Source organism: Dendronephthya gigantea, unplaced genomic scaffold (genome assembly GCF_004324835.1).
Source record: "Dendronephthya gigantea isolate DGI-Jeju-01 unplaced genomic scaffold, DenGig_1.0 000068F, whole genome shotgun sequence".
Taxonomy (NCBI): domain Eukaryota; kingdom Metazoa; phylum Cnidaria; class Anthozoa; order Malacalcyonacea; family Nephtheidae; genus Dendronephthya; species Dendronephthya gigantea.
Genome location: NW_021163078.1, coordinates 1 through 57,500, shown reverse-complemented (window position 1 = coordinate 57,500; position 57,500 = coordinate 1). Strand labels below are relative to the sequence as shown.

The following is a 57,500-nucleotide window of genomic DNA, read 5'->3' as shown; positions in this document are numbered from 1 at the left end:
TATTATTATTATTATTATTATTATTATTATTATTATATTATTATTATTATTATTATTATTATATTATTATTATTATTATTATTATTATTATATATTATTATTATTATTATTATTATTATATTATTATTATTATTATTATATTATTATTATTATATTTTATTATTATTATTATTATTATTATTACGTACCTCTTTCTCATTTTAGAAGGTTGAGCCAAGAGACTTTGGTCAAAATCACGCGCGCCAATGTTGTGTTCAAGCAGGTTAAAGCCATCGGGTCTTCTTCCCAAGACTTGAATGCACTTATCACTCCCCCATATTCAGTCCCAGCCAGTTGAAAATTCGTCTTGTATTACAACACGAATCCAATTTACATAATATGTAAATTTAGACCGCTAAAGCAAGAGAGTTTCCATGCCATTCACAAATAAATACAGCAGTTGAAAAAAAACAACCGCTCGTGGGAGCCATGGAATCTTTCGCGGCACCATTTTAACAAAATCCACTGTTAAAAAGTCCATTTTTAACAGCAGAAGTAATGTTCGTGAGCTAATAAGGAGCTTTCCATACTTTAAACTTTTCGATCACTGCCGAAAGAAATTCAGATCTCAATAAAACTTTCGCTTTGTGAATTTCGTTCAAAATTCGAATTCGAACAAACATGCTGCTATGTGCCATCGATTTTTTGCACAGCGACAACAAATTTCCCAGCTGTAGACGCCACATGGATCCTTTTGCTCATGGTAGTTACTACTGACATACCGCGATACAAGGTGAAAAACTGTGTCCATCTCCCTCCTGGTTTTTATGAAAATATTTTCGGCTTTCGGTATATATTTTTTGTATTTCATATAAATCTTCTTTTTTCCTGTTCAACAAATGGAAAGGAGACATAGCTTTGTGCCCTATATGTCTGACGTTTTGAATGGCTTAATTCACTTATCGGGGGAATGATTTTTGTCATTCGGCTGTTATTTTATAGCATCCAGGTAAGCCGGTTTTTATAACAATTTCAGTTTTTTGCCTTTGGACTCGAATATAAACTGATTACCAAAGGTTCTGAGCCATATAATTCCATCAAAACTTATGGTACAAACAGCAAATTTACTATTTTAGACCTTTGGTACATGTGCAATGTTATATACTCAAACTTTATCATTTTCTTGACTTGTGTGCATGGGGAAGGAATTAAATTCCTGGCAATGTCAATCTTTGAGTTTGGTCTATTTTGTTTTCATGATAGCGAACAATAATGTAAATAGGTAAACCTTCCCCCCAGTGAGTCTATTAGATTTAAGCAATAATTAACATGATCTGACTGACAAAAGTGTGGAGTGGGTGCTGACACAAAGTAATAAGATTTTTGCTGCAAACAGTGTAAATTTTAACCTCTGATGATGGTGACTGTTAAAACCTAGTTAATATATTATCTTGTTTGCCTTGTCAAATTTAAATCAATTATCATGGCTTATAATTAATTGATTTTTTAACTTAGAACTTGCACCTTGTGAATAAATCTTGATCAGATCTCCATTTATATTTTTCAGGATGAAGATGCTATGAAATAAAGCAAGCTAGAGATGGCTTATTAATTGTCATGCAATTTGTTGGAACATTGAACTGAGATGTATTAAGCACATTATACACATTGTTATGAATCTGCATTGTTATCCTTAATTACCATGTTATCTGATTTTGTTGTTGGCTGGTATTTTTATAACCATTGTTATATTTATAAAAGAAATAAATATAAACATGCATTGTGTGAGCAGTGTATCTTCAATCTGCAGCCACTTTTATAAATTTCTGTTTATGGTATCAAACTCAAGAGGGCTAAATTCAATGGGCTAATCAGGAGTAATTGAGTCTATAGAGGGATGAATATTATTCATTAATAAGACCAGGGGTCCAGGGGTGCAATTAGATAATATTGAAAACTTTTATAGCCCATTGAGGTACAATTAAGCTGATGACCTTACTGAAAAGTGTATTATGCAAATATGACTCATGGTTGAAACTATATTCTTGCACTTAGTCAGCTGCCAAGCATCTTGCCCCTGAGTTTGGCCTCTGTTTCTTTGGATTATACCTAGATTTATTGTTCTGAAGACATTCAAGACCATTCAAGAAAACATTATTAATTGCATACTTTCAGTAATTCTGCTGTTCATGCAGTTCAAAAAAGTCTAATTGATGTCCATAAATATCCAATTGTCCCCAAAGCATTTGTTATAGGAATGTAGAAATAATGAAAATATAAAAAAAAAACACCTGTCAGTTCGTGTCAGAATTAAAATCTTCAATTTTGTCCACAATTTTTTGACGTTTTAATATATATTTGTTCTTGCGTTGGCAATAACAGCGTCTACGACTTGTTTTCATCTTAAAAAACGCTTTATATTTAAAAAAAATGCAATTAATGATGTTTTCATGACTTTATATTTCAAAAAAACAAAACAAGTTTTCACGGGAAATTTTTTTTATAAAGGCCAGGGGGGAGAACCTGTTGCTTACTAAATCCAGGGGGGAGAACACCCTTGTAGCGGGCTCAGAATTGAGCCCGGTCAGTGGTAACTACCATGGCCAAAAGGAACCATGTGGCGTCAGCAGAGCTTCTGCGGTTGCGGAGAAGGGCGAAGTCCGCCATGTTTTTGCGGACAAAAAGATGGCGGCGAAGTTACCGAAAAATGACGAGCCGGTCCTCCAGGAATTATTATATAGCTCAGTGATTCCGCTATGTTCTCCCGGGTCCCGGGTGTAATTCCTAATCTCCGGGCGGAATTAGTACCCTCGCACGGTGCTCCGCACCGGCTCGGAGATTAAAACGTCAGGTTCAATCAGTGTTTAAAACGATTTAAAACGAAGAAGTAAAACGAAAATTCTGCCGATAAAGTTTGACCTTGCCGGAAACACGAAGTTTAAACTCCGTAATATCGCGCGTCGCACAGGCATCTTATATTTAAAAATGTAAAATGATATATATGAATGCGAATTACGCGTCTCTTCCGCTAACCCCAGATTAAAGTAAATATGTATCCTTGAAATATTAAAAAAACCATTGGAGAATATTTTAATAGCGATAAAGAACTTGGAGGTTATAACTAAATAGGAGGGGGTTGTAAATTCATATATATTCCGCCAGGCTGGCTACGCCACTGTATATTCGCTTTATGCCCAACTGATATCTTTTAAATGCGATTGTTCGAACGGAATGTAAACATATATGAATAAACACCTTTCCCATGCAATTAAGTGGTCCAACTAGCTACCTGCGGCCCTGAAGCCGTTTGCTTACGAAATCTGACGAAACTCGTAGTCGCGTCGAGCCTTTGACAGCGTGATTCTACAACAAACTGGTACTTTAAAGAAGTGACGACTACGAGTTTCGCGCGATGGCGTAAGCAAACAACCGGCGGGGAAGACGAATTCCATATAGTCGTAACGTAGATACAAGAATTTATTGCGAATAACTTAGTTATTGATGCACATATAAAAGCCTATTTACACGATGTTATTAGTCGTATACGATTCGTATACTGGCGTATGGATTCGAATAAATGCGTGTAAAGATGTCACATTTTAAATTTCGTTATGAATGGATAAACAGAAAGAGTGGCGTCAGCAGTCGTTTTCATAAGTCAGGATATAACAATCCTATACGACTAATTGCATCGTGTAAATCGGCTTTAACGCAACAAATATCAAATATAATCTCAACAGAAAACGAGTGCTTTTGTAACAGTGACACAATGTGTCTTGCCCGCATGGTAGCAGGATATAACGTTATATATGACCAAACCGACGTAGCGTTATGGGTTTGGCTTAGATTAGAATACTAACATAGGAGACACATAGCTATAATTGTAAAATTAAGCAGGTATATACATACATACATACACATACATACACTTTATTTAAACACGGAAGGAAAACCATCAGTACATTTGATATTTAAATATTTACAGTCTAATTTATATATAAATAAAGAGAGTATCGTGGGAGTACTGTTCTACCTGGTTGCCGTGTGGGAGTCGGTTGAACTAGAATATAGAGATTCCAGTCTACTTTTAAAAGAGGTTAGAGATGGCGATAATCTAGAGGATTCAGGCAAGCTGTTCCAAAGAAATGCTCCGCTATAAGAGAAGGAGCGCTTTAAGTAATCAGTGTTAGGTTTAGGAATAAACAACTTGCCATAGGAATTCCTAAGAGCAAACTGCCCCCTTCTAGAGACGAACATCTCTTGTAGGTATTGAGGTGTTTGACCATTAAGAATTTTGTACATGAGTATGGCCTTCTGTTTTTGACGGTTGAGTGATAAATTATTCCACTTTAGCTTATGAAGAAGGACATTGGATGATACATCATATGAAGAACATGTTATGACGCGTGCTGCTCTATTTTGTAGTCTCTGAACTCGATCACTTAAAGTAACTCCGAGTCCGTCCCATACTGGGGCGCAATAGGAAAAATAAGGTTCAATAAAACCTTGGTAGATCTTTATTGCGGTTTCCTGATTCATTAGCCCTCTAGTACGTTTGAGTGCACTAATTGCAGACGAAACTTTTTTAGTAATCACGTCAACATGGTTAGTCCATGTAAGATGTTCATCTACTGTCAAACCTAAAGTTTTGGCGGACTCAACTTTTTCGATTGGTTCATTATCCACAGTTACACAAAAGTCATGATCATCAAAGGTTGCTAACCGTTGTCGAGAACCGATGACCATGAATTCTGTTTTAGCAATATTTAAACTTAACTTATTTGCTATTAACCACCGTTTTAGGTTTAAGAGATCAAAATTCATGAGGTTTTCGAGCTCAAAAAGATTATTACTCTTGAAACTTATATTGGTGTCATCAGCGAACATTCTAGGAAAACCCTCGTTCAAGCAATTCGGTAGGTCATTGATATACACCAAGAACAAGAGAGGCCCTATGATAGAGCCTTGGGGAACCCCCTTAGATATGGAAGAGCTAGACGAGTATTTGCCGTTGACGAAGCACTTTTGCTTTCGATCAGTTAAATAAGATCGAAACCACGCTAGCGCGAGATCGTCAACACCATTGACTCTATAGTTTTTCCATAGAATTGCATGATCAATAGTATCGAAGGCTTTCTTTAGATCGATAAAAACTACGCCATTAAGAAGACCCTGTCTATATTGACACACCACTCATTCGTTGTTTCTAGCAAGGAGGTTAGAGTGCTATGTGATGGTCTAAAACCAGATTGATAAGTATTAATTAAATTATTAGCTGAAATATACTATAGAATTGATCATGTACGAGTCTACCAAAGACCTTAGCAATTATAGAGATAATTGAAATCGGTCGATAATTGTTAAGATTATCTTTCTCGCCACTTTTAAAAATAGGCAGCACTCTAGCCATCTTCCAATCGTCTGGGTAGATTCCCATATTAAGTGAGCGGTTGAAGATGGCAGTTAGAGAAGGAGACAAAATATCAGAAGCAATCTTCAAAACCCTACCAGGAATATTATCCGGGCCGGTTGCTTTGTTAGAATTAATAGATTTAAGAGTTTCAGTTACAGTCTCCACGTTTAAAACGGTAAAGGAGAATGAACTGTTGGTAGAATTGATATAAGAAATAGGATCTATATCAGAGGAAGGTATTTCGTTTGCAAGACTTACTCCTATCGTGGTAAAGTACGAATTAAATGCATTAGCTATATCGTGAGAGTTTGTTATCTCTACATCTTTTTGCCTAATACATTTTACACTTGTGGAGTCGTGAACTTTGCGCGAAGACAGCTCATTAATGAGTTTCCAAGTTTTTTTAGGATCACTTTTAGCCGAGTTAATACGATCCATGAAATATTGGCGCTTAGTGTTCTTGATGAGCTTAGTAACTTCATTTCGAGATTTTTTATATTTAGTCCAAATTACGTCATTGGGATTTTTATCAAATCGTTTTTTTAAGGAATCCCTTTCACGTATTTTGCTAATTACTGTGGAGTTAATCCACTGCGATTTATTGCATCTAAGCCTTTTTGTCTTAATTGGTGCATGAATATCTAATACAACCGAGAATCTAGAAAGCCAAGCTATCCACATATTATTAGGGTTATCAAATGAGCGAATATCAGACCAGTTAATTTCGCGTAAGTCATTCAGAAATTCATCATCGTTGAAATTTTTAAATTGCCTCTTAGTTACCGAATGATTTACACCAACTGCTTGCCAATTAGATTTTCGTATTAGATAGATGAGAGAATGATCACTTATACCCAGGGAATGAGTCCCCGAGTCTTTGACCTTATCAGGATAGTTAGTAAGACATAAATCGATAAGTGATTCCGTTGTATTAGTAACTCTAGTAGGCTTCGATATAATCTGGGATAGATTGTAGATATTACATATATTAAGAAGATTTTTGGTATTGCAATCGGGGTTCGCAGACATGACATCACAGTTGAAGTCCCCTAATAAATAGAATTCACTTCCATCAGCATCAATTTTATCCATTATATCTTGAAAAGCAGTAAAAGCTGTCGTTGGGGAATTTGGAGGTCTATACCAAGTTACTACCAAGAATGGCTTTGAACGAGGTTTACGAATCTCAATCGCAAGTAGTTCTAGGTTCTCACTATGTAAATCGTCTCGTAATCGGAAGTTTAAATTACTTTTGATGTAAATACAAACTCCACCACCATGACGGCCGTTAATAGAACGATCTCGTCTGGCGATATCATAACCTGGGACATGAATCTGATTTGAAGTTATTGTGTAATCCAATTTAGATTCATTGATTGCTAGTATATCAATTTTATAAGTGTCGAGGAAGATCCTAAGTTGATCAATATGCGCAACTAAGCTATTAATATTTAGACATGCTATCACAAGACCTCGCTTACTTAAAGTTTGTTGAAGAGAATAATTATTAGATTGATTTGTAGGACTGGAATTCACCGACTCCCGTGTGGCAAATTCCTAATTAGTAACAATGAATTGGCTAATGTTTTTGGCAATAAGAGAGGTTCCTTTACGATTCAGGTGCAAGCCTCTAGTGTTTAAACAGGTAGAATTGATCGCCGAGTGGTTTATGAATTTCCACTTATTCCTAGTGCATAATGAGTTTATCAATTTGTTAGCATCGTTTGCTTTAGCAGTTAGATACGGGTTATCTGTTCGTAGTGTAATGCTGGAAAGCACAATATTAGTATTTGGTGATTCTTCTTTAATCTGAACACCCAAATTTGAAATGCCCTCGGCTACTTGTTTAGATGATAGTTTTTTTAAGTCATTAGTACCAACATGCAGTATTATTGTCTCAGGTTCTTTGCGAATAACTGGTTTCAAGTAGTCCTCCATATCCTCAATTGTGGCACCTGCAAAGCTCTTAACAACAACATGGTTGTTCACGTCTGATAGGCGCCATCCCTGCAAGTTTTTTATGATTGAGTCACCTGCAACTACTGTAACTTTCTTATCAGAACTGGGCATGTTCATATCTCGACCTTGTTTACCATGACGGGTCTCACTTTGAATACTGCTGTTATGATAATTATCATCATGATCGGGTTGATTGGTATTAAGTGTATTGTTAGGAGGATTAACTAATGATTCATCGCGTTGTTGGTTTACATTAGACTCTTGTTAAACTAATTAAACTAATGCATGCATGCAGCATGTTAATGATATAATATCATCCGACAGCCGCATAGTTTCTGTGATACCACGCTACACCACGCTCCACAGTGATGTCAATGTTATTTTAAACGAAACTGGCCTGCTGATAAATTTACAACAATGCAGTCTTTAGTTATCAACTTACGTAGCTATAATTGGTTTGCTGTTCTAAACTTGTACTTAGGTCGCTGAATTTTCTTGAAAATGTTTTCTTAGAACGTCTTTGCTGCATGGAGACAGTAAAATTCTTGTGTGTGACCTTTACAAAGGTCAACCGACAATTTTAAACTGATCTGGACTGAAAATCTGTAAAACACAGAGTTCGTGTTTTAGACTGGTCAGGGTGCGTAGCCAGGGGAAAGTCTTGTGAGCTGCGGCTCCCCAATGCCACCAACTCTGCATATAGCTCTTTTCCGAGAAAATATGTATATAACCACTATATTAATCTGGTATAATATTTAAGGATTAAAGCACTTTGTGAGTGCATTATCGGGTTTTACATGCACGAGTTCACAAACAAGGAACGAGAAGTTCAATACTGCACGAGGCGAAGCCGAGTGCAGTATTGAACTTCGAGTTCCTTGTTTGTGAACGAGTGCATGTAAAACCCGATAATACACAAACAAAGAGTGCTTTAATGCTTTTAATATTCATTTTGAGTAAACTCGTAAAGACTTTATAACATTTTAAAACTTAAATAAACAACACATGCATACCTTTAAATACTAAAACACCCTGACCGGTTGCCCGTTTAGTATTTTTCGGTGTGGATTTATCTATAATTACATTAATTTCTTCTTAACTAAGTTCGGCAAATTTTTTGTTTATTGCCGCCATTTTGATCGTGCAATAAATCCTATAACGCACTGCCGTGGCGTTGTTGCTATATAAAATTCACTCACGTGGTACAAATCGACCAATCAGAACGTAAGTTTACAAAAAATGAATATTAAATACCTTTAACCTGGGCTCACGAGCCCCCCTTTTTTAAGGTCTGGTCCCCGGTTGGTTTTCATAATAAAATAATTAGTCATAATCTGTCGTAATTTGCATGTCGTAATTTGTTGTAGCTTGTTTTTCATATGTCTGATTTCGCATAACAACGAATTATGCCAAGTGAAATACAAAGAATTATTAATAATTCCAATTCCAATTCGTGATTCCAGTCCAGTCCAGTCCAGTCCAGTCCGTGTTTTTAACACCCGTTGTCTTGCGCAATCTTTCAGTATAAAGTATATCGTCCGAAGTTGTTTGTTGTATATGCTTATATCTTATAGTATACGGGAAAGCAAACAATTGTGAATGTGAAATATATTCCGGCTGTAGATGTATATACCGTAGAATACATAACGGTTTAGACTCCCCGCGAGTATGCGCTCCGGCCCCCGGATTTGAATACCCTGCATCCATGCAGTTCAATTGAAGGAATATCGAATGTAACGGTAGTATGTAATAATTGGATAATGCATGCATGTTTATTATATATGTTTGCTCACACAAGCAAAATATTCGCCGCAATTACTTCGCAATGTCAATTATGCGGCTGCAACTGAAGTTGATTCAGACATTCAGTTGATATTAAGGGAATGTATTTTGATATTTTAATAGTGCAACTGACTGACCTGTCGAGGAGTACTCAGTATTGCGAGTGCCACTTTCGGTTTGAAACCAAACTTTGTTCCATTTTGAACTCCAGTCTCCGAGAAAGGACAGTAAAGTTACAGTCGAGTCATTGAAGGTATTGTTGTATCATGAAGTACTTGCCATAGCTCACCGCTGACCAAGTAGTTCGGTCAGCGATATTTGTGCTTGTTGTGTTGAACCACTGTGTGTTGAACTCTTTCGGACATGTAAATATCGTTAGTACGATATTACTAGACACATAAAACTATCAGCTTATGTATAGTAAGTATCTATCTTTTATTTACATTGTATGTCATGCTTAGCTGCTCTTATAGTTGTTACTATTATTCCATGTAGTATGGTTTCTACATCGTTGTTATTAAATCGGAATATAAAGCAATCGAGGAGAGTTTCTTCAGGTATTGACTAGCGAGTTGACTAGATCGGGTAATCCTATGGCGCGCCCATTGCAGCAATATTCAACACACAGATATTTTGTTTAATTCAACAAAAATTCAATATTTAAAGACTGAAATTCGATAATTAAATTCAATATTCAACTTAGCATTTCAACTTTCAACAAACCCATTCAACATTCAACCAAAAGCATTCAACTTTCAACAAACCCATTCAACATTCAACTAAAAACATTCAACGTTCAACAAACCCATTCAACATTCAACTAAAAACATTCAACGTTCAACTAAAAACATTCAACATTCAACTAAAAACATTCAACATTCAACTAAAAACATTCAACGTTCAACAAAGCCATTCAACATTCAACAAGCCAATTCTATACATACTATTATTCATTACACTAATCAATGCCACTAATAACTTTTAACTATCAACTTTATCCGAAATCTACACGAACTCGACAATCGACATCGGGTCATAGAGTAGATATGATAGGGTTGTGTCAGTGGTTGTGTCACAGCACATGGCTGGCTTTACAGGGTAAGTTCGGTGTGAAATCGAGGCTAAATGCAATTTCCCGCGAAGGCGCGAATATCGCAATAAAAATGTGAAAACATGGACGACAAGTCGAATCTTCGACAGCTTTCAAAATGCCTAAACGATGCTAGTAATTTAATCAACACCATATTGGAAAATGACGCCCCATTACAACAACCTGGGAGAACAACAACACAACCAGTTTCTCGAGAAGGAAGACAACGAGAAGCGGCGAGTCAGCCATCAGCGCGGGCAACTATGATAAGCTCTGCTGTAGAACGTGCCCGTTCGATGATCGGAGAGTCATCCTCAAGGGGTTTATGTTCACGATTAAATAGCAGAGAACGGCTTAGAGCGACGAGTTCTAAACCCCGTGAAACAGCAGCAAAAAGGCCTCGATTGGAAAAGAAAGCTTTTGAGTTTGTTTTGCTTCAAACTGAAAACTCGGACGAAAAAGATGACAACATCCCAGAGCAAGACACAATAATATTTTCGGAAAGTATGGTCGCTACACGTGGTTTTGTCGAAATACCAACGACAGCGCGCGAGGTGGATATACGAAAGGAACTAGCTAAAGCTATTCAACTTAAATTTCCATTGGTATCGGAGAATGACTTCGTGTTCGTGAGGGCTAATCGGCGCAGAATTACAAAACCTGTCAGCTGCAATGAATACAATTTTAACCAGGTCAAACTACTTGCTGGCCAAGGATGTATATATCTAAAAATGAAAGATGGTTTTGAGTGTTTATTTGTTGAAGAAACACCTGAAGATAGTTTATTTGATTTTGAAAAAGAAGGTACGCTAATTAAGCCGGCCAGACATGTATTAACTAAATATTTTTTTTTATTTTGAAAAAATGTACCCAACACTAAAGGCCCTGTTACACGGTGCAATTTTTCTTGCAACTTGCAATGCAATTCTACTTTTGAGATATGTATATTTGGAGACAACGAAACTTTTATGTTTATTACACTTTGTGCACTTTTCTTCTGCAAGACTCTTCACTAATTTACATCTCTTAGAGGTAGAATAGCATTGCAAGTTGCAAGAAAAATTTCATGGTGTAACATGGCCTTTGTATTTGCTCAGTATGTATGGGCACCAAATAGAGTTTGAAATTGTTGTTTTGCAATGACCATAATACTCACTCATATTCATCACTTTTGGAAGGTTTTCATATTGTGGTATGCCGCTTGATAGTGGATTCATACAGCATAATATCTAAGTCTGCCTGGTAATTATGTTAATTACTATTTTTTTTAAAGAATCTCAGCCAAAAAAAGAGTTGGTTGAATCTGTGAGCACTGCAGTCACACTCTCGGCAGCTACCACAACAAGTAACAGTCATCCTGTGTTGCAGCAACAATCATCAAATTTACAAAACAGCACAGCATCAGGTTCCAATAAATCTTCACAAGACCATGTCATGGAACTGCCACAAGTTATAAATCCATTCCCACAAGTTGATAACAGAAAAAGGGAAATTTCTGATGTTGCCACCAAGTGTTATACCTATTGCAAGGAACATAATATCTGTGACCCTGTTGAGATTCTTCGCTATTGTTCAATGCATATTGTTACAGGAAGACCACTTAATGGATTTTCTGACGAAACTCTGGACGGTGAGACAAACTTTATCTTAATCAACCGTCATGATGTCCTTGCTACTGCCTTTGAAGAGATAAGAAGCATTGATAATCCTCGGTTGACACTCGAGGTCTCCTTTTATCGAGAAAATGCCCAGGATGCGGGAGGTCCAAGACGAGAATTCTTTAGACTGTCCCTTCGGGAAATAATGGATAAATACTTTGATAAAGGTCTTAAGGAACACCTATTTCAAGATTACAAAATTGTAGGTCTTATAATGGCACTCAGCATCTTGCAAAATGGTAATATACCTAGGTTTCCTGAAGAATTACTACAAGAGTTATTCATTTGTGATCATCCAAAATCCAAATGTGTTACCATGCTCCGAGAAGGATTTGATCAGCTGGGCTTAGCAGAAATCATAAAGAATTTGCCAGTACTTCTATACCTATTTCGATCTTCAAATGCTGTTACCTTGACCAGGAGAAAGTTAATGCACATTCTCACACCAGTATTTTCAGAGGAGGGAAGTAATGCAAGATACTTTGAAAACCAAACCTACACAGTATTTTCAACCTATACACGGAAAGCAGCTGGTGGGAAGAGGGGTAATGTCTCACTTGAACACATTCTACAGTTTGTTTCAGGAACTGATGAAGAGCCACCTCTTGGCTTCTTCACAAAACCAAGTATTGTATTTACAGCTGCCACAGCATCATCTGCCACAGAATCATCTGCATGGTCATTTCTTCCAACATCCAATACATGTGCTAATGTCCTACATTTACCATGCCCAACAAATGATGTACCTCTTCGAGGAAGAAAAACTCTTCGAGGTGTACGACATGGCATTTTCTAATGCCTACTTTGGCAGACAGTAAACATAAAGACAAATGATTAACACACATCTGGTATTTTGAAATATGGAACAAAACTTTAGTTCTTATATATGTACTGCATTAGAAACCAAAGATCTATTGCATTTGCTAGTTTTTAATTATTGTTTTTTAAAAGACACCAAGTTGTTATTGACTGGTGATATTGATAAAGTTGACACTTGACACAGTTGTTGCAATTATCTTAATAGTTCTTCGCTAGCCTTTATCTTCCTAGCAAAATTCTAATTTTGTTCTGTGTTGCTTGTAAGTTAGAGATTTCAGTGCAACTACACATTAGCCAAGTAGGGGAAATAGATAATGCACATTGGAATACAATGCATGAAGTTTAATAATGGTTTACGTTTGGCAACAAACACTAAAAACTATTCTGATTCCAATCAGCATGTTAAATCTGCATATTACTTATTAGACAATTTCAGCTTGCATGCAAATTAACCCATTTCAGATGTTGTGTCTATGGAATAGCTAATAAAACTTAACCATTTCAGACCATGTGATTTCAAATGGGTTAATTTGTATACAAGCTGAAAAGGTCTTTTGATGTCCAGAGTGATGGGCAACCTTATATTTCTTAGTTTTACAGTTGGTTCAGAAAAAAAATATTAACAATAAATACACTTTTTTAGCTTTACTGATGTATGTGTGCATAATTATATAAGAGACCTAAAGCCTCCTCATATATATCAATACCCATTTGTTCTGAAGATGCCAATGGATCTATCACTTGTAGAATATCTCTTTGAATCTCATCCGCATTTGGGACACTTACTGGTTCCACAACAACATTATTGTTGCTATCTTCAAATGGGGATGGTCCATTGGGATCATACCCATAAAACTGCATATTATCTGGTATGTTGTCTGGTTGCCCATTTGATAAAGGGTTGTCTGGGTCCATCATGTTGTTTACCCACATTTGATATGGTGACCAGTTCTGTGCTGTTCTTATCTTGTGGTCATTAAATGCTTCAAGGTATTCATCAAGAGCTTGGTTAATTCTGGGGATGAATACTGTATGCAATGCAAACATGTGAATAGAATTGCTTGTGTCAAGAATTCCTGAATCTTCCATACCATAAAATATGTAGTAGTAATAGTGGCACACACAGCGAAACACATCTCGCCAAAGACGCTCGATTCTTTGATTATGCGTCGATGGCCCTGCTATGAAACTCCCTCTGCCTTCACCCCACTTTTCCACCATGGTTTCGCAAACCAGAACATTCTCCACACCATAGTCTACTCGGATGCGCGAAGGCCAAGCTCCTCTGATCCTTTCAATAGCATCAAGAAACAAATGGAGGACAGTACTCGCTAAATTGTTTCCACTGCAGTGAAGAAAGATTATTCTTCTTGAAAAGCCATCAATACAACCATGTACGACAAGGCCCCACCTTATTAGTGAGTGATGTCCATCTAAATGCCACAGTGAGTTAGCCCATGGCACGTGGTAGCGTCTGCGGTAAACAGCAGCACCCCATCTTAATGCAACATTGCGAGGATCAACTCTTGCTATACTGGCACGGACTCGTCTCCTCTGCACATGTATTCCAAGGGAATGATGATAACCCATTAGTAAAACCTGTCCGGTCGTCCTTCCATGACGGTTGATATAATCTAGAATTTTCTCATCTATTTCAGCATCAGATAAGTCACTAAATGATGTCAGGTTATGTAGTCCATACTCTTGAATCCTTCTCTGAATAGTCCATCTAGAGACGCCTAATAGTTTGGCAATTCTTTGCTTCGAGAAGCCAAGCTCTAAGAGATCTTCTAACATTTCTTGCTGGATTAGGAATGAGGGCCTACCGGGTCCTCCTGATCGGCTAACGTTGCATTGCAGTGAGGTTAAGTTTGTTGGTCTCAAAGAGAGTTCGAGAGTATGTTGCTGAAAATTTTGCGCAATAGTTTCAAAACAACCAGCGATTAACCTCCACTGTTGTTGATCAGCAGCATCAGCGTCTTCGACGATTAATCTTAGCAAACTAATAGTTTGATCAAGAAGAACAAGAAGGGTTTGAATCCCATTCACATTTCGGCTGTCGCTACTATTAAAACACTCGGCTCTATCGAGAACTGACAGCAAAAATGAGGGCAGTTCTTCCTCGACAATAAACTCGTTCAATTCTACAAAATTCTCATCAAGATCGAAATGTTCTTCAGGTAATGTAGTGTTCGAAGCAGCCATGAATATTTATGAATCGTACAAGTGAAGTGCCTTGCCGCGCTTTTGGGATTTGGGGATGAAATACTCCAGCTGAACCATTATTCTCAGTTGTGCCATTAATCTAGCCGGCAAAAGTCAGTTTGACACTTTAAAGGTTGAATGTTTTTAGTTGAACGTTGAATGTTTTTAGTTGAACGTTGAATGTTTTTAGTTGAACGTTGAATGTTTTTAGTTGAACGTTGAATGTTTTTAGTTGAACGTTGAATGGCTTTGTTGAACGTTGAATGTTTTTAGTTGAATGTTGAATGTTTTTAGTTGAATGTTGAATGTTTTTAGTTGAATGTTGAATGTTTTTAGTTGAATGTTGAATGGGTTTGTTGAACGTTGAACGTTGAATGTTTTTAGTTGAATGTTGAATGGGTTTGTTGAATGTTGAATGTTTTTGGTTGAATGTTGAATGGGTTTGTTGAAAGTTGAAATGCTAAGTTGAATATTGAATTTAATTATCGAATTTCAGTCTTTAAATATTGAATTTTTGTTGAATTAAACAAAATATCTGTGTGTTGAATATTGCTACAATGGGCGCGCCATATAATCCCTGGCATAAATCCTGTATAAGTGTGACATTCTTTGCAACAACTCGTTATATGTTTAATTCCAAGTTTGATGACACTCGTTCCATTTGTTTATCGTCTGGCAGCAAACCAGTGTATACCTCTTGATTAGTCACTATATAGCATATCATGTAATTGAGCATATAGTACTATGTACTGAAATAAAATCGTACTTTAGTACATTGACGTTGTTGTTTGAGATTACGTTCTTTGCATGTTGCCTGTTCCAGACAAAATTGCATAGCTTCGTTTCTACGATGTCTTTCAAACTCAAATAGAGGCGTACTTCGTTTACGTTGTTCGAATAAGGTTTTGATGCGACGTGTGGATTTCTCAACGTTCGAGACTTGGTCAGGTGGAACTTGTTCACGGCCTATTCCAGAGTATGCTGCTAAAATGTTCTTTCTCAAACACCACACCTGTCATACAGAGAAAATTCGCTTAAAATTCGCTTCTATAATTGCAATCATTCATCAAGCGATTTTACACGAAGAAGGTGTTGTCTCAATTACCCAGTAATCCCAAACTGATTCTTCAATATTGTATCAACTCGGTATTTCCCAACTATAGTTGATCATAATCAATTTTAAATAGCTTCCAATTGTATTTATAAAGAGCATGCTACACTGTCCGCCTACACAGTGGAGTGAATAATACTGTACAGACTAATTATATAGTTGATAAGAATAAGCATTATTTGACATGAATACATAATCTCCTGTGGCTGGTTGTACAGGGTGTCTCAAAAAACCGAAAACTATTGAAATCACCCATAACAATGTAATTGTTAGAGTTTGAATGCCTGAGCACTCTGTTGGGATAATATCACAATAAACACTCGTTGTTCCGCGGTCAGCTGTACCATCTTCTTTCGAAGCAATAACAAGGCTAATTTAAATTCAATCATATTCACAATTTCAAATTTTTTGTATTTAGCATTTTATAAGTTGCATTAAATCCCACGGGCTAAAACTCGTGAACACGGCATTCAAATTTTAACAATGAATGATTTCAAAAGTTTTTTTTGAGACACCCACAAAGAGTAGTTAAATTATACCTATTAATTAGAGGCTAATAAGAATCGACATGCATTTTGAGAGTTCACTGCCATTAAATTTTAACTAGTAAAAATTAAAACGGAGTTAGAAGCTAGTTCTATACGACCAGGTTTCTAGAATAGAATTATAACAAGCTATTATTAGAGCCACATATGACATCTCACAGTAAAAGTTGTCCCAAAAAGAGATGACTCTTTAGAAATTTCCTTTCGTTATAACTCAATTCCGGTAGTTTTCCTGGATGAAAGCAATAAAATAAACATTTGTCCAGGCTGGATATCTCAATCATTCTGTGCATGTAACAGACGCGCCCATACATAACCAGTTCTTGATGTTGGTGAGTAAACTACACATGTGTCATTAATTTGGGTTGTTTGAAACTTTTACTAGCTGGTTTTAGAAAATCATCGCATTCCATACACGCTCTGTAACCTTCTCTGTGATAAACAGTGAACAAACGAGGTGTAAAAAACTGATTCACAGTAGTATGACGAGGAAAGGCCAAGAAACTATCACAGCAGGAACAACGACTCTTGCAATCACAACAGCCTAATCCAGCAGGGAAACCAGAAATACCGTTGATTGTTTCCTCTTTGAGAATGGGTCCCGAACCCCATTTTCTTTCGTCAAGATTCTCACCTACGGTTTCCCATGTCACCGGAGCATTACCCCTGGAGCTTTGGCCACCTATTTCTGTCATCTCCATAGATTTACTGGCTGTACTCCATAAGCAATCTTCTGCTGGTTGAGAACGCGGAGAAATTAAGACAATGTGGCCTTCACGAACCTCATGGAAACCTATATAAAAGAATGTACAAATTTCAACGTGTGCGCATGTAAAACTACAAATAATTTTAATTGTTTTCTTCATTTCATTTCATTTCATTTTCATTTTCATTTAAACCGCATCTCAGTTTAAACTCGATGAACGGTGTCGCCACCATGAAAGTTGCTGGAAAGAATTATATTAACTATTAGCAACAATCATTAAAATATGAATAAGAATTATAGAAAACATAAATTATAATAAGCTAGTAAGCTTTAATTTGAAAGATTTTAGATTTAATTTCTATCATATGTTTTCATGTCAATACCCCTTGGAAAAATGAAAAAAATTCTTCAGCTAATTATATATTCAATTTCTCCTGTTCAACACCCTACCCTTATCAGAGCAACGAACTCCGCCCCCGGTGTACTTGGATACTTATATATTAAATATTGCCTGAAAATAATAAAGCGCCAGGTTATAAAACACTCTAAATACTTATACCTTTATCGGAGTAACGAACTTTGAATTCATACATTCTTGGATACATTCCATCCTTGGGGTGGACATATTTATTCCTTATATCAGCCAACACATCTCCTCCATCCATTGCAGTGAAAGAACAGCCTAATATCTCACGTGCGCGATTCATTATCTCTATGATTTCCTCGGCGTAATCATCGTCTGACTTGATATAGGAACCATCCGCGACCAGAATTCTCGGCAGTCGCAATTTTAACAGGGGTAAGAGACCATAGTTTTCAAAATGGCCGCCATCGCTGAGATGCAACATCGCTGGTGGCTGGGGTGAAATGTACAAGGGAGAGAAGAAAACGATAAATGGGCAGGTGTACAGTGAGCCATCTGGCTGGGCTGAAATATCATATAAATCGTGTTTGACACATTTGTGTTGAGAGGACACCAGTAAAATACAGTAAATGGAAGAAAGGCATACAAAGCAAGAATATAGAAAGCATATCAGGAAAACATAATGAAAGATTTTATAATCAAGCTAGGTTGGTTTTGTAAGAGCTTCTATAGATTTATCCTTCGGAGGACCGATAGTTGACTAATTTTTCCATCAACTGTTCCTGACTTGAATTTGAAGTATGTATAATTCCAAAATGTACAAAATTAAGACGCTTTCAACCTCTATATTTTTATATTTAAGTGTACGTATTTTGAAGACGTTTCCGGTTAAAAAGACGAACGAACGACGGACAAATTAAGAAAAAAATGATAAATTCGTGCATTAAAAGGAGGTATACTCGTGTTATATAGACGGTTGCATTATAAAGAAGTCATGTAGTACGTAATGTAAACAGGTAACCATAAGATAGAGATGTAAGCGTTTCAGAAATGGTCTTATGGAATTTGAGTTGTGTTCTAGACGGTTTGAGGGGTTGCAATTTTACTTACGTCAATTTCTTTACATTCTCGTCACATCTACACGAATTAGGACAATCACAGAGATCGCAACCATCATAGCCATTCACGCGATTAAAGCAACAAATATAGATGATCAACATCACTAGTAGTAGCCCGAACACTCCTGATATAATACCAATTGTAGTTAACACAGGAAAGCCGTGGATGTAGGGTTTCAGCAATTTCCATATTCCAAATCCTCCACCACCGATTAACAGAGACACGGTTAGGTTTGCAAAATATAGCAGAAACTAAAAGTAAACTATGTACTGATTAGTAATTAGCAGAGACATTTATTATGATAATCGCTTGATCTTGGGGCATATCACCGCTTGTAATTTGGAAAAACTTGTTTACAACTCTTATTTTGGTGTCTAGTCTATAATTTTACGAAGACTGGAATTTAAAGGTAAAATAATATTAAATGCAGTAGTGTAGCCAGCCTGCCGATTTGTCCCACTATGCTAATATTTTGGTGTTCACTGACTGTGAAAACAATAAATTTCAAAAGAAAAGAATAATTATAATAACTCGTAATTTACATAGCGGGACAGAATCGTCAGGCTGGCTACGCCACTGATTATAAGCAAATGCTTGTTAATAGTAATATGTAATATCGAGTACTAACTATTGCTTTGTGAAAAATGGTATACGAAATATGGCCATGTATATTTTCAGGCTGGGTGATATACTTTATGTAGCTATATTTGTAACAATTAAATCGTTAGACCCAATGTTTCATAATGAGTTGTTTCATAATGAGTTGTTTCATCATGTCAAATTTTGTTTATATGAATGATCTAAAGGTCTGTTCAAACAATCAAATTTTGTCAGTGGATCCAATTCACTTCTGAATCACTGTTATTGATAAAGCAGTACTGCATTGGCTTCAGCGCATTTGCCGCCAATAAACATCAAAAGACAATTACAGACTATAAAACATCCATCAGAAGTGAATTGGATCGAAGAAAGTTGGATCGTATAACAGACCTTAAGGGCAGAAAACGCGTAAATCATGTAAATTTTGTTTGGATGAAAATTGTATTTTTGCACTGATTATTGGCAACATCTTACCTGGTGGCACACGCCGCTTTCTCTCTCGCCCGTCATATTATAAACAAGGTGTGCAGCCATCTCCATGTTGAGCAAGGCTAAAATATGCGTAAATCTGTGCTCTTCTGCCTGATGCTTTCCAAGGTTGGGTGAAACAGCCGCAGCAGACATTGCCATGGCTGAGGATAATTTCACATCGCTGGGTTTCATCTTCCCTTTGAAATATTCGCCATCTAAACAACTTTCTCTGAATTCTTCGAGATTCTGGTGACGTTGTGGTGGATGAATGGTAACCGCAGAATACAACGAAGGACAAGATCGACGAACCTGACCAGTCCGCGGTTGTTGGTCTATCACAGAAATACCTAAAAGAATGGGAACCGTCAGCTTTAAATCTAACTTTAGGAAGTAGGAACGATATTGCTGTACGCTGGTAGCAGTGACATGTCTATATACCTACTTCCACAAAACATCAATTTTCAACACTCAAGTGAAAATCCCACTAACCTTTAGAGCTCATGGTGAGAAGACAATATTTTTGATCGTATTTTCGGCGCCAACTATTCACCACCATATTGCTCAAATACTCTGGTTTTATTCCTTTTAAGTCTCCCAATGTCACTGCTCGCTGGTCGTTTATAACCCCTTGTTTGTCTTTTGGTGGACACATGCAAGATGCACAACAACACGATGAACAATGGCCTCCAGCAAAAAGATCAAAACAATAGCAACATTGTTCTTCACATGTACAGAATTTGTCATTGTCCTCGTGGTAATAAAACGCTTTCTGCAATCTCCACCTGAAATGAAGAAATGGAAGGAAAATAACTTAGGGCTATAGTCTTAATGCATAATTCTATGCTGTATCACGGTTACAAATTGAGGTAAAAATTGTGGCCTGCTTTTAACTTGTGCGGTTTTTCAAATGGGGAAATGAAATTGTTCTACAGACAGTTAACTGCCCTTGAGCATAATGCGATGATCACAATTAGTTCGGGGTGTTTCAATATATTGTGAAAAATCGTTTTATTAAAATTAGATAATAAACCAAAAACAAAAGAGTTTTCGATCAGAAGAGAATAATAAAGCAGTGGTTCGCCACCTTAAACTTGGTGAACATCCGTTCGGCAAATCACCACCAATATTCGCCTCTGCTTCAGTGCATCATTGTTAACTAAAGACGATTCCTCACCTGTTATAGACGTAAACCAGGCGAAGTGGAATATCTCCCAAAATTGAGAATACTGCTATTATGCACAAAGATGCATACAGGCATAATTCAAATCTCTCTTTCGTATACTTGAATTGGAATAACTTCCCCATGAACAGATGCCAGTAAACGACGTACGAGTAATGATAAATCAAAAGTACCAGAGAAGAGTATTTTAGCAAAAGTGGAACAAAAAACCAGAAGAGTACAGTCATAAAAACTATCCCAACCTGAATGACAGAATGCAAATGTCGTAGGAAATCGTGAAAAAACCATGGCAGAAGAGTGAAAGCGAACGAAGCACCAGCAAACAACTGGCCCAATTTAAGAAACACCCTCACCCACTTCATCTTTAAGTAATTTCTTCTGTTCTCGCCACAATGTTTGCAAAAATATTCAAGGAAATGGAAAAGAACAAGAACAACCAAAGAGATGGAAAAAAGGAAGACGGGTTCATTACAATCGGAGGTGCCAGCCACGTGCCTACATTTTGCACCATCGAGAAACTTCCCGTACAAAAGTTTGATGAAGAAAGCAATTGGGAAAGCGAAAGAACCCCAACCAACAATTGGAACGAATACTGAAACAAAAAAAAGCAAAGAGCATAATATCATGGAGTCACAGCAACAATAGCGACTTTGCCAATTGCAAAAATATCCTGCTCGTTTTCGCATATTCTCAAAGAATTTCTCAGTCCAATCCGTAGAATTTCCGTTTCGGCACTTCCACTCGACGTAAGCACTTCCAGTGTAACCTCCGCCAGACACGCAGCTTAAATAATCAGGTTCTGCTTCTTTTTTAAGGAGCTTGCGCAGAACCCCCGGGCAGAAGGCCGCTGACCGAATTCCACCGCCTGGGAATGCAACACCAAGTTTGGAATCCATTTCTACAAAACAAAAACAGAAACGAGAAAACGTTTGCTTACTGCAATCCAGATACGCTATTGATGACATGGAGCGCTCTATACAAAGATTCTTCAAAACAATAAGAATAGTTAACTCATGATCGACACATACTACATTTATATATGGTAGCTAGATATAGATAACACAACATAACGTAACGATTTAGTCATTGAAATTTGATATATTCTGCACAATATATTTTTCAGTCACCGTGTATAAAATAGTGAAAGATGGAAGTGCTGTGGTGCCTGTCAACAATCTTATGCTATATATCTCGGGCTACCAGGAACGGTTACTTCAGAACTGCTTTCGTCCAATGCTTCTAAATACTAAATGCTAATTTCAAATTCATCCCAATATAGAACATTTATATATTTGGACACTTTCAAACTCAATCACGTCGCTTATAAGTAATCTGTTAATTATTAAATGTCCAAATGTGACAAATAATATACTCGTAGAGGCGATAGAGGTTCTTTGCGGATAATTGCATAGTTGGAAACATATAGACAACATAATACAATGGGAAATTGTTTTTGCAATTATCATACATCTATGGCCGACTCACAATAAATAAGTTTTATATGTTTGGACATTTACATAACTGAATATAAATCTTTGATGCATGCATGTTAAAGGTTTAGTCTGCGTTAAGACTGAGTGCTCAAAAATGGCGCCCGTCGTCACTTTTTCTGAAAGGGCACTACTTATGGAGGTAGTATTTAACAAGGGCACTGTGCTCAGCATGTTTTATGAACCAGTTTTGACTTAACGCATGTACCGGTGACGAGCACTCATTCTGAACGCAGCCTAAAAGCCCACACATACCGGACGTGAATTGGCAACGCGGCGCGAATTTTCAACGTTTTTAATTTTTCAAAATCAAATAAATTTTAAACTATCATAATATTCTTGTAGATTACATAATAATAAAACATTTTGACTGCTCCAGCGTCCATAGTTTCCAAATTTTGCTTCCAGAATTTAATTTATATGCTTCTGAAAATTGGAAATTAAACGAGACTTACCTGAAGTCGAAGTTTGATTGTAATTCTACGAGTTATCAGCCAGGAGTGGAGGAGTTGTACGACGTAGTACGAAGTTGTACGAGAGAGAGTATCACGCATGCGCAGGTCAGTCTTCAGAGCATTAATATTGTTTTATTAACATGCGGAGGAGCAGGGAAATGTTTTGGGATTGGGTGGGTGTACAACTCCTCCACTCCTGGCTGATGACTCGTAGAATTACAATCAAACTTCGACTTCAGGTAAGTCTCGTTTAAAGGGTATTGGCAATAAATTTTTTTATTCTTGCGATCAATTAAGCATATCTATGGAATACTTAATTTCCTATTTTTACTTGTCCAGTGCGTTTATTTGCTCAGATATATCCGAAAGCATTTGACAGCCATCCGCCATCTTGAAAAAAAACTCATATGCTAATATATGCGAAAATAAATTTGTGACGTCAGGTGCAGGGGAGCAGATTTACAATAGTATGCGTGCAAGCGCATTCTAAGATGACTTTGACCAGAAACAACAGATAAACCAATTTTTTTTTTCAATTGGATAAAAAACTAAGCGCTACTACCTTACTCTACGTATTAATGGTAAATTTAAAATAAACACGTTTATTTCGCCGTCGTAAAAGTGCTGATTATCATTATTACTTTTACTATGTCAATTACGCCGGCTCGTCTAATTTGTACATTTCGTATACTGATCTCTACGCACACGACGATCAGGCAACCAATGTATATTTTCTCACTATTCACTAAACGTCTATTTATTTCGCTAGTGTCGAATTGAAGTCGAAATTTTAGCCGGCATCATCAAGGAACATTAGCATAATTATCAGCTACATATATTTAAAGTGTCAACATTCTCAACTTGGTCAACCCAGATCAGATGACAATATTAGCCTCCACAGGGCTTGTTCATGTTGTCATTTAATGCGCAACAAACATACAAATTTATTATTTTGGTACTCTACTAGTCTGTCTGAAAGTTTATTGTTTGTGCATCTTGTAGGGACAGCATTTTTCAGTATATACGCTACAAATTAAGTTATACAACTGGATACTTGGCCCTATGTAAACATGCAAAGAACATGACTCATATGAGGCATCTATCAGGTTGCTGTGTGGGAGTCAAAACTAACGCTAAATAGAAAGCAATGAAGATAATTTTAAAGATTCAGGCAAACTGTTCCACAATAAGCAAAACTGAACAGAGTTAGATGAGATTGTTATAACCCATGGCCATGCAGCACTATTTTGTAGTTTTTGCAGTTTATCGCTCAACGATGCCATCCTAGACGGAGTAAAATGGGGAAAATGTGGCTCAATTGACACTTGATGCACTCTAGCTGCTAGCTGTATCTTATATATCTTTATTCCTATTTGCGTTAGAGCACTAATTCAGGATATCACCAGTAAAACTGTTTATAAATTTCATCAATATGACCTTTTCCAAATCACGTTTTCGTAATTGTAAGACTAAAAGATTTAGATCTTGTAACTAACTCTTTCAAGTTGATTGTTGCTATTAACATGCAGTTTCATGATCATCAAATGTTGCAAGTCTTTAGCAAGAACCAATCATCACGGATACGGTTTACCGAAAATCGTATTCCAACGTTTTTTCGTGCCAACGTAATGATTCAATAGCATTCAGATTCTCCAAACACAAGCATCTTTAGCCTAAAATGCATGGTCGACTTCCTCATCAGACGATTGACTATCATCTGAGTCACTCTACGCAATGATTCGCTTCAAACCTGGTTCGGTTTCAAATTGATAGGGCAATACCTCTTCTACTTGTTTATCATGGTTATTTTTCATTTAAGTGATTGAAAAGCGCGAAATCCCTTACAAGAACTACGACATCGCGATTTGCGCGTATAAAATATATTTGTTGTTTTGATCTTCCCTGCACCTGACGTCACAAGGGTCAAGTTACCGAAAGAGAATTTTTTTGAAAATCGGTCCAAGATGGCGGACGAATTGAATATTAATCATGAAATAACTCGAGAACAAAACAGTTTGGGTAAAAAATAATCACATATTCATGATCAGGAGGTCGAATATAACTGATAGCAAGAATAGAAAAATTTATTGCCAATACCCTTTAATTTCCAATTCTACTTCGTCATCAGCCTAAGTCGTTACGGAGCTGTACGACTTAGTACGAAGTTGTACGAGATTTCAGAGCTGTTAATAAACCAATATTATTAAAAGTCACCCCTGAGGCGACATAAAAACAATTAACACAACAATATTTACTTATTTACACTAGCCTCTAGTAAGGCATTTCCAAAATTGAACGGTACAGTAACGTTACGATTGTGAAACTTTTGAAAAGTCTCTTCTTTACTCCATCCAGCCGCAGCCAATATATCGTTTACGTCAACTTGTTTCGATGCTAGATAAGAAGTCGCTGCTGACCTCGTAGAATGGCTCTTGTACACTGAAACGTCAATCCCGGCCGATTGCAAAAAGTGCTTGACCCAATTTGATACAGTCTCTTTCGATACTACCTTGTAAGGTTTTATGAAACTTATCAGCAATTGTTTCTCTTCCCGTCTTAAGACACTGGTCTTCTCCAAATAATGTTTTATGTGAGTAACAATGCACAAGTTTATATCTGATCTATAGGCCATAAAAACCAAAGGTTGTTGGTGAACACCTTGCCTTGTGTGTTTTAACTTTTCAGTGATAGTAAACGTCACCTTGTCCACATTAACAAACATGTCATGTATTGAAAGCTTGTGGATAGTTTGGCATCTTTGTCCACTAAGTAGACATAATAAAAACGTTAATCTGTGAGTGAGGTCCTTTAGTGAAATGTCTTTAACTGACTTTTGCTTTCTGATAAAATTAAATACCACATTAACATTCCAAATAGCGCTGTATTTTGGTAAAGCTGGTCTCTTTTTAAAGACGCCCTTCATGAATCTCTTAACTACAGGCAGCTGTCCAAACGGAACATCAGTACCTTTTATTATTATGAGCGATGATAGTGCACTTCTCGCTGTGTTAATATAGCTATAGGACAAATTATCATTAACTAAATCCGAAAGAAATTTCAACGTCAAGGGTAATGTGGGACAGACTCTATCACAATTGTTCCTTTTACAGAAATCTGACCATTTTTTGTATACCCCTTGGTATTGCGCCAGAGTTCCATGCCTCCATGAACCCAAAATTATTTGAATTGTCTCTGCGGAGAAACCATCTAGTTGTAATTTTGTCCGGATACTAGACATATAGCTAGGCGTAACGTCTTGCGAAGCGGATGGGTCTTCTCTTGATTTGAGGGCATCACAAGCAGGTTCTTTGATGGTTTCAGAATCATCGGCTGTTGTTCCAGGATCGCTGTTAGCATTGGGAACCACGACTGTATCGGCTAATAAGGTACCACGATGATTCCTCTCGCTCGGTCGTTTATTATTTTCCTTAAAACTTTGAGGATACAACTGAATGGCGGGAAACAATAAAACTTTATATCAGCCCAATGGATCATAAACGCATCGATGTGAAGAGCAAACGGATCTGGTTTATACGAGACGTACTGGGGAAATTGTGTGTTCAATCGTGAGGCAAAAACATCAATGGTAGGGGAAAATGATATTTCCTGCAGGGCCTGCGTTAAAATTTTTGGATTTAACATCCATTCTATATCTAAGTTAAAGTTTCTGGACTCGTAATCTGCCGTAGTATTATGTGCTCCTGGGATATGAGCAGCTGTCAACCACATATTATTTTTCTCACATAATTCCCAAATTTTTGTGGCAATACCATTACACTTTATACTGTGACACGTACCACTGTTATTTAAAATTGAAACAGCACATGTGTTATCAATTAAAATCTTCACATGTTTTCCGACAATTTTATGCAAGAAGGATTTTAATGGGAGGTACGCCGGATAAATCTCTAAGAAATTTATATGTTTATATGCGCATGCGTGATACTCTCTCTCGTACAACTTCGTACTACGTCGTACAACTCCGTAACGACTTAGGCTGATGACGAAGTAGAACTCAAAATTCACGTCGCGTTGCCGCGTCGCGTCCCGTCTGTGTCGGCCTTAATAGTTAGTACAAGGCAAAACGTAAAAACGGTGACCGACGCACCGTGTTTGTTATGTCAAAGTATACGTTAGAGTTTAGCACTTTACTAATGCATAACTAATTTTGACGTGCACCAGCCTCCAGCAAGTTGCAGATTGATTTTCAGCACCTGAAATAGGAACAACATACCTTTTGCTATGAACTTTAGCCCCATTTACACGACATGAATATTTGGCACGGGCCGCTTAAAATTGGGCCGGCCCCTCTAATTTTTGTCGTGTAAACGCAAAATTAACAGTACCCGTGCCTATAATTTTAAACGGGTCGAGACTGCTCAAATAGATAGTCTGGCCCGTATAAGCAGCGGCACCGTGCCGAAAAAGCAGCTATTTCAGCAAATTTATAGTATTTTAATATGTGGAAATAAATTATTTTTCGCGGCAAGAGTAAAGAACATGGCGTCGAAGACACGAGGGAAGGTTTGGTCCGAAAATGAAACAAAAGTTCTTCTGACTTTCTGGTCAGAAGAAACAATTCAAATCGCATTAGATAGCGCGAAATGTACCAGAGACACTAATCGAGTGTATCGAAATATACTGGTAAGCTGATTTATATAATTTTGATTTAAATAATAAAATGACATGTCAGATTTCATATTCACAAACACCGCAGAGGTCACAACTCAATCTTATGAATATTTAATATCAATCTTATGAATATTTAATATTATTTTTTATACATGCTTTTATATGTTACTGTGTTAATTCTGTTTCAAAGGCCGTAGCTAGAAGCCTAATCCACCGTAATAAAAAAGATGGCGCCGCGCGTTGCATTTTGGTAAGCTTAGCTCCGGGAATATCTTCTTCGGTCAACTTCACACTACTGTTCGCCATGTTTATTTATGTTTCGCGCTAATTCATGAGCTAAGTATAAATTCAATTTGTCGATTTTACCAAAATGCAACGCGCGGCGCCATCTTTTTTATTACGGAGGATTGGGGGGGGGGTGCATATTCATATATTCGTATTATGCCCGAATAATTTCTTTTGTATGCTATTGTTCCTATGGTATATAAACATAAATATATGAATATACACCCCCCCCCAATTAAGCGGTTTAGCTACGGCCCTGTCTGTTTCATACACAACCCTAAACTAGCCTGTGGATAACATTTACATATATAAATAGATATATTATAAAAATATAGGTGCAATGCAGAGAGAGTTGGTTACAAAGATCTGACACTTGAACAGATTGTTAATAAAATGAAAAAGTTGAGACAGAAGTATAAAGAGAAGAAAAGAAGGAAGTCTGGAAATAGCAAAGGAAGGAAGTGGAAATATTTTGATCAAATTGACAATTTCATGTGTAACAAACACAATGTCACACCAGTTGCTATAGTAGATACAATGGATCGGGCAGAGATAATGATGGCGTAGGTATGTTTTACATTTATATATATGTTGGACAAAATTAGGTTCATAAAACGAAGAAACATTATTTGGTGTATAATTAGATTTTATTAAAGACTTCTCTCCTTATTCTTGACACCTTTAAAGTTTAGAGAAGTTCTTGTACTCCATTATTGGTGGTATGGTTGGTGCAAAATTTAACTAAAAATATATTCTTTGTTAGTTAAAACTTATTGATTCTTTTGTTAGTTGAAAGTTTAGTGAGCAAGTATGGAGAAGGGGAAAACTTTGTCAGAAAATGCCAAACATGTGACTATGAACAAGTTATTCGTACAGCTGGTGTTCATACCTCTGAAGGGGGGTCTCTTATGGTATTTGATGAGGCGGACAGGTTTTCTTGTCCGAACTGCGACTTTGATTCTAATATCCAGTCACCCGAGTGACTGAACATTTCTACCAGCCGCAAACATGTCTCAAATTCTCTGTTTTGCCGAATTGACACAAATGAAGTTTGGGACCTTGCCAAACGCGAAGTTGAAGTGTTCTGGCAGAATTCGCCCAGATACCGAAGCATGGAGGACAACAAATGCTTCAACAGCCTCGTTCATGCCTGGTAATATATTCCCTACAGAGTGAAAAAGGACAACGATTAACCACTAGCTACAGTATTCTGCTACATGAATTGCGTACACAGTAACATTTTCTGCATTGTTTGGACAGAAGGAGGCCAGCCGCTCTGCTTGTGTTTGTCAACATAACAGGAAATTGCGAGTGGAATTATACACACTTCAAATTCAAATTAAAGCAAAATGAGTCAACTATAGTTCCCCGGCAGGAATCGAACCTACGCTTTTACGTGCATCGAAACCCCTAAATTTGCGTGCATCAAGTGAAGTGCCAAAAATCACGCCTGATTGTGGATATATACTCCACAAACTGGAACAGTCATGCAGGAACACACACCACATGGTTGGCGGTTGCCTTGAAAATTACTAACTATCATCTGTTTATTTTTATTTTTTACGCCCCTTAATTTACAAAAACGTTCCAATAAGTTACTCATGACGTTCCCCTTTTTCCCACAAAAACCTAAATTTGTGTTTTCATCAGTGGGATTCACGCATTGCCTGTATGCATATCGCTTAAGCGCAAGGCTATAAAAGGCATTTATTAATTTATATATAGTACTTTATTGATATCAAAACAGTCTCGCCGGGACAAGGGTCTTGTATAATAAGGAGAGTGTTTATATACATTGATCACATACATCATACATTCAGCTGCATTCGAGATTAAAATTTTACTCGTATTCAATCCCTATAAATAATAATGACATGCCTACTTCGTTTTTTCTCGGGCAAACAGGGATCATACGAAGCGCCATGCAATGAAACAAAATGAAAACGCAGCGCGAAAATGGAATTTCAGCGGTAACCAAATATAGATAACGACAGTGTCAAGCAATTTGATCACACATATATAACTATATATTATACATATGCATGCATAGCCTTTAAATAAGGCCTTTACATATGCTATATTTTTGTTCCTACTTATAGCTTTGCTCTTAAAGAGGAGGTTTTTTTCTTTCTACCTACTATAAATCCGAGAAGCCTAAAGCTAGCTAAAAACTTAATACATACCTTAAGAGGCTTATTATCCTCACTTTTCACGGCGGCAGCACTGATGATACTCGACGCCTGTCTTTGCTAGGGGCTTTCCAGCAACATATACATAAGCCTTTCCTTGCCTTACGCGAACCGACCACTTTTTCATTTGTGGCATATCTATATATAAAAACTCTCTCTCAAAACTACTGGCATTGACAATTGAAGCTCAATATGTTGAATGTGGGAAGAGCGCACATGCGAAGTATATCATATGAACATTACACCTGGTCAAAGCGGTAAACTCAACCAATAACAAAGAAAAGTTTTTTTCCGTTGTCAGAGAGTTAATTGATGGGAATATCCTAATCCAATCGGTGGACTATTGTAAAATAAAACAGGTTGTCAGGCAACAAGGAATCACCTTCGAGCTTCGGCACAATTTACTGATATATATGTATTGAATATGCTCAACAGCTAAACATTAATTATTGTTTATATATATTTTTGCGAGAAGTGATCAAATTTGAGCACAATGTTGTCCTCACCAGATAAAGAAGATGACGATTCCTCTGTTTTCGAAATGGGGTTTTCAAGCTCACCTGAACCAATATCACCAGCATTGTCTTTAATGTCTTTGTTATCTACGAATAAGAAGGACCGGCGTCAGCCACCAGCAGCTCACCCGGTTTTGATATAAGATTTAGTGACAGTGAAAAATCATCTCCTCTCATACATTCAGAGGCAAAAAGTAAGAGCATCATGAATTAATAATGCCATATAATTATACATATATTTTTAATTTGTTTTTTCCCTATCTTATGTATGCAGTTTCAAACTCACTTGAGGCTTCTCCTTCATCAATCTCAACTAGTACAGATCTGCGCGAAGAATTTTCTTCACCATTTTCTGTTGGGTTAAGTAGCGACGCAAATGGATCCTTTCCTGATTCAAATTCTTCTGAACGTAAGTTCCTAATTATTACCAATCTTATATGAAACTAAGCTAAATAGAAAAGGCATTGGCGATTGCTAAAATTGGTTTCAGGTTTCAGAGCGATTTCTTAATTTGTGCTCTATTATGTGAAATAAGAATGCAAATTTTGTTATTTGATTTTAGATCTTTCGTGCAATCTTTTGCCTCACGATACGCCGTCAGCATATGTATTAAGTAGGAGCCCAAAAAAGTCAAGAGAGTTTTACAATACGATTCAACCGATAGCAGTGGTAAGCGATAAATTTTTATGATATTTTGCAAGTTATTTTATTATATAAACACGATAATAATACTTCTGTATCCTGAGACACCATTCTGCAAATTTTCATATACTAAGCCGACTTTGCGTGCGCGCAACGATTAAAATATTTGGTCACTGAGGATTTACAGTTACATTATTCCCGGCGCTTGTTTGTGTGTCAATCAATATGTTAGATTATAATTTTTTCCCCAAGACCTGCAAGGCGTAAAGATTGTTAAATATATAAACCAATGAATTACAGGCTGTAAAAAAAACGCAATCACCAATATATTCATAATATATTTAAGTGAATATTAAGCGTTTTTTATGATTTTTGGCACTTCACTCGATGCAGGTAAATTCTAAAGGTTCGAATTAAGGGTCTTTATTTCGAGTGGAAATATACACACTTGAAATTCAAGCCACTGCGCATTGCACCGGCATCGCGATTCCTGCCGGAGAACTATAGATCCTCCAGCAGGAATAGTCAATAGTTGACTGATTTTTCCATCAACTGTTCCTGGCTTGAATTCGAAGTTTGTATAATTCCGCTCGAAATTAAGACCCTTTGAATCTTTAGTTTTTTTTATACACACTGTATAACAACATATCATGTATATACCTATCTTCAAACAACAGCATCAAATGTGGTATAACAACTGCCTAAAATACCACATTTAATGCTAAGTTGTTTGAAGTCGCTGCCGCGCTGCTCCCTCGTTATATTGGCACGCAACTTCATACAAAAATACTCATTTAATTGAATTAATTATTTTAAAGACACGTGGGGATAAATGGAACACCATACCCATGTAAATGAGAATGGACACTTTCGATTTTAGGATAAGGCGTTTTTCCATTACGGGCGAAGCGCGCTTAGATTTTTAAAGTAAAATAAAACGATTAGGGCTGTATATATCTAAGCACTGCTAATGTCAACTTGCAATTCGATGATGACATGCAGATTTTCCGCCAATACATAGCTACAAAGCTAAAATGTGTCACCAACAACAGCTAAGATTGATTGACGTCAAACATTGAGGCGCTGGCAAACCTGCACCGGAAAAACACGTCATATTGAACACTATATGATTAAACCCAGAACTGGATACTTTATACATATAATGGGTGCGGATAAATGCATGTAGTTCAGGGACACCATGATAAACATAAAATCTTTAATTCAAATCAAAATGCCAAAATTCATTAAAATGGCAAAACGGATAATTTATACGCTATCAGTCGCGACAAACTAAACTTTTAGTAATATTTTAAAACTCTCAAAAAAATTTTCAATAGGACTAAGATATTTTCTTTGCGCATATTTCAGTAAAAAAATTATTCCGAGGAATTAGCTCGAGAGAGGTACTACAAAATTATATGGAGATACGTTATATGAGCCTTTGGACAAACCTACAACAAACACTCTGTCTTATTGTTTAAGCTTACTGTAGGGTTTGATATTCAATTTTCCCTGCTTTGTCCTATGGATTTTAAAAGAAAATTCAATTTCAGAATACTGGCTAGCAATATGCTATTCAAAAGTGTAACATAAATTTTGTTCTCTTTAGATTTACGCTGGGCCATATCAACCACCTGCTGCCAGAGGAATCCGACATGATGACAACTATCCTCAGTCGCTTTGTCCTGGCGTGTTGGTTGCAGTGTATATTAGTAATTACAAAAAGAGACCGGTTATTGGTAATGTTGGTAATGTAATACTTTGGACAGACACTCTTCCAAAAGATTCAGTAATTCTCTGCTCGTTCTAACTTGACGATAACAACCATCTCCAAGAAAATACCAGAAAATATTTAAAACGGTGGTATCGGGAGGAAGCTAAAAGGGCTAAGGGTCTGGATTAATTTATAAAAATATATTTTCTACGCTTGTACCTATAATTATACAGACGCAAGATGCTAAATTTTTAAGTGCAGAAGCATTGGAGAATATTACCCTCAATATCATTATCGCATGCTAACTAAAATGTATGCCAACATTGACTCATTTATCTTCAGGAATTATCACTGATATGAATAATAAACACTACCTAAGTATGGACTGCATTGTTAAGTGTTTTGAGTTTTTATAATAACCCATTAACCCATTGTAGATACAGTGCACTAGCTACGTTACTCGGACACCCCTATATGTCTCTCACATTGAGATATAGCTAGTGGTTTCCGAAATTCGGACACCCTTATATGTCTCTCACATTGAGATCAAGGGTTTCCGAAATTCGGACACCCTTATATGTCTCTCACATTGAGATATAGGGGTTTCCGAAATTCGGACACCCTTATATGTCTCTCGCATTGAGATATAGGGGTTTCCGAAATTCGGACACCCTTATATGTCTCTCACATAGAGATATAGGGGTTTCCGAAATTCGGACACCCTTATATGTCTCTCGCATTGAGATATAAGTGTTTCCGAAATTCGGACACCCTTATATGTCTCTCACATTGAGATATAGGGGTTTCCGAAATTCGGACACCCTTATATGTCTCTCGCATTGAGATATAGGGGTTTCCGAAATTCGGACACCCTTATATGTCTCTCGCATTGAGATATAAGGGTTTCCGAAATTCGGACACCCCTATATGTTTCTCGCATTGAGATATAGGGGTTTCCGAAATTCGGACACCCTTATACGTCTCTCACATTGAGATATAGGGCTTTCCGAATTTCGGACACCCTTATATGTCTCTCACATTGAGATATAAGGGTTTCCGAAATTCGGACACCCTTATATGTCTCTCACATTGAGATATAGGGGTTTCCGAAATTCGGACACCCTTGTGTGTTTGTAAAAATTCTACTGATAAGTATGTTTTTGGTAAGTATTAACTTTTCCTCAGATTTTCTCGCTTTTTATTGATTTTGGAGCCATAGTTGGTTCACTCCGCTAGTATTTTCGAAAAACAGTAAAAACGAGGCCATATTTTTCTTACTCCGCGAGAAATAGGCTTTTTCACCAACGAAATTTTAACATATATCCGCAAGAAAATGACTTTTATAATGAAACTCACAGTGAAGTCCGCTGAATTTAGCAATTTAAAGATATTTTTGCGGAAAAAAATCAAAATTCCGCAGAATTTAGCAAAATTTGGCTAATTTTGGCGGAATTTTAAAGTTTGGAAAATGACAAATTTCATTGGAAGGCGTTATACTTTGAGCTACATAGACACCTTCCTTAGTTCATATTACCAAATCCAAAGCAATTAATTTACTGAATAAACAATTTTCATCTAAAAAATCCATAGGTTTTTATTTAGGTCCTTTTTGTCTAAAAGGGACTTTATGCGAACCTTAAGTTTAGCCATTAAAATTCAGTGCAGAATTGTTTCCGATCAAACTAATTTATATTTTATGATCAGCCCCAGTTATTGTAGTGTGCAAAAAAATACAATTTGTTCAAATTTGGGTGGTAGGTCCGTGGTCGTTTTTTGACATTTTTAAAATCAACCATATGTTGTATATTTACTTTAGGCATTAGTATACCAAATGAAGTGGCACCTGTATTAACAATATTATTGATACAATGGAAGTACCTAGGCAATTATATTTATAAGGGGTTGCTGTGAAAACAATAACTAGTGGCACAATAACTTTGGTAGTTGCCAATGTAGTTAAGGTGGCTTTGTTAGGTTTTTTCACTTGAAAGAAATGTGCTAGGATTATGTATTACATCACATTTCCTTGTGTTTAACCATAAAAAAACAATGCAGGTGTTTCCAATCAAATTTTCTCTGTATTCACAAAGATGAGTATTATAATTATATAGTATTCGTAAGTATTTAGACTTCCTCCTAATTATTACAGTATAAGTGAAGTACACTATTTATTGAAATTATTGATATAATATTTTAACAATGTACAGCTATATGTACACATATATCACACTACATGTACAGCTGCATAATTTTGGAATAAATTGTCCCATGATTGTTCCACCAATTGTCCTACATGTCCCATATTTTGTACCAACCACACAAGGAATTCATTGTTAAAATAGAGAGGGCGGTTGCATGCTCTTGAAATAAATGAAAATAGTTTGACTTTCTCTTTCTTTCTTGTGTTGTTTCTTGAAATAGATTATTAGGGTATTTTTTATTATTGTATCTTCAAGCTACTACACATATAAGTGACAATTGTGACATAACCATCCACTATGCGAGTTTAGTAGTTTACTGGTATCTGAAACTATTGTTCATATTTTCCAATATGTGTTGGAGACCTAGGAATAAATACGTTTACATTTGAGAAATTTATTCTATCACAAGGTTAATTCTAAATCACTAAAATCAAACTTAATCAGTATATTTCAATATGTTTATACTTTAGTGTGTGACTGTGTGTCACTCCTTCGGACGAAAAAAAATGTACGCATGGAAAATTATATCATTCAAAATACTAAAAAAAATTAAACGAACACTCACCTGATGTTCTTCTTTATTTCAAGGAGCTTTTCGCCTTTTGAAATTCTCCAAAAGTTAGTAAAACAGCTGTCTCTCGACACGAAAACTTTACCAAACTTGTAAATTCAAAATGGCTGTGAAGCGTATTTTAGCGAAGGCTTGGTTGCTAAGTTTTGAGCGATTTTGTGCAAAAATACACGAATTTCTAAAAAATCTCCTCTTAATAAGTCTTCAATAAACTTAGAGTAACCTTCAAATAATTGTTTATCTTTGGCGAATCTTCTTTTAAGAAGGTTTAAACGATGCTGGGCTAAGGACTTGTTATCAGGTAAAGAAGGTGGTGTTTCATTTATCCACGGCAAAGCGATCTCGTAATGCCTGTCATTCAATCTAACTGAATTTTTCATAATATCGTACGCTTTATGATCCTCTTGGGAGAATTCTAGCTTCCACTCATCAACTGTATCATTAAATTCTCTGTTGCAAAACTGTTCAAATTATTGAGTAAGCTTAGCTTCAGTCTTAACAAAATTTGAAGATCTTGTTGTGCAACTATCCTTTCTACCAAGTGGTCCGTTCAGCGTCCATCCAAACTGAGTTCTGACAGCGTATGGTCCTCCGTTCTCTACCTTTCGTATTTCTTCTGGTTCAAGTGCCTTGATGTTATCGTTGCCGATCAATAAGCCAACTTCCGCGTTTATGTGATTGAGCTTTATTCTTTGTAGACGAGGCCATCTATCAACATCAGCTTGCTTGGGAATATCAGCTGGACTGACGGGCATTGGTGGCCTCCTTCGGTCTGTGGTGACCATGGGTTGAAAATCCTAGTTGTCTGTCCTGCTGGAACAGCGCCGCCTGTGGCTGAACAGGCCGATGCGCGAATGGCAGTCTCTGTCACACAAGTCACACTTGTGGATTGTCTCTGTGCTGTGAGAGCGGTCACGTTCTTTTCTGCGGGCTCGCTTTTCCTCCGCAGCACCTTTCAGCCGCTCCTCTCCTGTCTTCAGCTGTGTGGTCGCTGTGCTTCTCCATCTGGAGCGGTCGTCGGCCAGGCTCTCCAGCGCTCTGTGTCGATCTCAAGAGCTTTCATGTCCCTCTTGCAGACATCTCTATAGCGCAGCTGTGGGCGGCCAGTGCCTCTCTTGCCACTCGCCAGTTCTCCGTAGAGGATGTCTTTGGGGATACGGCCGTCCTCCATGCGGTGAACATGGCCCAGCCAGCGGAGCCTTCGTTGTCTGAGCAAGGTAAACATGGTTGGAAGGCCGGAGCGAGACAAGACTTCGGTGTTGGGCACTTTGTCCTGTCACGAAATGCCCAGTATGCGGCGGACGCACCTCAGGTGGAGGGCGTTCAGTCTTCTTTCTTGTTTGGCGTAGGTCGTCCACGTCTCACTCCCGTACAGTAGTGTACTGAGGACACAGGCATTGTACACTGCCATCCTGGTCTTGATGGAAAGTTTGGAGTTCTCCCACACTCGTGTGGCGAGGCGAGCGAGTGTTGTTGCTGCCTTCCCAATTCTTTTGTCCAGTTCTGTGTCCAGTGAGAGGTTGCTGCTGATCGTGGACCCCAGGTATGTGAATTCGTTCACGACTTCCAGCTCGTAGTCGTCGATGGTGATGGATGGTGGCACTTCCACGCTCTGTCCCAGTACGTTGGTCTTCATTGACGGCATCGTAAACACTGTTGGCAATTCAATAAAGGCGTTTTCTTCTAGGTCACACAGCTCGAGGCTGATGATAGAACTTTTCGTTTCTTTATTCTTCTTTGCCATAGTGGTTAATGAGAATTTGGTTATCTCGCCCTTCAAGCCGAGTAGATCTTTTAGCGCTTCGGTGCAAAACGTGGTGTTAGAGCCACCGTCTAACAGAGTGTAAGTCAATATGAAATCATTTGGACTTCCAGGTCTCGCAGCTTTAACTTTAACCGGTACGATTGACAAACCTACGGTTGGTCTCAATACTTCAATGGCCGTACAAGATCCTTTCTCCTTATTCAGTTGACCGAATTTCATAAAACTTTCATCAGTTTGAACGTGCCGCTCGACGATCTGTCGCTTGACGATAGGTTGATCATTTGAACGGCAATTTTCGTTTTTCGATGCAAGTGAAGGATGCAACATTGTAGAATGTCTACGACCACACTCTCTACATCTCCTCTGTCTTTGACAATCCTTCGCCATGTGGTAAGGATTAAAGCAATTGAAGGAGAGTCCCTTTTTCTTAACCAATTCGATGCGTTCTTCATATGCGTTCTTCGAAATGTTGCACATTCTTCCAGTGTATGAGCTTGATGACAAATGATACAATTCTTGGTTAATCTGTTCTGCTCATTGTGACGTGTCCTTTCGCTCGCTACGTTCTTCGAGAATTTATCGAAGTTCGAACCAGTATTTGTATGAAAACTTGAACCTTTGAGCTTTCCGTCACCAGTACTCCAAGACCTTCGCTAGTTTTATGCTTCGAGGTAAAGTGAATGCAGCCCTGCGTTTGTTGGATGAGCAATCTTCTGGTGGAGTTCTACCCCTGAATGACGTTGTGTATAAGGACCTTCAGCAAAAAAATCCAGCTGCACAACCCGAGGACTCTTCCGTCATGTTTGATGGTGAGATACCCTTTATTGATCCAGTATTGTTTGCGAACATTGATGAAGCAGCCATATCGAAGGCAGCATTGAGAACGCATGGTGCTTCTGGTCCTTCTGGGCTTGATGCACTTGGCTGGCGGCATATTTTAGTGTCTCGCAATTATGGGGACGCTGGAAGAGATCTGCGATCCGCGATTGCGTTAATAGCGAGAACACTTGCAACACGGAAGGTTCATATTGAACCAGATCAGACCACAAGTTTGGAGGCGTTTTTGGCGTGTCGCCTAATACCACTGGATAAGAACCCAGGTGTTCGTTCCATCGGAAATGGTGAAGTGCTTCGTAGGATCATCGGGAAGTCAATTATCTTTGCAATCCAGCCTCAAATCATGGAAATTGATCAGCTTTGTGCTGGACAACCTGCTCACTGTGAGGCGGCAATTCATGCCATTTCAGGAATCTTTGCAAAAAATGAAACGGATGCTATGTGTTTTTGGTGGATGCTACAAACGCATTCAACTCAATTACCTGGAGAATCATGTTGTACAACATTTAGTACATTTGTCCTGCTATGGCAATTTACACCTTAAACTGTTATGTCACAGCATCGAGATTGTTGTGTCCAAGGAGGGAAAGAAATTACTTCTGCAGAAGGTACCACACAGGGTGATCCATTAGCCATGCCGCTGTATGCTGTTGCTATTACACCCTTGCTGCAGTTGATTAAATCTGATGAAGCTAACGATGTTCGACATGTTGCCTTTGCTGATGACCTTAGTGGTGCTGGTACACTTGCTCATTTGCGTTCCTGGTGGAAGAACATTGCTATTTATGGTCGCCGTCTTGGTTACTATCCACGTGCTGACAAATCCTGGTTGATTGTGAAGCCGCACCTGGAGCAGTCCGCCAAAGAGTTGTTCACTGGAACTGGTGTTCATATAACAACTGAAGGACATAAGTACCTTGGAGGATATCTTGGCTCTGAAGATGGGAAAGATAAGTACATCTCGTCTTTAGTTAGTAAATGGTGTCAGCAAATCCACGTTTTAAGTGAAATTGCTAAATTTGAGCCCCAAGCTGCATATGCTGCATTTGTATCAGGGTTTCGGCACAGATTTACTTACCATATACGCACTGTTCCAGGTATCAAGACTGCGATGCGAGTGGTAGATGATTCCATCAGCCTGAAGCTTCTGCCAGCGCTCCTAGACAACCGTAGTGTTTCCATCCATGAGAGGAAGTTACTGTCACTGCCGACGAGAATGGGGGGTCTTGGAATACCTATCTTCTCCGACCTGTGCGATGAAGAAAATGAGAATTCAAAGACCATCTGTCAAAATCTCTCAAGCAAGATCGTCCATCAGAATGATGACGCTCCAGCAAATGAAAATGGAGCATCCATCTACGATTTGCGCCGTGAGATAATTAATCATCGTCATGCCCAAAACAAGCTAGTGTTGCAGAACTTGAGATCAAGTATGAGTGGAGAGCAAATTCGAGCAAATGATCTAGCCCAGTTGAAGGGATCCTCAGCTTGGTTGGCAGCACTGCCACTTGCTAATGAAGGGTATGTCCTCACGAAACGAGTGTTCTTTGACGCAATCTATATGCGTTATCGGTGGCCATTGAAGCGCCTTCCATCCTTCTGCGCTTGTGGAAAATCTTTCACCGTGGACCATGCCTTGTCGTGCCTGAAAGGAGGTTTTATTCATCGACGACATGACGAAATCCGTGACCTTCTCGCTTCTGCCATAGACGACGTGGCCTATGACGTTTCTACTGAACCTGCTCTTGCTCCTTTAACTGGCAAAGTACTTCCATTCAGTGCTAATTCCGCCGACGATGCTAGAGTGGACATAGCTGCGAGAGGTTTCTAGAAGAGATGTGAAAAAGCATTTTTTGATGTCAGGGTGTTTAATCCTTACGCTTTGACACATCAACGCCAGACTCTTACCAGCTCGTTTAACGCCAACGAACGTGAGAAGAAACGTCATTATAATCAAAGAATTGTTGAAGTTGAACATGGCTCCTTCACCCCAGTCGTTTTTGGTGCCTATGGTGGATGTGGAAGGTAGACTTCTCACTTCCCTTCGTTCCTAGCAGGCAAACTGGCTGAGAAAAAGAACTTTAGTACCTCCATCGTTCTCAACTGGTTACGTAAGAAGATAGCTTTCGCTCTTCTTCGCGCTAGGGTTGTGTGTGTTCGTGGTAGTCGTTCCTGGAGAACTTTAAACATTCCTTCAACTACAGATATCTCGTTGTCGGAATGGAACTCTAATATTAGATAAAGTAGTTCTCTCTAGTTTATATTTAAGTTTATACGCGTAATTTTATTTTTTTCCCCTTGTATTGTGCATGCATTATAAAAAGTATATGATATCAACTAATTATCTAATTTGTATTTATAGTAATGTTCGAATAAATTAATTGACTATTTTTTATTATGATCATGATCATCATAATGGTCATCATGGTTGCAATAGCAACAGTCATTTATCTTGAGTATTGTCCTAATTTTGATCGTGATGATCATAATGATCATCATGGTTGCCATATCAACCATCATTATTTATCAATAATATGCTATATATGATCAACATAGCAACTATAATTTATTATGATTATTATGCTAATTATTATCATGATCATTATAATTATGATCATTATTGTCATTGCAAGCATAATTTATTTTAAAAAATATGCTAATTAGTATCAAGATCATCATAATTATCATTATAGCTGTCAGAGCAACCATCACTTATTACGATTATTATGCTAATTATGATCAAGATCATTATAATGATTATCATTGTTGCCATTAAACAATAATTTATTATGAATATGATGCTAATTTTGATCATGATCATCATAATGATCATCATAGTTGTTATGGCAACCATAAATTTTTATGAAAAATATGCTAATTAAAATCATGATGATCATAATGATCATTATGGTTGCCATTGCAAACGTCATTTATTATGGTAATTTTGATCATGATCATCATAATGATCATCATAGTTGCCATATCAACCCTAGTTTTTTTTATTAATATGCTAATAATGATCAAGATCATCATAATGATCATTATGGTTGTCTTGGCAACCATCACAATGATCATCATAATGATGATAATTTTTGCCATCGCAACCATAAATTATTATGAGTATTCTGCTAATTATGATCATGATGATCATAATGATCATTATCATAATGATCATTATGATCATCATAGTTGTAATGTCAACTGTCATTTATTACGCTAATTTTGATCATGATCATCATAATGAACATCATGGTTGCTCTGACAATTATCATTTATTACGAATATTAGGTTAATTATGATCAATATCATCATAATAATCATTGATGGTTGATATAATAACCATAATTTATTACAATTAATATGCTAATTATGACCATGATGCTCATAATGATCAATATGGTTGATATAATAAACGTCATTTATTATACTAATTTTGATCATGATCATCATAATGATCATCATAGTTGGCATAGCGACCATAATTTATTTTGATTATTATTCTAATTATGATCAAGATCAACATAATGATCATCATGGTTGTCATTGCAACCATCATTTAGTATGAAAAATATGCTATTTTTGATCATGATCATCATAATGATGATAATTGTTGCCATGGCAACCATAATTTATATTGAATATTATGCTATATATGATCATTATGATCATAATGATCATCATAGTTGCCATGTCAACCGTCATTAATTATGCTAATTTTGATCATGAACATCATATTGAACATAATGGTTGCCATTGCAACTATAATTTATTATGATATTTATGCTCATTATGATCATGATCATCATAATGATTATTGATGGTTGCGATGGCAACCATCATTTATTATGATTAATATGCTAATTATAATAATCATCATACTTACCATCATAATTGCCATAGCACCAATAATTTGTTTTGATTAATATGCTAATTATGATCAAGATCATCATAATGATCATTATGGTTGTTATGGCAACATTCACTTATTTTGGTTAATATGCTAATTATGATCATGAACATCATAATGATCATCATAGTTTTTTCATAACAACCATCATTTATTATGATTATTATGATGATTATGATCAATATCATCATATGACCATCATGGTTGCCATAGCAACCAAAAATTGTTAGGATTGATATGCTAATTATGAACAAGATCATCATAATGATCATCATATTTGCCATAGCAACCATCATTTATTATGATTATAATGATAATTATGATTAATACCGTCATAATGATCATCATAGTTGCCTCAGCAACCGTTATTTTTTTTAATTATATGCTAATTATGATCAAGATCATCATAATGATCATGATAGTTGCCATATAAACTATCATTTATTATGATAATTATGATAATTATGATCAAAATCATCTTATTGATCATCATGGTTTCCATGGCAACCATAATTTACTATGATTATTATGATAAATTTAACCAATATCATCATAATGATCATCATGGTTGCTATGGCAACCGTCATTTATTATGATTAATATGCTAATTATGATCAAGATCATCATAATGATCATCATAATTGCCATAGCAACTCTAATTCATTATGATTTTTTAAGCTAAATATGATCAATATCGTCAAAATGATCATCATAGTTGCCATATTAACCATTGTTTATTATGATTAGTATGCTAATTATGATCAAGATCATCATAATGATCATGATTGTTGCCATAGCAACCATCATTTATTATGATTAATATGCTAATTATGATCAAAATCATTATAATGAGCATCATGGTTGCAATGGCAACCATCATTTATTAGGATTAATCCTAATAAATTATGGTTGCTATAGCAACAATCATGATCATTATGATGATATTGATCATTATTATGATATTGCCATGACAACTATGATGATCATTATGATGATATTGATTGTAATTAGCGTTTTAATAATAATAAATGATTGTTGCTATGGCAACTATGATGATCTTTATGATGATCTTGATTATAATTAGCTTAAAAATGATAATAAATGATGGTTGCTATTTCAACCATGATGTTCATTATGATGATTTTGATCATAATTAGCATATTAGTCATAATAAATGATGCTTGCCATCGCAACCATGATGATCATTATGATCATTTTGACCATAATTAGCATATTAATCATAATAAATTATGTTTGCCATGGCAACCATGATACTCATTATGATGATTTTGATCATAATTAGCATATTAATCATAATAAATGATGGTTGCTATGGCAACTATGATGATCATTATGATGATCTTGATCATAATTAGCATATTAATCGTAATAAATGATGGTTGCCATGGCACCTATGATGCTCATTATGATGATTTTGATCATAATTAGCATATTAATCATAATAAATTATGGTTGCTATTTCAACCATGATGATCATTATGATGATCTTGATCATAATTAGCATATTAATCATAATAAATGATGGTTGCCATTGCAACCATGATGCTCATTATGATGATTTTGATCTTAATTAGCATATTAATCATAATAAATGATGGTTACCATGGCAAGCATGATGATCATTATGATAATCTTTATCATAATTAGCATATTAATTCTAATAAATGATGGTTGCAATGGCAATTATGATGCTCATTATGATGATTTTGATCATAATTATCATATTAATCATAAAAAATGATTGTTGCTATGGCAAATATGATGATCATTATGATGATCTTGATCATAATTAGCGTATTAATCATAATAAATTATGGTTCCCATGGCAACCATTATGCTCATTATGATGATTTTGATCATAATTAGCATATTAATCATAATAAATGATGGTTACCATGCCAAACATGATGATCATTATGATAATCTTTATCATAATTAGCATATTAATCCTAATAAATGATGGTTGCCATGGCAATTATGATGCTCATTATGATGACTTTGATCATAACTAGCATATAAATCATAATAAATGATTGTTGCTATGGCAACTATGATGATCATTATGATGATCTTGATCATAATTAGCGTATTAATCATAATAAATTATAGTTGCTATGGCAACCATGATGCTCATTATGATGATTTTGATCATAATTAGCATATTAATCATAATAAATTACGGTTGCCGTGGCAACTATGATGATCAATATGATTATCTTTATCATAATCAGCATATTAATCATAATAAATGATGCTTGTCATCGCAACTATGATGATCATTATGATGATTTTGACCATAATTAGCATATTAATCATAATAAATGATGCTTGCCATGGCAGCTATGATGATCATTATGATGATCTTGTTAATAATTAGCATATTAATCATAATAATTGATTGTTGCAATGGCAACTATGATGATCATTATGATGATCTTCATCATATTTTTCATATTAACCATAATAGATTATGGTTGCTATTGCAACCATGATGATCATTATTATGATTTTGATCATAATTACCATATTAATCATAATAAATGATGGTTGATATAGCAACTATGATGATCATTATGATAATCTTGATCATATTTAGCATATTAATCATCATAAATGATGGTTGCGATGGCAACTAAGATGATCATTATGATTATTTTGATCATAATTAGCATAGTAATCATAATAAATGATGGTTACCATGGCAACCATGATGATCATTATGATGATCTCGATCATAATTAGCATATTAATCATAATATGCTAATTATTGTCAAAATCATCATAATGTTAATCATGGTTGCCATGGCAACCATCATTTATTATAATATGCTAATTAGGATCAAGATCATCATAATGGTCATTATATTTGCCATAGCAACCATCATTTATTATGATTAATATGCTAATTATGATCAAAATCATCATAATGAGCATCATAGTTGCCATGGCAACCATCATTTATTATGATTAATATGCTAATTACGACTAAGATCATCATAATGATAATAATAGTTGCTATTGCAACCATCATTTATTATGATTAATATGCTAATTATGATCAAAATGATCATAATGATCATCATGGTTGCAATGGAAACCATAATTTATTATGAATAATATACTAATTATGGTCAAAATAATCATAATGACCATCATGGTTGCCATGACAACCATCATTTATTATAATTAATATATTAATTAAGATCAAGATCATCATAATGATCATCATAGTTGCCATTGCAACCATAATGTATAATGATTAATATGCTAATTATGATCAAAATCATCATAATGAGCATCATGGTTGCCATAGCAACCATAATTTATTATGATTATTATGCTAATTATGATCAAAATCATCATAATGATCATCATAGTTGCCATTGCTACCATCATTTATTATGTATAATATACTAATTATGATCAAGATCATCATAATGATCATCATAGTTGCCATATCAACCATCATTTATTATGATTAATATGCTAATTATGATCAAAATCATCATAATGATCATCATGTTTGCCATGGTAACCATAATTTATTATGGTTAATATGCTAATTATGATCAAAATCATCATAAAGAGCATCATAGTTGCCATGGAAACCATAATTTATTATGATTAATATGCTAATTATGATCAAGATCATTATAATGATCATCATAGTTGCCATGGCAACCATCATTTATTATGATTAATATGCTAAATATGATCAAAATCATCATAATGATCATCATGGTTGCCATAGCAACCACAATTTATAATGATTAATATGCTAATTATGATCAAAATCAACATAATGAGCATCATGGTTGCCATAGCAACCATAATTTATTATGATTAATATGCTAATTATGATTAAAATCATAATAATGATCAACATAGTTGCCATAGCAACCATCATTTATTATGAATAATATGCTAATTATGATCAAAATCATCATAATGAGCATCATGGTTGCCATGGCAAACATCATTTTTTCTAATGAATATGCTAATTATGATCAAGATCATCATAATGATCATCATGTTTGCTCAGCCAACTATAATTTATTATGATTAATATGCTAATTATGATAAAAATCATCATAATGATCATCATGGTTTCAAAGGTAACCATCATTTACTATGGTTAATATGCTAATTATGATCAAAATCATCATAAAGAGCATCATAGTTGCCATTGCAACCATCATTTATTATGAATAATATACTAATTATGGTCAAAATCATCATAATGACCATCATGGTTGCCATGACAACCATCATTTATTATAATTAATATGCTAATTAAGATCAAGATCATCATAATGATCATCATAGTTGCCATTGCAACCATAATGTATAATGATTAATATGCTAATTATGATCAAAATCATCATAATGAGCATCATGGTTGCCATAGCAACCATAATTTATTATGATTATTATGCTAATTATGATCAAAATCATCATAATGATCATCATAGTTGCTATTGCTACCATCATTTATTATGATTAATATACTAATTATAATCAAGATCATCATAATGATCATCATAGTTGCCATATCAACCATCATTTATTATGATTAATATGCTAATTATGATCAAAATCATCATAGTGATCATCATGTTTGCCATGGTAACCATAATTTATTATGGGTAATATGCTAATTATGATCAAAATCATCATAAAGAGCATCATAGTTGCCATGGAAACCATAATTTATTATGATTAATAAGCTATTTATGATCAAGATCATTATAATGATCATCATAGTTGCCATGGCAACCATCATTTATTATGATTAATATGCTAATTATGATCAAAATCATCATAATGATCATCATGGTTGCCATAGCAACCACAATTTATAATGATTAATATGCTAATTATGATCAAAATCAACATAATGAGCATCATGGTTGCCATAGCAACCATAATTTATTGTGATTAATATGCTAATTATGATTAAAATCATAATAATGATCATCATAGTTGCCATAGCAACCATCATTTATTATGAATAATATGCTAATTATGATCAAAATCATCATAATGAGCATCATGGTTGCCATGGCAACCATCATTTTTTCTAATGAATATGCTAATTATGATCAAGATCATCATAATGATCATCATAGTTGCCCAGATAACTATCATTTATTATGATTAATATGCTAATTATGATCAAAATCATCATAATGATCATCATGGTTTCAAAGGTAACCATCATTTACTATGGTTAATATGCTAATTATGATCAAAATCATCATAAAGAGCATCATAGTTGCCATTGCAACCATCATTTATTATGATTAATATGCTAATTATGACCAAGATCATTATAATGATCATCATAGTTGCCATGGGAACCATCATTTATTATGATTAATATGCTAATTATGATCAAAATCATGATAATGATCATGATAATTGCCATAGCTACAATAATTTATTATGATTTATATCCTAATTATGATCAAGATCATCATAATGATCATCATGGTTTCCTTATCAACCATCATTTAATATGATTAATATGCTAATTATGATCAAAATCATCATAATGATCATCATGGTTGCCATGGAAACCATAATTTATTATTATTAATATGCTAAATATGATTAAGATCATCATAATGATCATCATAGTTGCCATGGCAAAAATCATTTTTTATGATTAATATAGTAATTATGATCAAAATCATCATAATGAGCATCATAGTTGCCAGGGCAACCATCATTTATAATGATTAATATGCTAATTATGATCAAGATCATCATAATGATCATCATGGTTGCCATTGCAACCATCATTTATTATGAATAATATGCTAATTATGGTCAAAATCATCATAATGATCATCATAGTTGCTATGGCAACCATCATTTATTATGATTAATATACTAATTATGATCAAGATCATCATAATGATCATCATAGTTGCTTAGGCAACCATCATTTATTATAATTAATATGCTAATTATGATCAAAATCATCATAATGAGCATCATGGTTGCCATGGCAACCATCATTTATTATGATTAATATGCTAATTATTAACAAGATCATCATAATGCTCATCATAGTTGCCATAACAACCATAATTTATTATGAATAATATGCTAATTGTTGTCAAAATCATCATAATGATCATCATAGCTGCCATGGCAACAATCATTTATTATGATTAATATGCTAATTATGTTCAAAATCATCATAATGAGCATAATGGTTGCAAAGGCAAACATAATTTATTATGATTAATATGCTAATTATAATCAAGATCATCATAATGATCATCATAGTTGCCATAGCAACCATCATTTATTATGATTAATATGCTAATTATGAATAAAATCATCAAAATGAGCATTATGGTTGCCATGGCAACCATCATTTATCATGATTAATATGCTACTTATGATCAAAATCATCATAATGAGAATCATGGTTTCAAAGGCAACCATCATTTATTATGATTAATATGCTAATTATGATCAAGATCATTATAATGATCATCATAGTTTCCATTAAAACCATCATTTATTATGATTAATATGCTAATTATGATCAAAATCATCATAATGAACATCATGGTTACCAGGGCAACCATAATTTATCATGATCATTATGATGATCTTGATCATATTTACCATAATAATCATAAAAAATGATGGTTTCAATGGCAACCGTCATGATCATTATGATGATCTTGATCATAATTAGCATATTGATCCTAATAAATTTTGGTTGCTATGGCAATTATGATGATTATGATTATGATATTGATCATATTTATCATAATAATGATAATAAATGATGGTTCCTATGGAAACCTTTATGATCATTATGTTGATATTGATCATAATTTCCATAGTATTCATAATAAATTATGGTTGCCATGGCAACCATGATGATCATTATGATGATCTTGATCATAATTAGCATATTAATCACAATAAATTATGGTTGCCATGGCAACTATGATGCTCATTTTAATGATTTTGATGATAATTAGCATTATAATCATAATAAATGATGGTTGTTATGGCAACCATGATGCTAATTATGATGATTTTGATCAAGATTAACATATTAATAATAATAAATGATGGTTGTCATAGCAACCCTGATGATCATTATGATGATCTTGATCATAATTAGCTTATTAATCATAATAAATTATGTTTGCCATGGCAACCATGATTCTCATTATGAAGATTTTGGTCATAATTAGCCTATTAATCATAATGAGTGATGATTGCCATCGCAACGATGATGATCATTATGATGATTTTGACCATGATTAGCATATTAATCATAATAAATGATGGTTGCCATGGCAACCATGATGATCATTATGATGATTTTGACCATATTTGGCATATTATTCATAATAAATGATGGTTGCCATGGCAACTATGATGATCATTATGATGATCTTGATCATAATTAGCATATTAATCATAATAAATTATGGTTTTATGGCAACCATGATGCTGATTATGATGATTTTGTTCATAATTAGCATATTAATCATAATAAATGATGGTTTCCATGGCAACTATGATGATCATTTTGATGTGCTTGATTATAATTAGCATATTAATCATAAAAAATGATGGTTGCAATGGCAACTATGATGATCATTATGATGATTTTGACCATAATTAGCATATTAAACATAATAAATTATGGTTGCTATGGCAACCATGATGATCATTATGATGATTTTGATCGTTTTTCGCATATTAATCATAATAAATTATGGTTGCCATTACAACCATGTTGATCATTATGATGATATTTATTATAATTGGCATTATAATCATAATAAATTATGGTTGTTATATCAACCATGATGGTCATTATGATGATTTTGATCATAATTAGCATATTAATGATAATAAATGATGTTTGCAATGGCAACCATGATGCTCATTATGATGATTTTGATCATAATTAGCATATTAATCATAATAAATGATGGTTGCCATGGCAACTATGATGATCATTATGATGATCTTGATCATAATTAGCATATTAATCATAATAAATGATGTTTGCCATGGCAACCATGATGATCATTATGATGATTTGATCATAATTAGCACATTATTCATAATAAATGATGGTTGCCATGGCAACTATGATGATCATGATGATGATCTTGATCATAATTAGCATATTAATCATAATAAATGATGGTTGCCATAGCAACCATGATGCTCATTATGATAATCTTGATCATAATTAGCATATTATTCATAATAAATGATGGTAGCCATGGCAACTATGATGATCATTATGATGATCTTGATCATAATTAGCTTATTAATCATAATAAATGATGTTTGCCATGGCAACCATGATGCTCATTATGATGATTTTGATCATAATTAGCATATTAATAATAATAAATTATGGTTGCCATGGCAATTATGATGCTCATTATGATGATTTTGATCATAATTAGCATATTAATCATAATAAATTATGTTTGCTATGGCAACCATGATGCTCATTATGAAGATTTTGGTCATAATTAGCCTATTAATCATAATAAGTGATGATTGCCATCGCAACGATGATGATCATTATGATGATTTTGACCATGATTAGCATATTAATCATAATAAATGATGGTTGCCATGGCAACCATGATGATCATTTTGATGATTTTGACCATAATTAGCATATTAAACATAATAAATTATGGTTGCTATGGCAACCATGATGATAATTATGATGATTTTGATCGTTTTTAGCATATTAATCATAATAAATTATGGTTGTTATTACAACCATGTTGATCATTATGATGATATTTATTATAATTGGCATATTAATCATAATAAATTATGGTTGTTATGGCAACCATGATGATCATTATGATGATTTTGATCATAATTAGCATATTAATGATAATAAATGATGTTTGCAATGGCAACCATGATGCTCATTATGATGATTTTGATCATAATTAGCATATTATTCATAATAAATGATGGTTGCCATGGCAACTATGATGATTATTATGATGATCTTGATCATAATTAGCATATTAATCATAATAAATTATGGTTTTATAGCAACCATGATGCTGATTATGATGATTTTGTTCATAATTAGCATATTAATCATAATAAATGATGGTTTCCATGGCAACTATGATGATCATTTTGATGTGCTTGATTATAATTAGCATATTAATCATAAAAAATAATGGTTGCAATGGCAACTATGATGATCATTATGATGATTTTGACCATAATTAGCATATTAAACATAATAAATTATGGTTGCTATGGCAACCATGATGATCATTATGATGATTTTGATCTATTTTAGCATATTAATCATAATAAATTATGGTTGCCATTACAACCATGTTGATCATTATGATGATTTTATTATAATTGGCATATTAATCATAATAAATTATGGTTGTTATGGCAACCATGATGATCATTATGATGATTTTGATCATAATTAGCATATTAATGATAATAAATGATGTTTGCAATGGCAACCATGACGCTCATTATGATGATTTTGATCATAATTAGCATATTAATCATAATAAATGATGGTTGCTATGGCAACTATGATGATCATTATGATGATCTTGATCATAATTAGCATATTAATCATAATAAATGATGTTTGCCATGGCAACCATGATGATCATTATGATGATTTTGATCATAATTAGCACATTATTCATAATAAATGATGGTTGCCATGGCAACTATGATGATCATGATGATGATCTTGATTATAATTAGCATATTAATCATAATAAATGATGGTTGCCATAGCAACCATGATGCTCATTATGATAATCTTGATCATAATTAGCATATTATTCATAATAAATGATGGTAGCCATGACAACTATGATGATCATTATGATGATCTTGATCATAATTAGCTTATTAATCATAATAAATGATGTTTGGCATGGCAACCATGATGCTCATTATGATGATTTGATCATAATTAGCATATTAATCATAATAAATTATGGTTGCCATGAAAATTATGATGCTCATTATGATGATTTTGATCATAATTAGCATATTAATCATAATAAATTATGTTTGCCATGGCAACCATGATGCTCATTATGAAGATTTTGGTCATAATTAGCCTATTAATCATAATAAATTATGGTTGCCATGGCAATTATGATGCTCATTATGATGATTTTGATCATAATTATTATATTAATCATAATAAATTATGGTTCCTGTGGCAACCATGATGATCATTATGATGATCTTGATCATAATTAGCATATTAATCATAATAAATCATGGTTGCCATGGCAACCATGATGCTCATCATGATGATTTTGATCATAATTAACATATTAATCATAATAAATTATTTTTGCCATGCAACTATGATGATCATTATGATGATCTTGATCATAATTAGCATATTAATCATAATAAATGATGGTTGCCATGGCAACCATGATGCTCATGATGATTTTGATCATAATTAGCATATTAATCATAATAAGTGATGATTGCCATCGCAACGATGATGATCATTATGATGATTTAGACCATAATTGGCATATTAATCATAATAAATGATGGTTGCCATGGCAACTATGATGATCATTATGATGACCTTGATCATAATTAGCATATTAATCATAATAAATTATGGTTGCAATAGCAACTTTGATGCTCATTATGATGATTTTGATCTTAATTAGCATATTAATCATAATAAATTATGGTTGCAATGGCAACTATGATGATCATTATGATGATCTTGATCATAATTAGCATGATGACAACAACCATGATTCTCATTATTATGATTTTGATCATAATTAGCATATTAATCCTTATAAATTACGGTTGCTATGGCAACTATGATGATCATTATGATGATTTTTATCATAATTAGCATATTAATCATAATAAATGATGGTTCCCATGGCAACTATGATGATCATTATGATGATCTTGATCATAATTAGCTTATTAATCATAATAAATGATGGTTGCCATGGCAACCATGATGCTCATTATGATGATTTTGATCATAATTAGCATATTAATCATAATAAATAATAGTTGCCATGGCAACTATGATGATCATGATGATGATTTTTATTATAATTAGCATATTATTCATAATAAATGATGGTTGCCATGGCAACTATGATGATCATTATGATGATTTTGATCATAATTAGCATATTAATCATAATAAATGATGGTTGCAATGGCAACTATGAGGATCATGATGATGATTTTGATCATAATTAGCATATTATTAAATAATAAATGATGGTTGTTATGGCAACTATGATGATCATTATGATGATTTTGATCATAATTAGCATATTAATCATAATAAATGATGGTTGCCATGGCAACTAGGAGGATCATGATGATGATCTTGATCATAATTAGCATATTAATCATAATAAATGATGGTTGCCATGGCAACCATGATGCTCATTATGATGATTTTGATCATAATTAGCATATTATTCATAATAACTTATGGTTGTTATGGCAACCATGATGCTCATTATGATGATTTTGATCATAATTGGCATATTAATCATAATAAATGATCGTTGCAATGGCAACTATGATGATCATTATGATGATCTTGATCATAATTAGCATATTAATCATAATAAATTATGGTTGCAATGGCAACTTTGATGCTCATTATGATGATTTTGATCTTAATTAGCATATTAATCATAATAAATGATGGTTGCCATAGCAACTATGATGATCATAATGATGATTTTGATCATAATTAGAATATTAATCATACTAAATGATGGTTGCCATGGCAACTATGAGGATCATTATGATGATCTTGATCATAATTAGCATATTAATCATAATAAATGATGGTTGCCATGGCAATCATGATGCTCATTATGATGATTTTGGTCATAATTAGCATATTAATCATAATAAATTATGGTTGCCATGGCAACTATGATCATCATTATGATGATCTTGATCATACGTAGCATATTAATCATAATAAATGATAGTTGCCATGGCAACTATGATGATCATTATGATGATCTTGATCATAATTAGCATATTATTCATAATAACTTATGGTTGTTATGGCAACCATGATGCTCATTATGATGATTTTGATCATAATTGGCATATTAATCATAATAAATGATGGTTGCCATGGCAACTATGATGATCATTATGATGATCTTGATCATAATTAGCATATTAATCATAATAAATTATGGTTGCAATGGCAACTTTGATGCTCATTATGATGATTTTGATCCTAATTAGCATATTAATCATAATAAATTATGGTTGCAATGGCAACTATGATGATCATTATGATGATCTTGATCATAATTAGCATGATGACAACAACTATGATGCTCATTATTATGATTTGATCATAATTAGCATATTAATCATAATAAATTACAGTTGCTATGGATACCATGATGATCATTATGATGATTTTTATCATAATTAGCATATTAATCATAATAAATGATGGTTTCCATGGCAACTATGATGATCATTATTATGATCGTGATCATATTTACCATATTAATCATAATAAATGATGGTTTCTATGGCAACCATGATGCTCATTATGATGATTTTGATCTTAATTAGCATATTAATTATAATGCATTATGGTTGCCATGGCAACTATGATCATCATTATGATGATCTTGATCATAATTAGCATATTAATCATAATAAATGATAGTTGCCATGGCAACTATGATGATCATTATGATGATCTTGATCATAATTAGCTTATTAATCATAATAAATGATGGTTGCCATGGCAACCATGATGCTCATTATGATGATTTTGATCATATTAGCATATTAATCATAATAAATAATAGTTGCCATGGCAACTATGATGATCATGATGATGATTTTTATTATAATTAGCATATTATTCATAATAAATGATGGTTGCCATGGCAACTATGATGATCATTATGATGATTTTGATCATAATTAGCATATTAATCATAATAAATGATGGTTGCAATGGCAACTATGAGGATCATGATGATGATTTTGATCATAATTAGCATATTATTAAATAATAAATGATGGTTGTTATGGCAACTATGATGATCATTATGATGATTTTGATCATAATTAGCATATTAATCATAATAAATGATGGTTGCCATGGCAACTATGAGGATCATGATGATGATCTTGATCATAATTAGCATATTAATCATAATAAATGATGGTTGCTATGGCAACCATGATGCTCATTATGATGATTTTGATCATAATTAGCATATTATTCATAATAACTTATGGTTGTTATGGCAACCATGATGCTCATTATGATGATTTTGATAATAATTGGCATATTAATCATAATAAATGATCGTTGCAATGGCAACTATGATGATCATTATGATGATCTTGATCATAATTAGCATATTAATCATAATAAATTATGGTTGCAATGGCAACTTTGATGCTCATTATGATGATTTTGATCTTAATTAGCATATTAATCATAATAAATGATGGTTGCCATAGCAACTATGATGATCATAATGATGATTTTGATCATAATTAGAATATTAATCATACTAAATGATGGTTGCCATGGCAACTATGAGGATCATTATGATGATCTTGATCATAATTAGCATATTAATCATAATAAATGATGGTTGCCATGGCAATCATGATGCTCATTATGATGATTTTGGTCATAATTAGCATATTAATCATAATAAATTATGGTTGCCATGGCAACTATGATCATCATTATGATGATCTTGAGCATACATAGCATATTAATCATAATAAATGATAGTTGCCATGGCAACTATGATGATCATTATGATGATCTTGATCATAATTAGCATATTTTCATAATAACTTATGGTTGTTATGGCAACCATGATGCTCATTATGATGATTTTGATCATAATTGGCATATTAATCATAATAAATGATGGTTGCCATGGCAACTATGATGATCATTATGATGATCTTGATCATAATTAGCATATTAATCATAATAAATTATGGTTGCAATGGCAACTTTGATGCTCATTATGATGATTTTGATCCTAATTAGCATATTAATCATAATAAATTATGGTTGCAATGGCAACTATGATGATCATTATGATGATCTTGATCATAATTAGCATGATGACAACAACTATGATGCTCATTATTATGATTTTGATCATAATTAGCATATTAATCATAATAAATTACAGTTGCTATGGATACCATGATGATCATTATGATGATTTTTATCATAATTAGCATATTAATCATAATAAATGATGGTTTCCATGGCAACTATGATGATCATTATTATGATCGTGATCATATTTACCATATTAATCATAATAAATGATGGTTTCTATGGCAACCATGATGCTCATCATGATGATTTTGATCTTAATTAGCATATTAATTATAATGCATTATGGTTGCCATAGCAACTATGATCATCATTATGATGATCTTGATCATAATTAGCATATTAATCATAATAAATGAGTTGCCATGGCAACTATGATGATCATTATGATGATCTTGATCATAATTAGCATATTATTCATAATAACTTATGGTTGTTATGGCAACCATGATGCTCATTATGATGATTTTGATCATAATTGGCATATTAATCATAATAAATGATGGTTTCCATGGCAACTATGATGATCATTTTGATGTGCTTGATTATAATTAGCATATTAATCATAAAAAATGATGGTTGCAATGGCAACTATGATGATCATTATGATGATTTTGACCATAATTAGCATATTAAACATAATAAATTATGGTTGCTATGGCAACCATGATGATCATTATGATGATTTGATCGTTTTTCGCATATTAATCATAATAAATTATGGTTGCCATTACAACCATGTTGATCATTATGATGATATTTATTATAATTGGCATTATAATCATAATAAATTATGGTTGTTATATCAACCATGATGATCATTATGATGATTTTGATCATAATTAGCATATTAATGATAATAAATGATGTTTGCAATGGCAACCATGATGCTCATTATGATGATTTTGATCATAATTAGCATATTAATCATAATAAATGATGGTTGCCATGGCAACTATGATGATCATTATGATGATCTTGATCATAATTAGCATATTAATCATAATAAATGATGTTTGCTATGGCAACCATGATGATCATTATGATGATTTTGATCATAATTAGCACATTATTCATAATAAATGAT

General features: G+C 34.5%; 2 protein-coding genes across 2 annotated transcripts; one reads left to right on the top strand and one right to left on the bottom strand.

The window, feature by feature from the left end:
- Window positions 1–10,012: 10,012 nt before the first annotated feature.
- Window positions 10,013–13,176, top strand: LOC114531117. Its single transcript, XM_028552766.1, has 2 exons — window positions 10,013–11,027; window positions 11,497–13,176. Exons 1-2 carry the CDS (start codon window positions 10,307–10,309, stop codon window positions 12,675–12,677), a joined length of 1,902 nt encoding a protein of 633 aa, XP_028408567.1. The 5' UTR covers window positions 10,013–10,306; the 3' UTR covers window positions 12,678–13,176.
- Window positions 13,177–16,464: 3,288 nt separating this feature from the next.
- Window positions 16,465–30,777, bottom strand: LOC114531046. The gene is made up of 10 exons (XM_028552688.1): window positions 30,559–30,777; window positions 30,047–30,190; window positions 28,753–29,028; window positions 20,996–21,899; window positions 20,311–20,603; window positions 19,825–20,168; window positions 18,742–19,001; window positions 18,635–18,708; window positions 17,827–18,195; window positions 16,465–17,354 (listed from the first exon to the last, which is right to left on the bottom strand). Exons 4-10 carry the CDS (start codon window positions 21,895–21,897, stop codon window positions 16,903–16,905), a joined length of 2,694 nt encoding a protein of 897 aa, XP_028408489.1. The 5' UTR covers window positions 21,898–21,899; window positions 28,753–29,028; window positions 30,047–30,190; window positions 30,559–30,777; the 3' UTR covers window positions 16,465–16,902.
- Window positions 30,778–57,500: the final 26,723 nt, after the last annotated feature.

What these genes read in the sequence shown, in the direction of transcription:
- LOC114531046 (XM_028552688.1), bottom strand. Translation starts at nt 21,897, where the DNA reads ATGGATTCCAAACTTGGTGTTGCATTCCCAGGCGGTGGAATTCGGTCA. An exon ending in CTGGTTTACGTCTATAACAG is followed by an intron (nt 20,604 to 20,995) that starts GTGAGGAATCGT and finishes TCTTCATTTCAG; the next exon opens with GTGGAGATTGCAGAAAGCGT. An exon ending in GAGAATGTAAAGAAATTGAC is followed by an intron (nt 18,709 to 18,741) that starts GTAAGTAAAATT and finishes CAAACCGTCTAG; the next exon opens with AACACAACTCAAATTCCATA.
- LOC114531117 (XM_028552766.1), top strand. Translation starts at nt 10,307, where the DNA reads ATGGACGACAAGTCGAATCTTCGACAGCTTTCAAAATGCCTAAACGAT. An exon ending in ATTTGATTTTGAAAAAGAAG is followed by an intron (nt 11,028 to 11,496) that starts GTACGCTAATTA and finishes TTTTTTTTAAAG; the next exon opens with AATCTCAGCCAAAAAAAGAG.